The sequence below is a fragment of the Miscanthus floridulus genome, chromosome 9, assembly GCF_019320115.1.
Source record: "Miscanthus floridulus cultivar M001 chromosome 9, ASM1932011v1, whole genome shotgun sequence".
Classification (NCBI taxonomy): domain Eukaryota; kingdom Viridiplantae; phylum Streptophyta; class Magnoliopsida; order Poales; family Poaceae; genus Miscanthus; species Miscanthus floridulus.
This window is the reverse complement of record NC_089588.1, coordinates 49,238,027-49,309,446: the sequence shown is the minus strand read 5'-3', so window position 1 is coordinate 49,309,446 and position 71,420 is coordinate 49,238,027. Positions and strand designations below refer to the sequence as shown.

At 49.0% G+C, this 71,420-nt stretch overlaps 3 protein-coding genes across 14 annotated transcripts; all 3 read left to right on the top strand.

The window, feature by feature from the left end:
* The first annotated feature begins 15,208 nt into the window (after positions 1-15,208).
* On the top strand, positions 15,209-16,077 carry LOC136479846 (ethylene-responsive transcription factor ERF094-like). The gene has a single exon (XM_066477578.1). The coding sequence runs from the start codon at positions 15,262-15,264 to the stop codon at positions 16,075-16,077; it is 816 nt and encodes a 271-aa protein (XP_066333675.1). The 5' UTR covers positions 15,209-15,261.
* Positions 16,078-16,278: 201 nt separating this feature from the next.
* On the top strand, positions 16,279-20,417 carry LOC136481890 (14-3-3-like protein). 12 transcript variants are annotated; one of them, XR_010764897.1, is made up of 9 exons: positions 16,320-17,123; positions 17,401-17,481; positions 17,814-17,949; positions 18,053-18,207; positions 18,293-18,496; positions 18,619-18,674; positions 19,145-19,194; positions 19,279-19,401; positions 19,857-20,417. XR_010764897.1 is itself a non-coding variant. In XM_066479170.1 (9 exons), exons 6-9 carry the CDS (start codon positions 19,171-19,173, stop codon positions 20,145-20,147), a joined length of 315 nt encoding a protein of 104 aa, XP_066335267.1. In that variant the 5' UTR covers positions 16,320-17,481; positions 17,814-18,207; positions 18,293-18,496; positions 18,619-18,674; positions 19,025-19,057; positions 19,145-19,170; the 3' UTR covers positions 20,148-20,417. The 12 variants fall into 12 exon arrangements, 4 of the variants coding, with proteins under 4 accessions (XP_066335268.1, XP_066335267.1, XP_066335270.1 ...); XR_010764894.1 differs by having other exon boundaries at positions 19,025-19,194; XR_010764893.1 differs by having other exon boundaries at positions 18,619-19,194; positions 19,857-19,951; positions 20,075-20,417.
* A 15,435-nt stretch (positions 20,418-35,852) lies between these two features.
* LOC136479845 (uncharacterized) lies at positions 35,853-58,865 on the top strand. Its single transcript, XM_066477577.1, has 3 exons — positions 35,853-36,057; positions 37,639-37,721; positions 57,753-58,865. Exons 1-3 carry the CDS (start codon positions 35,853-35,855, stop codon positions 58,863-58,865), a joined length of 1,401 nt encoding a protein of 466 aa, XP_066333674.1.
* The last annotated feature ends 12,555 nt before the right edge of the window (positions 58,866-71,420 follow it).

The following is a 71,420-nucleotide window of genomic DNA, read 5'->3' as shown; positions in this document are numbered from 1 at the left end:
TCGACCCCAAGGGCCAAGCCACACCTCGTCTAACTCCAAGGATGAGGTTTCCGCCTTGTCTGACCCCGAGGGGCCGGGCCACACCTCGCCCGACTCCAAAGATGAGGTTTTTGCCTTGTCCGATCCCCAGGGGTCGGGCCACACCTCGTTCGACTCTGAGGATGAGGTTTTCGCCTCGTCTGACCCCAAGGCATGGGCTTTGACTCCGAGGACGAGGTTCCCACCTTGTCCAACTCTGAGGATGAGGTTTCTGCCTTGTCTGACCCTAAGGTGTGGGCTCTGACTCTGAGGATGAGGTTTCTGCCTTGTCTAACTCCAAGGATGAGGTTTCTGCCTCACCCAATGTCTGAGGGCGGGCTCCGCTTTGCCCGACCTCTGAGGGTGGGCTTCGACTCACCCGACGTCTGAGGGCTGGCTTCGCCTCACCTGACTTCTAAGAGTGGGCTCCGCCTTGCCCGATGCCTAAGGGAGGGCTCCGCCCCTTGGTTTTGGGATCTACCTCATCCAACACCTGGCCATAGGCTCCGTCTTGCCTAACCCCTCGGGTGTGACTCCCGATGGAAGCCCATGCTGCCGCCAACCACTATGGACCAGAAAGTATGACCCAAGGTCAAATTTTCTAGTACCGTGCAGGGAGCAGTCACGTCTCAACATGACCCATCCCCATGACATGTCATTATAGGGAACTCACATCATCCACAGTGACAGACGTATGGTCACTATGATACCTACTCCCTATACGACCGCTAATCAACATGCTAGTTCATCGCGCCGCCCACCAAGGCAGAGTGGGATGTCACGAGCCACTGACAACGCCAGGGCATGGCATCATTGGCGAATAGGCGCCCGACGTGGAGCCATCCCTATCACCACCTGCAGTGTCGGCGAGACCCACATGAAGGAAAAGAAAGGCCTGGCAACCATGAAGGACTTTATCTCCCTTGGGATCTCCTCTCTTCATCCGCTATAACTTGTGCTTTCCCTTGGCCTATGAAAGGGAAAGCAGAGCACCCCACTAAGGGGATCGAATCCATGAGCATTGCAACACATCACACTCAAACCTCGAACACATAGCTGAGCAGCAACCGAGCTCTTGGCACCCATTCGCTCCTCTCACTAGAGACTTGGGACCTATCCCTCTCTTGACCGTTTGTAACCCCTACTATGAACTTTCAGTGCTAGAAACACAAGCAGCAGCATCGAACTAGACGTAGGGACATTCTACCCAAACTAGTATAATACTCATGTCCTCTTAGCACACCATCTGAGCTAGATGCGTAATATTAGAAATTTACTTGTTGGTGTTTACTTGAAACGTCGATAGTTGGCATGCTAGGTAGGGGCCTTTTACGTGTCTCGATATCAACACCAGGCCTTGGATGGCTAGTCACGACATCAGCTGGGTCTAGGGCGCACACGTGCGCTTTGGAGACGTAGACTTCATCATCATGGTAGAGGGAGAGCTAGCATAGGCACCCATCATCATTCAATCCCTCCACTCCACCAGCCTCGATGTGATCACCAAGGTGCTCGAGGAGCTACGGCTGCATGCGTCGAAGGCCCTAGCCCCCAAGAGCGGCTAGCTCCTTGACTTCGACTACGGGAGGTTGGAGCATCCGCTCGGCGTCTTCCTAGGACCCCAATCATCCTGGGAGGGCCTACTCCACCTCACCTTCTCATTCACCAATGTCATGGCGCAGCTTACTAGGGGAGAGCCACTCTCCCTAGAATACCTCATCCGGAGTGCCTTGATGGTGCTCCAGTTCAGTCTCTGCAACACCGCAGAGACCGTTAGCCACCTTGTGGCGTAATGTATGATTCCATCCCCCGTGAATGATGAGTTTGTGGGGGTGATCGAATATGTTGTGGAGTCTTACCATGACCTCCTCATAGAGGAGCCGGAGTCACCCTCTGGCTTTGACTCTAGCAGGGAGAGCCATCACCCCTCTCATGAATGCTTCATGACAGGTACCCCCGAGGGACACGTCGAAAGCATCCACCAGGAGGAGGCTACCCTAATGAATGACCTTGACGACAAGGTCGAGGGGGATGCAGGAGCCCCACCCCACCAATGGGTGGAGTAGCTGAAGGCCCGACATCTAGAGCTTGAGGAAGCGTGACTCCAGCTCGAGCAAGAACGTACAGAGCTCGATCGCGAGATCGAGTGCCACAGAGATGGGGGCGTGCATGTGCCATGGCCCATGACATGAACTATAGGATTGTCAGGGACGATCAAGTGCTCCCGCCCTTCCCCCAGGCAAGCCAGAACATTGCTGCTACGACAGCCTTCCTCAAGGGGCTCGAGCGTGCGGCTGCGCAGCAGGTCGAGAGCTCGCTGTCTTAGCAATGAGAGCCCGATGCTAGCCAGTGCACACCCTCTGTGCAACCCAACAAGGGCACATTAGTCCACTAGGCACTGCATGGTGGTAGGCCAAGCATCATGGTTCTGGTGCATGAGCGTCTCGGCCGCAACCGTGACGCATGTGACACCCTTAATGCCCGCTGACGTACCAACAGCGATGCGGGGGAGGGGGGTAGCCATGGTTACCACCCTCGATGGGGCAGATGCTATGACTGAGAGGAGGATTAGAGTCATAGCCCTGAACCAATGGGGCCCTAGGCTTTCGGTTGGCATATCCTTAAGGCAACGCTCCCGCCCTGATACCGCCCGTCGACTAACGTCCTGAAATACTCTGGGGAAACAAACCTCAGCTTGTGGCTCGAGGATTACCAGCTCATCTACTAGGCCGGCAGTGCAATCAGTGATGACTTCATCATCCGTAATCTCCCCCCATTCCTGGCCGACTCGGTGTGAACATGGCTAGATCACCTTTCGCCCAACTATGTTTAGAGTTGGGTGGACCTAAAACAAATCTTCGTGAGGAACTTCTAGGGCACTTACATGCGCCGTGGGAACCCCTGGGACTTGAAGAACTACCGATAGAAGTCGAGAGAGACTCTCTTCAAGTACATCCGATGCTTCTCCCGGTAGTGCAACGAGCTCCCCAATGTCGTCGATGCCGACATCATCGGAGCCTTCCTATCAGGGACCACCTATGAGTCCCTAGGCCATAAGTTGGGACGTAAGGGCCCATGGACAACCAAGGAACTCCTCGACATCGCAACCAGCCATGCTTTCAATGAGGAGGCAGTTGGAGCAATTTTTTATCACTCCAAAGGCAAGGCGAAGAGGGATAAGGACGCCGTCGAAGGCCCCTCCGACCGTTCGAATAAGAAGAAGAACAAGAAATGGCATGGGGGCTTGCTCGTGGCCATCGCCGAGCGAAAAGCTGGTTGAGCGCTGGCCGAGGGCACCCTCGATCACTTTGACAAGCTGCTCAAGGGGCCATGCCCAAACCATGCCTTCCCCGTCAAACACATGTACAAGGATTGCTCCCTCATGAAGCGTTTCTTCACCGGCGGCTCCAAGAAATGGGAGTAGAAGAAGAAGCCCAAGGCAGAAGCTGATGTCGCCGGAGAGAAGGATGGCAGCTTTATGTTTCTGAATGGTTCCCTCATAATCTTTGGAGGGCCGAAGGCATACGGCTCCAAGCGCCGACAGAAGCTCGCGCGCCGAGAGGTCTACAAAGCCAAGCCTGCCATGCATGCTTTCCTCAAATGGTCAGGGTCTCCCATAACCTTTGACTAATCCAACCACCCAGATAGCGTCACACACCCTAGCAGGTACCCGCTTGTGGTCGACCCTATCATCAACACGAAGCGGCTCACCAAGGTACTAATTTACGGGGGCAGCGGCCTCAACATCATGTATGCAGAAACACTTGATGCCATGGGCATCGACCGATCGCGCATCCGGCCGACCAGGTCACCTTTCCATGGCATCGTGCTAGGAAAGCAGGCCATACTGATCAGGCAGATCGACCTGCCCATCACCTTTGGGAATCAGTCCAACTATAGGACGGAGACCCTCACCTTCTAGGTAGTCGGGTTCCCCCCGGTCTACCATGCCATTTTGGGGTGATCATGTTACATGAAGTTTTTGGACATCCCCAACTACACCTACCTCAAGCTCATGATGTTGGACCTACAAGGGGTCATCACCGTCGGCACTTCTTTCTAGAGGGCCTATGAGTGCGAGGTCGAGAGCTATGAGCTCGCTTCAGCAACCCTCATTTCCAAGGAGCTCGCAGCCATCGGGAAGGACATCACTGAAGGAGTGCCCGACATGAAGCGGGCGGCTAGATCCTTTGAACCTATGGAGAACGTCAAGGAGGTCCTCATCGACCCCGACAACTCTGCCAACAAAATGGTGCACATCGGCATCACCCTCTCCCCCAAGTAGGAAGGCATGCTCGTCGACTTCCTCCGCACCAATCGAGACATCTTTGCGTGGAAACCCTCAAATATGCCAGGAATTCTGAGGGAACTTGGCGAGAATGCCTTGAAGATCAAGCCGGGTTCTAGGCTAGTCAAACAATGCCTGCACCGCTTCAACGAGGAGAAGCGCAGGCTCATCGGCGAGGAAATCGCTAAGCTCTTGGCAGCCGGTTTCATCAAGGAAGTATACCACCCAGAGTGTTGTCTAATCCCATTCTGGTAGAAAAGAAAAGTGGGAAATGGAGAATGTGCGTTGACTACACGAGCCTCAATAAGGCGTGCCTGAAGGATTTGTTTCCTTTGCCATGCATAGATCAGGTAGGTGACTTGACCTAGGGGTGTGAACCCCTATGCTTCCTTGATGCATACTCTGGGTACCATCAGATCACGATGAAAGAGTCCGACCAGCTCGCGACCTCTTTCATCACCCCGTTTGGATCATTCTGCTACATTACGATGCCGTTTGGACTCAAGAACACCGGGGCTACATACCAGCGTTGCATGACCAAATGCTTTGGAGACCTCATTGGGCGGACCATTGAGGCTTACATGGATGACATCATAGTCAAGTCCAAACAGACCGACCAACTCATGGTTGACCTAGAGTAGACCTTCAGGAAGCTTCGAGAGAATGACATCATGCTCAACCCCAAGAAATACGTCTTTGGGGTCCCAAGGGGCATGCTGCTCGAATTCATCATCTCCGAGCTTAGCATCAAAGCCAACCCGGTAAAAATCTTGGCCATCATGAAGATGGGCCCAATTTCGAACCTAAAGGGAGTTCAGAAGGTTACCAGGTGCCTTGTAGCGCTTAGTCACTTCATTTCACACCTCGATGAATAGGGGCTCCCCCTTTACCAGCTCCTAAAGAAAACCGACCGATTCATGTGGATGCTTAAGGCTCAGGAGGCGCTTGACAAGCTCAAAGTGCTCCTGACAAAGGCCCCAATTTTGGTCCAACTGGCTGAGGGAGAGCCGCTCCTACTCTACGTCGCAGCTACAACTCAGGTGGTCAGCGCCGCTTTGGTTGTAGAATGGGAGAAGAGGGACATGCCCTCAAGGTACAGCGCCCCATGTACTTCGTTAGCAAAGTCTTGTCCAACTCCAAGACATGCTACCCCTAGATCTAGAAGCTCCTATACGCCATCCTGATCACCAAGAGGAAGCTGCGCCACTACGATTCACACTAGGTGATCGTCGTGTCATCTTTCCCCCTCGGTGAGGTTATCTAGAACCGGGAGGCCATGGGAAGAATCATGAAATGGGCGCTCAAGATGATGGATTAGGGCATCATGTATGCCCCATGAATGGCCATCAAGTCTCACGTACTAGCTAACTTTGTGGCTAAATGGACCGAGATCTAGATGCCACTGGCAGCCATCGATCAGGAGTACTAGACGATGTACTTCAATGGATCACTGATGAAGAAGGGCGTCGGGGTTGGGCTAGTTTTTGTTTCCCCCCTCAGGGTGCGCATGAGGTACGCAATTCGCATCCACTTCCCGGTTTTAAATAATGTGGCTGAGTATGAGGCACTCGTCAATGGCTTGCGCATCGCCATTGAGTTGGGCATCCGATAACTTGACGTCTGAGGCGACTCACAACTAGTCATCGACTAGGTCATGAAGGAGTCAAGCTACCACAATGCCAAGATGGCTACATATTGTCATGAGGGCCGATAGTTGGAGGACAAGTTCGACGGTCTCGAGCTCAACCATATCTTGAGGTGGCTCAATGAAGCAGCCGACACATTAGCAAAGATGGCATCGAGCCGAGAGCCAGTCCCCACCGGCATCTTCACTAGCGACCTGCACAAGCCCTCGGTCTGATATGAGGAACCAAAACAAACCGGCAACGAGCCGCTAGTTCTGGGCTTGGGGACTGACTGACCCTCAGTTCCATCTGACCCTAAGGTCATGGAACTCATCAAAGACCCAGTGGCAGAGCCTAACCCTCCAACCAACTAGAGAACACCTTATCTCGATTGCCTCCTCCATGAGGTGCTCCCTATCGATAAGACGGAGGTCCGATGGCTCGCGCGTCACGCCAAGTCCTTCGTCATCATCAAAGGGGAGCTCTACAAACATAGCCACACTAGAATCCTACAGCGTTGCATCCCCATCGAGTAGGGGAAGGACCTACTAGAAGACATCCATGGAGGGTCTGCGGACATCATGCCGTACCTAGAACCTTGGTCAGAAACGCATTCCGACAAGGTTTCTACTGGCCAACCGCAGTGGCTGACGCCGAGCAAGTCATACGCACCTACAAAGGATGCCAGTACTATGCTCGGCAAACTTACCTACCGCCCCAAGCGCTCCTGATGATCCCCATCATGTGGTTCTTTGTGGTTTGGGGGCTCGACCTAGTAGGGCCCCTCAAGAGGGTGCCCGGGGGCTTTACGCACTTACTTGTCGCCGTGGACAAGTTCACGAAGTGGATAGAGGCTCGATCGATCACCGTGATAAAATCTGAGTAGGCGATGTTGTTCTTCATGGACATCATCCACCGATTCAAGGTCCCAAACTCCATCATAACCGACAACGGCACACAGTTCATGCAGAAGAAATTCCTCTGGTTCTACGATGACCACCACATCTGCATTGATTGGGCTGCCCTAGCGCACCCCCGCATGAATGGGTAGGTCAAGCACACAAATGGCATGGTCCTCCAAGGCCTCAAGCCAAGGATCTTCAACCGGCTCAACAAAGCCGATGGACGGTGGGTCACGTAGCTCCCCTCGGTACTCTGGAGCCTAAGGACGTCCAGCAGCCGGGCAACTGGTTACACGCCATTTTTCATGGTCTATGGCTCCAAAGCCATCCTCCCGACCGACCTTGACTATGGAGCACCAAGGGTCAAGGCCTAAAATGAGCAGGAAAATGAAGCATCTTTGGAAGATGCCATGGACCTGCTTGACGAAGCACACGATGTCGTCCTGCTTCGTTCAGCCAAATACCAGTAGGCGCTATGATGGTACCATAGCCGATGCGTGCGGGGTCGCGCCTTCGGCGTAGGTGATTTAGTCCTTTGCCGCATCTAGAGCAACAAAAATTGCCACAAGCTTTTGGCGCCATGGGAAGGACCGTACATCATCGTAGAAGTACTCCAACCCGGCACCTACAAGCTCAAGATTACTGACGGCAAAGCCATCATGAATGCCTAGAATATCAAACAACTACGTCGCTTTTACCCTTAGTCTTCCCTTTCCAAAGCTTCCAATATGCTTATCAAACTAAGTAATGTTTCTGCAAAAACCAAAAAATGTTACCTCCTATCGGGTTCACTCCTGATCTGATCGGTCTTCAGTAACACCCGACCCCGACAACTACCTGGGGTCGGGTCTTACTCGGGGGCTGATAGGAGTACATATACTTAGAAACATTTTCCCATCTGACCCTTCTTTTTTATGACAAGACCTAGAAATAAGAGTTGTTGAAAACTAACGATGAGTAAAACTGGTCGGAATGCAAAAAGCCTATACCCCGATAGCTATGGCATCGCTTGGTCACCAGCGTGATCATTACTTAGTCGCTCGCGACATAAGTTTGTAATGCCTTAACATAAAACAAGGGTCGGATCACAACGAACTTTATACATATGTATATATATATATAGAAAGGCCAAACAATGTTTTTGGCCACAACAAAAGTCTTTACAAAAAGACCGATGCTGGACTCAGCTATCTAACTAAACACTCTTGGGCAGGATTTCTTCTCAGACCTTCCCCGCCAGGTCCTACGCCGGGAGAGCTGCTTCCTTCTCAATTTTGTCTAGCTTAGCATCAGTGTAGCTAGGCGCAAAGCCCTCACTGATCACTGGTAGGTCGATGTAAATGTAGTGGGAGTGGGTGTTGGCAAACGCGTGATGGACGCTAGTGTACAGGGCCTCCCTTACAAGCGTGCGCGCCCGATCCGGGATCTGGGTAACCTGGACTACGAGCGAGCTCATCTCCACGGCCGGGGCGACCCTGAGGTCATTGAAGACCAACCCAATGGTAGCGCCCAAGGTGTCATGGTCGTCACTGTCCGACTAGAGTTGACCTCGCACCTCAGAGAGTAGGCCCTGTAGGACTGCTCAAGCCGAACATCAAAGAGCCTCAGAAAACCAACTACAAACATCAAGCAAAAAGGTAATCAGAGCCTCACCTTTCACTTGCTCCTCGAGGACCGTCTTCTCCCTCTGGAGCATGCCAACATCCCTAGCCAAGGTGGCGGCTAGGCCCTTGGCTTCTTCCTTCAACTTCTACTCATTTTTTAGCACGTGCCGAGTGTCGGTGCTCTCTTGATAGGCAAGGTCGAGTGCCGGGCGGAGTCATCCAAGCTTTGTGGCATCTTCCCCCGCCTTGGTGACCATAGCCTTAAGCTTGTCCTCAGCCTCATCAGCGTGTTAACAGGCTTCCCATTCCTTGGTCTAAAGGCTCACCACCTCCTCCTATAGCCATGGCACTTCGGTAGCAAGCCCCTAGACCTCCCTCTCACAACAGAGGAACAGGGACTTCTCCTGGCTACGCATCATAAGGGATTGCAAAAAAAACTTAGGTTAGAATTATATAAACAGGCCTCGAAAGTAGAAAATTTGAAGACACGACAAACCTGGCTGGCCGGGGCGATGTCATCCTTCAACAACCCCAACATGTCGGTGAGAGAGCGAACTACAGACTCAAGTCCTAAGCACACACTCGTCCAATCCTTCACCTCTGTCGGGTCATCAAGGGTGAACACTGAGTCGCTCAGGTCCAGCCGCCTAGCCCAATGGAGCCGGTTTCTTCCCCACGCGAGCGAATCATCGCCTGGCAAGACAAGGGACCAGGAGGGCCTAGCACCAACCAAGGGGTCGGCCATCGCAACCGTCGGCATCGACCCGATGGGAGCTGACGGTACCTCCTCCATCACTGGCGCTCCCTCAGGAGCGAATGCTTCGATGGCAGAGGAGGCTGGCCGCTCGGGCTCCGAAGTCCAAGCCGTCATAGCATCTATAGGGGATGCCTCGGTCATGCCTCCTCCTGTCTGCCCCACCTTAGGCGCGTCGACCGACACAGGCACCGATTCCATGAGCGCCTCCTCTGGCGCAATCGGCACCTCCGCCTCCCCCACTTCCTCAGGCGGTGTTGTGTCTGCCTCGGCGCCATCACGGTGCACCCCGGCACCATGCTAGTCGGCTCTTGGGGGGTTGTCCAACATGCTAGAATCTTCTATGGTGCCAACATCAAGAAGTTGTTGGGGCCAATCCTGCGGAAAGCACCAACGTCACACGACGACATCCGAGAACGCAATGAAAGGGCGAAGAAGTCGTTAACTTACCTCAATGCCATTATCCGAGAATGTTTTGGGGGCTAGTCACTCGACTCCGACTCTGTCACATCAGTAATTGGCCGCTTCGATCCCCCGATAGGGTCAGTTGGAGCAGGGCAGACTTGCTCCACCGACCTTGGGGGCGCGCCCTCCCCCGCCGATCTTGGAGGCGCATTCTCTTTGGTATGCGCTGGGGCTTGCTACGGAATCAGGGTCACCCCAGTAGGGTCGGTCAGAGCAGGGCGGACTTGCTCCACTGACCTTGGGGGCACGTCCTCCCCCGCTAATCTTAGAGGCGCATCCTCCTCGGTTTGCGCCAGGGCATGCTGTGGAATCGGGGTCAGGTTGGCCTACCCCAATTCGGCCTGCTCATCCTCGCACGCTAGGGCACCCCATGGGATGTTGAGGTCGGACTTGTCCTCCTCCTCATCACTATCGCTCTCCTTCAAGCCTTGCCAGCACTTTCCATGTTGTAGCTTCGTTCGCTCCTTCGCCTTCTTTTGCTCCTTCCTCGCCTTTGCCACCTCAGCCATGACACGGTTCGCCGCCCTCTTGGCCTCGTCCTCTGGCAGTAGCGGGTTGGACTCATGGATGAAGAGGCTGGGCTACCAATCCCAGCGCTTAGAATTTGAGAACAGAGGGGGTCGGCCAAGGAAAGAAACTCGAATAAGGCTTACCAGTTCGATAAAACCCATGTTCGACTGCATTGCGGGATGCGTCGGGACTAGGTACACCGGGGCGAGATCCACTGATGGATCCGCCAGGCACACCATTGCCTCCTTGATGCATTGTCCCATTTCATCGACGCTGAGGGCCTCACCGTCGACCATCACCATCTAGGGATGAAAACGGTCGGAAACGGTCGAAAACGGTATTACAATATAGAAAACGAAAGCGGTCGGTTTGGGATATTTCTACATTTTAGCAATTAAAGAGTACAAAAAATGGTTGAAAATGGTTGCGAAACCAATTGAAAATGACAAATTTTTATGCTTGGCAAAATTCGAAAATGATACCATAATATAGAAAACGGTATCATAATATAGAAAACGAAAGCGGTCGGTTTGGAATATTTCCGTACCGTTTTCATCCCTACCACCATCCCTTTGGATGTGGAATCCGGTGTCATCTTGTACATTGGAAGAGCGTGCGCCATCTACGGCGCCAGCCTCCTAACGTGGTATGCTCCGACGATGTCGGTCCCACGAGGACTGTGGCCCCTCAGAGTCACGATGGCTTTGAGAAGGTCGCCGAGCCTCTTCTGCTCCTTCGCAATGGGCCCGTACCTCCACGCGTCCGGTGCCTCCTCGATTAGGCGATCGGTGAAGATCAGTAGGGGGCGGCATCATCGTTCCTCAGGTAGAACCAGAGCTTATGCCACCCCTTGTTGGACTTCAACATCGGGATGGACATGTACTCCAACAACCGGTGGCCTCAAAGATGGATGCTTGCACATCCCATCGGCACCGCTAGGTCCGACTTCTTCCTCTCCTTCTTCTTCTATAGCTCGACGACGAAGAAGTACTTCCATAGCTCAAAGTGGGGCTCAATCCCTAGTTACCCCTCGCACAGCGTGACGAAGGCCGAGATGTGCTGAATCTCATTGTGCATCAAGTGCTATAGCTCAAGCCTGTAGTAGTGCAGCAGCCCTCAGAGGAATCGGTGGGGATGAGTTGCTAACCCCTGCTCGTGGAAGGGGACGAAGCAGATGATGTACCTGTTGGGTGGCGATGGCGCATCCTCGCCACTAGGTACGATCCACTCCATCGCCGTGGTCCTTGCACGGAGAAGGCCCTTCTTAACTAGACCCTCGATGCGCGCGTGGAGAACGTTAGAGCGAAGCCACGGCTCCATCAAGGAATAGGGATGGCGATGCAGAAGATCTAGCAAAGGCGTAGGGCTGGAGAGTGAGAACTTCGCCGGTGGCAGAGCGAAAACAGGGGAGCAATGGCCGAAACTCGAGAGCGAAAGACAGAAAGACTAGAGGAGCAAGGATGCGGCTACGCTTATGGAGGCTAGGGAGAAACGGCTCCGTTTATAAGGTAAGGGCAGAACAGGCGAGAAGCGAACCATCCGCCTAAATTAACGTGCCCCACGCCTTGCCAGATTCGTTTCCTTCGGGGGTCGTGCCCTCACTGTTCCATGCCGCATCAGCTGCATCGCTACGCCTATCCAAATCTTCCCCGTGAAGGATCCGTCGGGCGATGGTTCGCCTTCAAAGGCTACGGGCCACCGCAGGTAAGTGGGATACAGAGCTGAAAATGCTCCCACGGCCTATTAATGCCCAGGAGTTCAAAGGCTGGCCCACCAGTGGGTTCACGGCTGCTCCAGGGAACCCTAGAGTGAGGGGAGGTTAAGGACGGGCCCGCTAGCGGCCAATACCTAAGGCGTGCGAAGCACCACGGGCGTCCTGACCCTCGTTTCGAGTCTTGGATGATGCAAGGTCCATGGTTTTCCCCCGAAGAAAGGCATCGAGCCCTCGGACCGGTCGAATGGATCCGAAAACTATATGGACCAACCACCGAGAATCTAGAGTCAGTCACCAGCTGATCTCGAACCAGGCCCCCATGAAGGGGATGCTAGGGCTCCACTCGAACAAGCCCGTTAACAACTAACCGAGCACCGTGCTCCATCTAGCGAGGAAAGCATGACACGGCTCAGCCCTTCGTTCTAGTGAATGGACGCGTGAGGGACGACGATCACAAGATGAACCGACCCCCCGACCAGACCCTTGGTACGTGCGGGGGCTCGGCATCACAAAGAGACCGAACACGCGGTCGCAGACAAACGACGAGTCACCTCTGGTTGCAGAAACCGCGGATGGACTGCAAAGCGATAGTAATGAACAGTACTCCCGTGCGCCCTCAAACGACGGATCGTGAAAATCCTTTGCAGGAGTGTCTCTCTCCTCTAAAGGCTGGGGGGCTACTGTCAGATATCTATACTTGGGTATCCAAGCCAAAGGGTTAATGAGCGTCACGTCGGCTCATCCGATGGTTAAGGACGCAACTGCGGCCTTGTCCGACCCCCAAGGGCCGGGCTACGCCTCGTCCAACTCCGAGGACGAGGTTTTCACCTCGTTCGACCCGCAGGTGCCGGGCCACGCCTCGTCCGACTCCGAGGACAAGGTTTTCGCCTCGTCCGACCCCAAGGCGTGGGCTCCGATTCTAAGGACGAGGTTCCCGCCTCGTCCGACTCTGAGGATGAGGTTTCCGCCTCGTCCGACCCTAAGGCATGGGCTCTGACTCCGAGGACGAGGTTTTCGCCTCGTCCGACTCCAAGGACGAGGCTTCCATCTCGCCCGACGTCTGAGGGTTGGCTCCGCTTCGCCCAACCTCTGAGGGTGGGCTCCACCTTGCCGACGCCTATGGGAGGGCTCTGCCCCTTGGTTTTGGGCTCCGCCTCACCCGACACCAAGGCCGTGGGCTCCGTCTCGCCTGACCCCTCAGGCGCGACTCTTGACGGAAGGCCATGCAACCGCCAACCACTATGGGTCCGAAAGTACGACCCAAGGTCAAACTTTTCAGCACCGTGCAGGGAGCGGTCACGTCTCAACACGACCCGTCCCCGCGACTTATCATTCCAGGGAACTCACATCGTCCACAGTGACACACGTATGGTCACTATGCTGCCTACTCCCTGTACAGCCGCTGATTAGCACGCTGGTTCGTCGCGCCGCTCGCGGGGGCGTAGTGGGACGTCACGAGCCACTGACAACGCCAGGGCATGGCATCATCGTCGGGCAGGCGCCCGGCGTGGAGCCGTCCCTATCACCACCTGCAGTGTCGGCGGGACCCACACGAAGGAAAAGAAAGGCCCGACAATCATAAAGGACTTTATCTCCCTTGAGATCTCCTCTCTTCATCTGCTATAACCCGTGCTTTCCCTTGGCCTATAAAAGGGAAAGCAGGGCACCCCACTAAGGGGATCGAATCCACGAGTATCGCAACACATCACACTCGAACCTCGAACACATAGCTGAGCAGCAACCGAGCTCTCAGCACCCGTTCGCTCCTCTCACATTGACTTGGGACCTGTCCCTCTCTCGACCGTTTATAACCCCTACTATGAACTTTAAGTGCTAGTAACACGAGCAGCAGCACCGGACTAGATGTAGGGACATTCTGCCCGAACCAGTATAAACCTCATATCCTCTTAGCACACCATCCGAGTCAGACGCGCAATATTACAAATTTATTTATTGGTGTTTACTCGAAACACCGACACTTATCCCACAATATTCCGCTGCAAATATGTCCAACAAATTTGCCAAAATTCTAACCCTTCGGTAGATACAACCATCAGTTAATTAATAAGTAATATCAACGACAAAGCTGGTCATTGTCCAGCAAAACTATAGTTTGTACACTGGATTGATTATTGTCTTTGTCTCCACTAAAAAATAATGCAGGATCTATTGAATTAGTGTCATAGGGCTTGTATTAGTGCTAGATGCAAACAGGGACAAATAATACATCACCCGTAGGTTCCCCGAAGCTGCACACCATTCATTCTTAATCTATTCTTTTTTAGTGTATTTTTATCACACATTTTTTTTATGCCTAACTCACTAATGGGAGTGGTTGAGATTATATTCAACTTGAATTTTAATTTTCTACCAATTTGTTTTTAGTAAAGAAACGCCTATTTTCTCCTGGATTATGTCACTTCTATGAATTTATTTGTTTCATCCTCTTGTATCTTCTTCCACTGTATAAAATAAACGTCCATTTTTTTCATTTGCTGTGGTACTTATCTTTTCTGTGGCGAAAGGTAGGATGTTTTTGAAGGGTAACATGCAAAGCAAGGTTCTTTAGGAATCAGTCCATTATTACTACGAAAAGTCTAACCAATTTCGCACATTGAGTTTCACATTAAAATCCAATGCGAAAAATAATAGGTCATCCATAGAGTCTCCATTGATTTTGAGCTTTTGACTAATAATAATAGTGGGTACGATTGTACTATATATATAGGTTCCTTTACAGTATCTGTAAAAAAGTTTTCGGCTGGCAACTGTTGAAGACAGAGGAGATATGTGTTGTCTTTTTAATTTTTTTTTCAAGCTTGAATTTGTTAGCTGGACACGGAACAATGATGAGGTTCTAAGTTCAGGCAATGGTGGAAACCAGGTTCTTGATTTTCTTACCATGTGGTTCAAGAGAAAGATGAAGATAATAAGGTTCCTAAATTTATGTGAGGAGATTAGTGGAATGTGGCTGGTTATAGAATTTGATGAAAATGTGGTGAGCTACTTGCTGGTGGCTACTGCGACCGACGACGAATTGAAGGAAGAAGCAAGGAAGCTGCCCGACTTACGGTACTTTGGGTTTGTCCATTGTCCTGCTACTCTTATCATTATCAGGCCGCCCGACGACGTCCCGTGTGAGCGCCACCATTCTGCTAGCTGACCAGTGAAATCAAGGAATGGCGGCTTCGACGTTGGTCATACACATAACTGCCTCCGATCCACATCCACACTCCAGGTCCAGGACATCAAGCATCGGGGGACCAGGGACAGGGAGGCTATAAATCCCCCGTGCCTTGTCTCTCTCACCGCCGGCTAGCATCTTCTTCGGTCTCTCCTGGTCTCCTAGTTAGTAGCTCGTCGAACACACATCAGCTCGATATGGAACAGCAGCATTACCCCTCCTACTGTTACCCTGCCACTGCCATCGACACGAACGACGACAGCGACATGCTACTGCAGCTTGAAGCCTTCCTCCTCGGCACCGATGCCGAGCCCGCGCCCGCCGCCGAGGTGGTGTCCTTCGACTGGTCGTCTTCCTCGTCGTCGCCTTCCGCCCCAACTTCCCCAGATGTGGGAGCGGTCACGAAAACAACCGCGAACACTGGCAACAATCAGCTTCGGGTCCCGGGTACGGATGCCTCCCGCCGCTGCAAGAAGCGGCAGGCCTTGATCGGGGTACGCAAGCGGCCGTGGGGCAAGTTCGCGGCCGAGATCCGCGACTCCACGCGCAAGGGCGCCCGCGTGTGGCTCGGCACCTTTGACACCCCCGAGGCCGCCGCGCTGGCCTACGACCAGGCCGCCTTCTCCGCGCGCGGCGCCGCCGCCGTCCTCAACTTCCCCGTCGAGCGCGTGATGGAGTCGCTCGGGGCGCTCCAGCTCCAGCCCCCCGGCACAGGAGGTGGTTCACCTGTCCTCGCGCTCAAGCGGCGGCACTCCAAGCGGACGCGAAGGCGCAAGGTCGTCGTCTCACCTGTCATCGACGTCAGCAATAGTACTACTACCAAGGCACGGTTGCAGCAGCCGGTGCTGCAGCAATGCTCCGACGCGTTCAGCTCCAGTATGGCTGTGGCTAGTGTGCAGCTGCAGCAGACGGTGGTGCCCAGCCAGTGCCACTGCGGCGTTGTCGAGCTGGAGGACGTTGGGGACGATTACATGCAGGAGCTCCTCCGGATATCATCCGAGTTGGATCTCTAAAATGCACCGATTAAACTTGTCTACAACCACACAAAAAATTATTCACTACGGTCATAAACTCTGCTAAATGCACCCAATAAAACTTTTGAAATGAAAAGACGAGATTCAATGTGTACATCCCTTTCTCTTGCTCGCTCATGTTCAACGGACCAAATCGGATCAGTCCTCATCACTCGTCCCACCTCACGCTCACCCAGCGCGCGACTCAGAAGTCAGAACCCCCTCGGCGGCCAGGGTTCGATTCCTCCTTCGCTCTTTTTTTCCGTCTCTTCAGCGCTCTTTTTTTCATCTTCTGTCCGGCGCGCCTCCCAGGTCCTCCTCTCCCCTACGCGCCGGGGCGGCGGCCAGGAGGGCGGGCGACGCCTCCTCTGCCCCCCAATCGACGCGCCTGCGGCGCCCTTCACCCCCGCCGCGCGTGGATCTCTCTCTCTTCCTCTAGCCTGAACCCTAGATCGAGGACGGGTACAACGTAGGAGGCGCGCCTAGACCGGAGACAAGGCAGGAGGCGCAGCCGGCTGCGCGGATTCCAGCCAGGGGCGCGGTCGGCGGAGCAGCATCCATCTAGGGGCCCGGCCAGCGCCGCCGCCTCCAGTCATGGGTCGAGCAGCCTCGCCGACTCCTCTCCCCACGCGCGACTCATCCTCTCCCCCATGCGGCGGGGCGAGACCAGATGGCGGCGGCTGGACAGCTGGGCGGCCTTGCGGCAGCTGGGACCGGGAAGCATGACGCCAACGACGGCTTCCAAGGCGACGCGAGCAGGGGCGAGGTAGGCGGCCACGAGGAGGAGGCAGGGCCGGCCGGCTCCGGGCGGAATGGCGTCGGTCGCGCGGTGCCCGCGAGCCTGGAGGGCCGTGCGCGTGCCGGTTGTTAGTCGTCCTGGCCGAGCTACGGACGGGCCACCAGTCGCGAGCGCCGCTGAGCCACCGTGCGCAGGCGCTGCCGGATCCGCAGTCGCAAGCACCGCTGTCCAGTCACGGGCGCCGCCAAGCAGGCACAGGCACCGCGGGCCCCCACATGCGGTAGAGCAAGGAGCTGTCGCTCCAAAGGTCACCCTTCTGCTTCTGTTTCAGTGAACTTTAGCTCGTGTAAATTTCGTCTATTCTGTGATTATGCTCCCAGCGTCTTCTGGTTTAGTCGTCTCAGCTATGAAGGATTGCGTATTTCTGAAATTGGCAATACAAGCAGGATGGAATTATTCCCTAATCTACGTTTTTCTGATTTCTGAAATTGGCAATACAAGCAGGATGGAATTGTTCCCTAAAAGTTAAAGCGATATCACCTTCTCTTTATATCATTCCATTCTATTTATCTTGATATCTTCAGTGGGTTGATGCATTAGTTGAAGTGAGGCCAAGCTTACTTTCAGGTGAAGCAGAGAAATTCTTTTTTGAGGACATATATCAGGTGCGATGGCAGTGAATGCTCGATTCCCTTTCCGACATAGCTGTTTTTTTTATTGTCAATATAAAATGTGGTATGCCTGCATTCTGCATTGGAACAAGATTCATTAACCATGTGATGTGCCACGAACTGTATCTATTCAGTGGATAATTTAGCATTAAACAACAACCTCTGTTGAATGGTTTTTTTTTTCTGTATGTACAATTTTACACAAAAAGGGATCGGATAATTTGGTTCTTTAGCTGTCTGCGGGAAAGCAATTCGTGCAGCCGTGTGATGATTCTCCCCGAGGGGAACAATGTGGACCACTTCTCAAGTTTTTTCTTAATTGCCAGATTGCTGGATCACATTGGGGTGGTGAAACATGGCATTCCTTCTTTCATGGTCCACAATCCAGTATGTGTCCAGAATATATTGCAACTGCAATAAGGGAAGTGATAGCCTACTCTTGCCTACTTCCTTTCTTTGGTAGTATGTAAGCAAAGGAGACTATTAAAAACGTTAGATTTTATATCGTTTCATTCTTCTAATTCTTTATTTTGACTAACTGATTGAGTCTATTTCTACATATTAGGTAATCGTTGATAGTGAAGAAGGCCCTTCAGCTGTATGATTTTGATTTCAAGGTTGTAACTTGTCACTACTTTAGCCTGTTTTGATTTTGGTTGTGGAAGAAGGCCGATGATATGTGCACACCAACCCTGCTGCCTCTTCCTGTACAGATGTGAGGTGAGAAATTTCTTTCAGCACCATGCAGATCCACTTGGTTCGCCTTTTTCTTTCCAAAATTTCACATGCTAATTTGTTCCTGCAGTAAACGAATCTCATAGAAAGATGAAGGCGTATACAAGAGGACAAGTATTATTGCTTTTCTTTTGTTCATGACACCAGGCTTAGTAGATTTCAGCCATGGCGGTGCACCGGCGCTTGTGGGCTCCACGGCCGAGTGGTTTGATGCAGGAGGCTGGTTCCACGGCAGAGTTCCCCAACGTCGCTGGCCTCCACGCTTTCTCTGGCTGTGAGATCCACTCTCTACCTCCCTCTCTACGTTGGGTCTAGCATTTCACCCAATTTGAGCAGGTAGCAATTGCAGGCAGTCATGTTTAAATTAATCGTGTTTTGCTTTTGCGTGCAATGTAGGTGTTCGATGATATTCCACTGAGAAGAGGAGTTCCAGTCCTATCTACATCTTGGAGGTATGTGATTTAGAATTGGGTCAGATGCTTGCCTGCAGTTGATTTTTGTGTAGGTAAGTAGAAATTCAGACCCAAATGTTTCTGCCTTGCTATATGTGGTATCTTTTTTTGGTATATGTTTTTCATCTGTTGATTAAACCTGGAGCAGTTCGATTGTGATATCCACTAAAGCAAACTCTTCATGATTCAAATTAAGAATTACCTGTCGATAATTTTTAAGGAATACTGTTCATGACTCTGTATGCAGTTTTATTCAAAGATGGAAAATTCAAAGTTATATTTTTTAAGACTTACCTTGAATTTGGAAAATTCAAAGTTAGATGTAATTTTTTTCTATCATGTTTAAGCAGGCACTGTCTACTACAATTGCTGTTGTCGAAGGGGTAACATGCTGTCTAATCTGTTTAGTGGTATTTTTTCTCTGATAAAAACGAATTGGATGCAAATGGGACTCATGTTACTTACTGCAGGGAGATAGGATGCTGTGGAGAGCACCATGAATGCTTACAAAGCTGCTAAGGTTTGATCTTTGTGTACATGTTGATAGGTTCACCGCGCTTATCTTGTTAATTGTGATTCATTATTGTTGATTTTTTGTTTGTAGGATATTGCTCTTGCTGATCTGGCTCCAACCCACCTGATCAGGCTTGGGCCGGCCCTCAACTTCTCAGTGTTCTACTATGAGATCCTGAACTCCCCTGATCGTGCTTGCAACCTTGCAAAACAGGTTTGCTGCTTCTTCCTCGATCTCCCTTTGTGATTTATTTTCTGTTTGAGACATGATGTGTCCTAGATTGTATAGCTCGACAACTGGCTGAGTGCATAGGCTGCTTCTGGCTGCATCTACTTATGTAGGGTTTGATTTGTTAAATAAAAGAATAGTGCAGAGGAAATATTTCACTTGTAGCTGATGATATATGATGCCATGGAGTCATAAATTTGAGAGAAGCTCTAAATGGTGACACTATGGATCTGAGAGAAGCTCTAAATTTGAGAGAAGCTCAAAAAAATGTATGGTTCTCAATTTGAACTTTGGGTGCTACATAAGGAAGAGCAAATTTTTTTTATGCTAGATGTTGGACCTGTTTTAGAAGGATTGTATCGTGCTGTTACACTAAGTATCTTTAATATGCCTTTCTTACTATTACGACATGTCTCTCTTGTTGTTTCGTGATGGACCAGGTCTGTGTTCAGGTTGGAGTAGGGTTAATGGTCCTTCAACAATTTGGGGGAGTGAATGCCATTTGCTTTTATGCCAGTGAAATATGTTTCAGCTGGTAATGTAGAATGACTTATTTCCTTAGCTCGCATAAACTTGTTTTGGCCCTGACAAGAGGTATTTTACAATGGATCACCCTCGAATACTATACTAATTACTAAGTTCTCATGCTACAAATCAGGTTTCTCATCAGTAAATATAGGAATGCTCGCTATGGTCAGCACCACACATGCATTGTTTTGTTCTTTTACTGAAAGTGGAGGCTGTTCTCTGCCGAGCAACTTGAGGTAGTCTTCACTGCAAGGTTGTCATTATCAAGTTTCATCAACAGTGGCAAGGCGCCTCAGTGACATCTTAACTGTCAGATTCGGAATCAGAGAAAGCGTAGAGCTGTTCATATGATTATAATGTGTATATATAAATTTTGGATTAGTGTGTATATATAAATTTCAAGTTTCATCAACAGTGCCAAGCCTGACTTTTTTTATTAATGTGTATATATAAAATTCAAGTTTTCATGTGTATCCTCGAAATGACGCCGTGGCGTTAGCATAGGCACTATACTAGTTATTATTAGTTGCCACTTGTCAGGTTAGGAAAAAACAAAAAGAGAAGCATGGCCATCGTCGCCATCATCGTCACAACGTACACCAGCAGTGTCAACTGCCAATCCAATGCCATAGCATCGCGATCAGCCAGCTGAACAATGTCGTAACCTTGGTAAAAAACTTGATTGAAACTAAGGCTTATTGGATGTAAGCAAATAATATGGAAATTTATGGTATAAAGGGTTTATTTGATCTCTTGTGATAATGATTAAACATACCCATAAGATCAGCCTTTATGACTTTCCAAAACACTTGTTAAAGTTTAGTATGGACCCATTTAGTCCTGATGCTTTATTGTGTTCTATACATATTGAAAGTGGCACCCTTAACCTCCGCTTCTATGTGGGTATAATTGTCCACACCGGAAACTTATTGAATGTCATCCACTCTATTCTCCTGCAAAGAAAATTTTGTTTATCTCACAATGGCCAATGAAATTTTGGTATTAAGAAGAAATGTGCTCTAGCCTTTAATAACTTAGCCTAGTCATGTAAAATCTTGCTATTCCCTTCTTATTGGAAAATATGTGTTTTCATATATGCTTACCACAAACCACGGGCAATAAGTTGGAATAGACATAATCTTTCGTATTAACGCCAATAGAATATTAGGTGATGGCGTAGGAGGTCGCCTGCTGGGTTCTAAGGTATCGAGCAAATGGTCAGCTTTGTTCACCGTGCTGTTGAACCACTAGCGGACAAAAATGATTAATGGAGGCGGGCGACGCAACCGCATTCAATTAAAGGCCTCGGTAAATCACAAACTACCGAGGCGGCACTGTTCGCCTAAACAGTCGTTTAGGTCGTTTATACATCGTTTAAATGCTACACGGTGGTACACCATCTCTATTTAATTGATTGCTTTGAATGTTTAAACACCCGTTTTGCCTAAATAATGGGCAAACGGCAGGTGACCGATTAGCATTTAGGATACCTTGATATGTGTTGACGGTAGTTAACATTCATCATTGTCGGTGCAGAAAGTGACCAACACGTAAATATATGTAGTTTTGTTGTACGTTGTGATCGAAGGTGGCCTTAGTACTCAATGACACAAGGTTTATACTGGTTCAGGCAACGTGCCCTACGTCCAGTTTGAGTCGGTCGGTGACTTTATTCCTGAGCTCAGGTGCTCAAAGTTTGCTGTGGGGTTACAAACGGAAGGGAGAAAGATGGGGAGTACAAGAGGTCTGGTCGGATTCTGGTCTGAAGGGTTGAGAGTGATGGGAGCTCCGCTATGTGCTAAGTGTTTGAACGTGTGCTCGAGGTTTGAACCTAGTGGTTCTGCTGTTGTGTCCTAGTGAACTTGATCGATCACTGTTGGGAGAGAGGCCATCCTCTTTTATAGATGAAGGGAACGGCCTTACAAGAGAGAGAGAGTACGCCTGCTACTAAGTCTTGTTGCCCACGCCATCGGGTATAAGTATGATGGTAGGCGCCCATAACACTGTTGTTGTTCAGGTGCATGTGGGAGGTTGCGTCGTCTTCTTCTAGTATGGCAGACGTCGGTGCCTGCCATACAGTTGATGCCCAGAGGCATGTAGGGGGTTTTACCATGTTCGCTTGGTATGGTAAATGCTGGCACCCGCAACATTGTTGATGCTCATAGGCATGTGGGGGGGGCCTTACCATGTTTGTCTGGTATGGTAGTTGATGGCGCCCACAACACTGTAGAGAAAATGTCGTCGCCCACAACACTGCTTGGGTTCTGACATGCCAGGAAGGTTGCAGGGTACTGTCCTGCAGGTGTACAAGGTACGATCCTCAGTATTGTGGTTGACTTGAGTGCCCTGCCTTACTTGCTCCATCCGTTTCCTAGTCCTCACCGAGCGGGCGTCCCTGGTGGGTTGGTTCCAGCCGGCTCTGACTGCGCCAGTTGGAGAAGAGCTGTAAGCAGTGGTTCGGTGCATCACCGGTCGGAGACGTGGGTCAAAGTTGGAGGCGGTGTTTGGCCAGGCCTTTCGGTCGGAGAGACGGGCCGGAGTCGGAAGAGAGCACTGTTCCTCTTTGGCCAGGCCTTCCGGTTGGAGAGGCAGTTCGGAGTCGGAAGCGAGCGTTTGTTCCTCGTTAGCCAGGCCTTCCGATCGGAGATTGGATCGCCCTTCTGGCCTTTTGTTTAGGTTTTTGGGCCGGCCCAGGAGTTTGCGCGTCATTCGCAACGTCGTCTGCTGGAGCGAGCCTTTGCTGGGAAGCTGGTCCATGAGGGACCCTGGGCTTATGAACCCGACAGGGGCCCCCGAGCCCCCGGACGATTCGGGTAGAATCGTTTGGGGGATTTTTGTCTTGACAGCGGGTGTAGCCCCCGAGCCCCCGGGTGATTCGGGTGGAATCGTCTGGGGGGTTTTTTGTGTTTGCCAGCGGGGGAAGTTTTGTTTCATCAGTGGGTGCGCACGAGCACACCCGCGGGTGTAGCCCCCGGGTGATTCAGGCAGAATCGCTTGGGGTTTTTTTCTCAGCGGGCGTGTGTGCGTGCATTTTAGTCGAGACAGAGTCATCAACCAATCCTAGCGTCGGGCGTAGCCGAGGGATCAGGAGAGGTGGACTCGAGGACCCATCGTGCGTAGCCGAGGCAGTTTTAGGGATCGGGCGAGACGGACCTCGCGGATCCTGGCGTTGGGCGCAGCCGAGGGATCGGGCGAGGCGGACTCGCGGACCCGTTGTGCACAGCCGAGGCAGTTTTAGGGATCAGGCGAGATGGAGCTCGCGGATCCTAGCATCGGGCGCAGCCGAGGGATCGGGCGAGGTGGACCCACGGCCCATCCCGAGGCAGTTTTAGGGATCGGGCGAGACGGAGCTCGTGGATCCTAGCGTCAGGCGCAGCTGAGGTATCGGGCGAGGTAGACTCATGGACCAGTCGTGCGCAGCCGATGCAATTTTAGGGATCGAGCGAGATGGAGCTCATAGATCCTGGCATCAGGCGCAACCAAGGGATCAGGCGAGGCAGACTTGTGGACCCGTCGTGTGCAGCCGAGGCAGTTTTAGGGATCGGGCGAGACGGAGCTCACGGATCCTAGCGTCGGGCGTAGCCGAGGGATCAGGCGAGGTAGACTCATGGACCCATCATGCGCAGCCAAGGTAGTTTTAGGGATCGAGTGAGACTGAGCTCGCGGATCCTAGCGTCGGGCGCAGTCGAGGGATCGGGCGAGGCGGACTCGCAGACCCGTCGTGCGCAGCCAAGGCAATTTTAGGGATCGAGTGAGACGGAGCTCGTAGATCCTAGTGTCGGGTGTAGCTGAGGGATCGAGCGAGGCAGACTCAAGGACCCATCGTGCGCAGCCAAGACAGTTTTAGGGATCGGGCGAGACAAAGCTTGTGGATCCTAGCATCGGGCGCTGCGGAGGGATCGAGCGAGGCGGACTCGTGGACCCATCGTGCGCAGCCGAGGCAGTTTTAGGGATCAGGCTAGACGAAGCTCGTGGATCCTAGCATCGTGCGCAGCTGAGGGATCGGGCGAGGCGGACTCGCGGACCCGTCGTGCGCAGCCAAAGCAGTTTTAGGGTTCTTGAGCCCCTAAGCCCTATTGGGCTTGGTAGGGGTCGGTTGAGTTTTGTGCATTACCCCATCCATGGTTTCTCACAACCGGAGGGGCTGAGCTAACGTCGCTTGCCTCGATGGCTCGAGTGACGCGCTCTCGCTAACGGGTTTGATCGAGTGAGGTCTGGGTCCGTCGTTCATGACGGGGTCGGCATAGCCCTCATGTGACATTCCACTGCTCCTTAATCTACAACCCGATAGATGCCTGGGTCATTCCAGTGACTGACCTGAGTGGCCCGCTGGCCTCTCCTCGTTGGAGATTATGTGAGTTTAGCCGAGGTTAGGATCGAATGAGAAGGTTGAGATGACCCTATCTGCTTTGGGGCTGACTGGGCGAGGGCCACATGGGGCTCATCTGTGTTTTCTCCCCTAGCTCTATTTGACACGAGGCGGCCTCGAGCCCTTTGTGGGCCAGCCTTTGAACCTTGGTCGGTCGTTGCTCATGTTTGAATAAGGCAACTGCCGCTTCATGACGCAACACGAAGCGTTGTGATGCATTTAACTACATATGCGATGCCTCGGATGTATGGAATGAATGAATGATTATATAAAGAAATAGTGGGGTTTGGTAATGTTACCTTGATGACTCGAGTGATGGGGTTTGAAGAGCTCCTATCGAAAATGTCTGATCAGGATCCGTGCTCGTCATTCGTGACAGAGTCAGCATGGCCCACATGGGGCGTCCCTCTGCTCCTTATCTGTCTCTTGGCATTTGCCTGAGCCATCCAATTGACTCAGGAAGCCCGATGGTCTCTCCTGGGCGGAGATCCTATAGTTGGGCCTTTTCAAGTCCTGCCTGGGAAGGTGGAGGGCCGCCTGCATGTGGTGGCGCTTTGTTTCTCATGCCCGGCGTGCGGTAGTGGTGGGCCATACCCGGGCCACGTCTCGTCTATCCATGCACCGTGCCATCGGGCAGGGTGCGTCCCATCGGTCAGGGCACGTCCCATCATTTCCCATCCGCATTGAATGGGGGAAGGGAGAGGGTTTTTCACCCCAATCCTTTGTCCTTCTTCAACTACTACATCTCCTCCTTAAATAGGGGAAGGGAGAGGGAAAGGAGAACTCACAGACCCATTCTAGAGCGCAATGTCGAGCAAGGGGTCATCTCGCATAGATGAGGTGGTGCTGGCCGCCTTCACCAAGAAGGGGCTGCTTCCATCGAAGGAGGTGGTGTTGGCCGCCTTCGCCGAGAAGGGGCTGCTTCCGTCGAAGGAGGTGGTGCTGGCCGCCTTCGCTAAGAAGGGGCTACTTCTGTTGAAGGAGGTGGCGCACTAGAGGGTACCGCATGTTGTTGGCTTCATCACCGTCTGCGAGGCTATCATGGAGATGGAGCCAGATGTGGACTTCTTTTGGCAAATCTTCTCCGGGCGAGTCCTATCGGAGAGGAAGATGCTCGGGACTGCACCGGTGGGAGGTTTTGCCCTTGTAGCTGCTTAGGTTGGTTAGTTCATAAAGTTTGATGAGACATCCTCCAGCCATGGCGGCCATACTTTGGTGGGCAGCGTCCCCATCTAGGAGCTACCTCGACTGCATGAGAAGGTCAGGAGCTCCATGCTCTTCTGCTGAGCATCTATGGGTGCGACGCCCTTGAGGTACCCGTTGCGCTCGCCGAAGTCGAGAGAGCGGAACCAGGCGGGGCCCTTGTAGTGGTGGTTATGTCCAGCGACATGTGCCGTGGCCTCACTTTTGGCATCAGTCGATGCCGCCGAGCGGCCACAGTAGCATTTTGAGTAGAAGTAGTCAGTAAATGTAATCGTTAAGTTCATGGGGGAGCCCCCGTGTGAACAGTTTTTTGTATCAATGAATACATCTATTTTGCTTTGTGATAGAATCACTATCTGTTCCTTGTTTTTTATCCTAGCATAGCTTTGTTTTTATACTTTCTTTTTCGCACCTGCCCGTTCGTTCCTAGGCTGCAACTTTAAGAACCTAGGCGTGGCCCATGAGGCTTGGCTGCTCATAACCGTAGGTCGTGGCGGGGTGCGCTCGGTCGGGAGTAAAAACAGAGTCACGTAGGGTAATCAAAGGAATGGAATGCTTTTTCGTTCGGGCAAAAAGTTTTTACCATGTGATAGTAAAAAGAGAGGTAGTATTTAGTATTGTACCCTCATGGAGCCCCTGAGCGACCCGGGCTAAAAGTGTTCAGGCTGGGGTGCTTTACAGGAGCAAGTGCTGAATAAAAGCGGTAAGACAGAATTTAGGAGAAAAAACGATGTAGCTGTTCAATGTTCCAAGTGTTGGTGAGAACGTTGCCGTTGTCGTCCTTCAGTCGATAGGCACCTGGTCGGATCACTTTGGTCACCATATAGGGACCTTCCCATAGTGGAGAGAGTTTGTGTTTCTCCTTTGTTGATTGGGTCCTTCGGAGTACGAGATCACCGACTTCGAGGATCCTCCCCTAATCTTCCTTTCGTGGTACCTACGGAGAGTTTGCTGGTAGCGAGCGGAGTAGATGACGGTCATCTCGCGGGCCTCCTCGAGCAGGTTGACTGCATCTTACTAAGCCTCCGTGGCTCGGTTGTGGTCAAAAGCCTTCACTCTTGGGGCACCATGGTCGAGGTCGGAGGGCAATACTCTTTAGCTCCGTAGGCCAGGAAGAAGGGTGTGAGCCCTGTGGATCGGTTCGAGGTCATTCTCAGGCTCCAAAGGATCATGGGGACCTCTGCAACCCATCACCCGGCGTACTTATTGAGTCGGTCGAAGATGCGTGGGTTAAGTCCTTGGAGGACCATGCCATTGGCGCGCTCGACCTGACCGTTAGTACGTGGATGTATGACCGAGGCCTAGTCGATCCTGATGCCGTATCTGTCACTAAAGTCCAGGAACTTCTTCCTAGTGAAGTTAGTCCCGTGGTCAGTGATGATACAGTTAGGAATGCCGAACCGGTAGATGATGTCGAGGAAGAATTTGACCGCCTCTTCCAAGCAGATGGTGATGGGCTTGGCCTCTATTCACTTGGTGAACTTGTCGACCACTACGAGCAGGTGAGTGAAGTCGCCCGGGCCCTTTTTGAGGGGTCCTACCATGTCGAGGCCCCAGACCATGAACGGCCAGGTGATGGGGATGGTTTGAAGCTCTTATGCTAGCAAATGAGTTTGCTGAGCATAGAATTGGCATCCCTCACACCTGTGGATGACCTCTTCTGCATCTCATAGTGCGGTGGGCCAGTAAAAACCTTGGCAAAAGGCTTTTCTGACCAGCGACCTCAGGGCCACGTGATGTCTGTAGATCCTGGCATGGACCTCGAGGAGGAGCTGCTTTCCCTGGTTGGTAGGGATGCACTTCATGAGCACCCCCGATGGATTCCGTTTGTAGAGTTCATCACCGAACGCGACGAAGGTCTTGGCACGTCGAGCGATCCATCGGGCTTCTATCCTTTCGGGTGGGAGAACCTCCTCAAGGAGGTAGGTGAGTAGCGGCGCTCACCAATCGGTTTGATCGAGTGCCAACATGGTGACGTCAGCGGGTGATGTCATCATGGAGGCACTAGGGTCAGAGCCATCGAGCGCCGACTTGGCGTCGGGGTCGGAGCCCCCGAGCGTCGGCTTGGCATCGGGGTCGGAGCCCCTAGGTGCCAGCTTAGCATCGGGGTGTGTCTGGATCGGACCTCCCAGGACATGGGTGGATGGCTCGTGGAGATCATTGATGAAGATCCCGCTCGAAGACGGATCCTGCCTGGCGGCCAATTTTTTGAGAAAATCGGCAGTATCGTTGTCCTTTCAGGGGACGTGATGCAGCTCGATCCCCTAGAATTTGTCCTCGGGCTTGCGCACCCCCTGGCAGTATGCTACCACAAAGGGGGTTTTGCAGGAGGACTCCTTTATGACTTGGTCAACGACCAACTTTGAGTCACCGTGGACGTAGAGTCGTGTTGTGTCGAGCTCAATGGCGATGCGCAGCCCGTTGATGAGGGCCTCATATTCTACGGCATTGTTTGAGGCTGAGAAATGGAGGTAGATGGCATAGCAGAGCCTGCTCCTATCTAAGGAGATTAGAACCACTCCAGCCCCTGAGCCGGGTGCCATTACGGACCCGTCGAAATACATTGTCTAGTACTCGTGGGTGATGTCCGGGCTCGATAGCTGGACCTCCGTGCATTCGGTGACAAATGTTGGCCCCTGAGTCGTGTTCGCTTGGTATGGTAAATGCCAGTGCCCGCAACACTGTTGATGCTCAGAGGCATGTGGGGGGAGCCTTACCGTGTTTGTTTGGTATGGGAGTTGATGGCACCCACAACACTGTAGAGAAAATGTCAGCGCCCACAACACTGCTTGGGGTCTGACATGCCAGGAAGGTTGTAGGGTACTGTCCTGCAGGTGTACAGGGTATGGTCCTCGGTATTGTGGTTAACTTGAGTGCCCTGACTTTCTTGCTCCATCTGTTTCCTAGTCCTCACCGAGCGGGCGTCCTCGGTCGGTTGGTTCTAGTTGGCTCTGACTGCGCCAGTCGGAGAAGAGCTGTAAGCAGTGGTTTGGTGCATCCCCGATTGAAGACGTGGGTCGAAGTTGGAGGCAGTGTTTGGCCAGGCCTTTCGGTCGGAGAGACAGGCCAGAGTCGGAAGCGAGCGCTGTTTCTCTTTGACCAGGCCTTCTGGTTGGAGAGGTAGGTCGAAGTACGAAGCGAGCGTTTGTTCCTCCTTAACGAGGCCTTCCGGTCAGAGGTTGGATTGCCCTTTTGGCCTTTTGTTTAGGTTTTTGGGCTAGCCTAGGAGTTTGTGCGTCATCCGCAACATCGTCTGCTAGGCCGAGCCTTTGCTGGGAAGCCAATCCATGAGGGACCCTGGGTTTATGAACTCGACAATCATAAATCATCAATATAACTTATATAAGTGCATAAAAAGTATCACCAACAAAGGTCTAGGGGTTAATCTAATAAATTCAACAAGTTTTGGTGAATCTGTATTTGCAGAAGGATTTAATCAACAAACCATCAAGGTGGACCCAAATGTCAGATTTAATCGCAATTATCCACGGCGAAAATAACTCCAGAAGACTTTAGAAGACTCTAGAAGGCAAACCATCGAAGCAGTGGGTAGGTGGCTGCTAGGTGGGGCTAGCCGGCCCCACCTATAGGTCGGCCAGCCTATGGGCCCCACTTGTCAGCCCCTTCTTCAAATGTTGGTTCTCCACCGCCTCCTAGATTGCATCTTCGCCGTTCTTTCAATTCGGTTTGATCCGAGGGTCCAAAATTGATGCTACCCCCTATATATAGCAGCCCCTACCTCCCTCCCTGGAGCCATCCTGAAACCCTAATTCATATCTCTCATTCAGATCAACATACACTAGGAGGATTAGGTCTAGAGCTCTCCAATGTAGTAGATTAGTAGCTCGGGAGTGAGGGTCGAGTTGGGCTCTTGCTCGGTTCCAGATCTAGTCTTGGAGGCTCGGTAAAGCCATTGTATCTTCAATTATTTATCTTATGAGACTTTGTTATCATTATATCATTCTTATCTACATGGCTATACTTACTTTAAATATGAATCTTGCTTAGTTAAGCTTTACTTTTGTGTGCGGGTACATAGAGCGCTTAGCCTGCTATGTTTATTGATTGGGCTAAGTAGCCCAGCCTCGTGTAAGCATGGTGCTTACACAATGCTCTGCCTGTGAGTACACCCTGTTCTCTGGTTGTGTGGTAGCAGCGAGTGCTGACAGTCCCGTTTATCCTTTGTAGTCCACACCAAATTGAACAGGTTCTTAAATTGTAGGACCATAGTCACGTTAGTAGAGTTATCTATTGTGGAGGCTCTACCGTCTAAGCGGCATCCCAAAGTGCACAAAAGTAGAGTTAGTTTTAGCTATAGTTGGATGTATATATATTTTGACCATGTAATAAGAATGTCACATAAATCTACCTCACCTGTTGTTCTCCCGAGTTGACTAGTTTACATTATCTTATAGATTTATCACCTGAGTTTCATTAAGTATTACTCCTTTCATTACATTTATCCTCTGCTCTAGCTATGTTGTTATGTTAACAGATACTCCTTTGTTATCCAATAAATCTTTACTCCATTGTTTTCCTATGGTAAAATATAAATAACGATACCTAGAATACTCCCAGTAAAATGCTACAATGGTATTCTGTGCGCTTGCAGAATCCTTCATATTCTATTTGCGTTAATAAATAGCAACAAGCATTTTTGGCGCCGTTGTCGTGGAAACAATTGGCGTAAAGATTTAGATTATTAACATACCACTAGCTTTAGTAGGATTACCCCTGTTCTATTGAATTGTGGAATAAGACAGGACAGTAGACACCATTTCGATCTTTCGGCAAGCTTCCACAAGAAAAGAACAAAGACATTAAAGAACCCAGGGTGCCTGAACATTCAAGATCCATCAACACTGGAACCCTGCAATGTCATAGGTTTGTATATATATATATATATATATATTCTCTAACCATGTGTAGATTGGAGAAGAAGGTCAACGTCACAAGAATTCAAATCACATCTCAAGTGACGGAAACAGATGCTGCACTACTCACAAATTCCATCTTATGAGTCATGGTGAGTTTGATCAAGAAAGGTGAGATAGTCTTGCTCAAGGACATTAAATTTGATGAGCAGTTACCCTTTAACATTTTGCATTCCATTGCATGTTTACTTTCAATAATCCATGCATCCACTCCATTTAGTTTGAATTTTTCTATGTCAATCCACATCATATTTGGGTTACTTACATATATCCAAATCACTTGCATTTAAAAAGAAAAAAAATGTGAGCACATGAAGGCTCATGCTTAGTAAAAAAAAATCTCTCACGCTGAAGCTAGGCGGATCTATAGCTCCATCGAGTCGACACAGAATTTTCGTCCCGTGCCGAGGACACACGCAGCAAGCCGGAAGGGTCTGCTCGATGGAGCTGTAGATCCGCCTAGCTTCAGTGCAGGGATGGTCAATCCTGCACACTCCTCCCGAGACGTGCCAGTCAATTTGACCCTGTAATTGACAAGGAGAGAAAATTCATTAGTAATTAAGGGCGAAACTTGCCGGTGTTGCCGGACAGTCCTGAATGTGTGGCTTTGAGAGCCGATATGAAAGGAGATCGACTAAACAGCCGATTCTAGCATATTCATGAGAATAAATCGGTTAAAGCTCATTGGGTTGTATAAGAAGAATCGGTTATCATTCAGGGTAAATGTCGTTATTTGAACAAATATTAATCAATGGCAGTAAGATGTCAACAATGATTGGTTTATGCTAAGCCAATGATTATAAGTAATCGAACCCCTTTTATATAAAGAAAAATTCAACATCACTCAACCATTTAATAAAGATAAATCTAATGAACATATTAGATCTCATCTATCGCTATGACCAGTGGGGCATGAGGTAGAATCATGTAGGCCGTAGAAATAACAATAGACTCGACGACCCTAACTCATTACGAATATCAGCGGGGCATGAGGCAGAAACATGCAGGCCATAATACAATAATAAGATCATGGGGCTAACATATCTTCAATGGTCTCGTGATGCGAACTGTTCGTGAAAGTACATGATATCGGCTAAAACAGCCGATTCAGCCATAGCGCACAATTAAAGTCATGCCTTATCAGGAATAGATCTATCAAATAACGATCTCCACTCTACGGTGCTAACAGTGGAGTGTGAGGCAGAATCACACAGGCCGTGATAAAGGGCCATGGAACGGTTCTCGCTAGCCAATAAATCTACTCAAGATGCAACATGCTTTAACCGCATGCTATAGATTGACGTAAAACAACTGATAAAACGTAACTCATCGTTTAATGTGTAGATTAGATCAGTTTTAGATTAACAAATGATGGGCTAAACAAGATATAAGGTCGATCTAGATCAATCCCAATCGAGTAGAGTGATATTGCTATAATTTAGATAAATAATGAAAGCAATAAGCAATATCGGTAACTTAATGAATCTACCAAAGACTGTCATTCTAAGGTAGAGCCGATAACTTGACCTTGATCTAGTTCATGCAGTGGGGGTCGACCGGATCGATGCCGCCATACTTGAACTAGGCAAGAATCGATAACTAACTTATACCAGAGTCGCAGTGGAGGTCGACCGGATCGATGCAGCCATATGAACAGAGGTATAAGCCATGATGGTACTTACAACAAGCAGTGGAGGTCGATCGGATTGATACAACTGTACTTGCTAAAGAACTCGCCAAGATCTACTCTACTCCTACTCCTACTCCTAAAGGGATGCCGGAGCCGAAAAAGTAAATAACTTGTATATTGGATTGATTGTTGTTCTTTACAATAGCCGGGGCTTGATATTTATACCCGGGACCTACGCATGACTCCTGTCTAAGCACGACCCATCACAATTTTGACCCTAGAGAAAACATTCCTATTTTAAGATAACTTGGACTTTGATCTTTCCGTTTTTGTAGAGTCCAACATGTTTCGTCCTGGCACTGAACGTAGCGTTTGTCGTTATCCGCTGGCGCTATCTAAAGAACACCGATTCCAGTTTTAGTATCCGAATCAGCTGGTTCCGATCTTCACGCAATTGATTCCTTGATGACATGATCTTGGGAGCTTTTGAATCCCTGCGACTCTTCTTCCAAATTTTGGTGTAAACACATGCCCCCCAATTTTGGGACAAAAGTAATTTTATTCCAAAATTATCATGTTTGTATCCCTGATTGGTCCACAGTCATAGGTAGAGAACCTTGATCTGGGGTCCACTGTTTATCGCCGCGTGCGTCCACTCATGAGCCTATGCCTCAAAACGTTTTACAAGAGCGTCACTACTTCATGGGCACTTGGATTCATCTTCCTGGGCCGGCTATAAAATGCCTTTCTGACCTTGGCGAGAGCAACTCAACAATTTAGCCATGTTTCTCCTCTACCTACCTCCTCGAGCGCTCTCAACTCCACTGGACCCTCCATGGTCTATCCTTTTGCTATGAAGATCTCGAGCGACTAGAAGAATTCTTGTGCATAGGGCGATTGTGTCTCCCATCTTAGCACCTTGTCAAGCAAGAGAATCAGCTACCACGATGTGGCAGAACCTCCTAAATTATAGGACCCACATGCACCCGTCACTGTCCAATGACCTCTGACGACTATGCATATGTTCCCACAAATTTAGGAAGACTATCGGGTGTCCTCAGAGAACCCCGAATCATCCACGATTTCTGAGAAGGATCCCATTACAGAGTCATTGCAGTATTACAACATTTATTCAAATATCTACATCAGAGTAAAATAGCGGAAGTCTTACAATAACTTAGTTTACAAACCAGTTGTTTCAAACCTTACAGACTAAGTTTGATAAATATTACAAACCATAGTAGTGGAGTGGCATTAGTAACATAATACAAACACACAATATAAGTACCCTGCCCAAGGGTCACACATTCACTTATCATCATCGATCTGAACAACAGTCATGCAGCACGGTCCAAGACAGACCTGCTCATGAGGCTCACCTGCAACAAGGGTTAACGAACCCTGAGTACAAAAGTACTCAACAAGACTTAACCGGAATAAAAACTGATAAGACTCAGGAATGCAGGCTCAGAGATTCAAGGTACTGCTTTAGCAATAAACAATGTTCTTTTGCATAAAAGCTCTTTAAAAAGATTCTTTCAACATTTAATTCTTCATAAATACCATATATGAATCTTCCATGATCCGTAATGAGATCATGAAATTCATATCAAACTCTTTCTCAAATCCAGCTCAAGTTTCATTTGTTAACTACGATGATGAACAGTGAGTTGAGTCTCCATAACCGAGGAGCAACGACGATTCAAACCGATTATAACCCAGCTGGGGATTCCCAACCACATGACATATGCAGGTCCCCAACCTACATATACCAACCTACCCTCAGATCCTCTAAAACAAGAATGGGTCTGTGCCACCCGAGAATACAGTACTCCACCAATCCAGGCCATTGCCACGTGGGTACACGCTACTCTCGCCATCTCTCCACTCCTAGTGCGTGAGTAGCCATTCTTGTAATAGAATAGCCAAGTTAAGGCTTACCGGAGTATGTGATCAGTACTATAAAGTCTCACCTGATGCAATTCAACAATAGACGTGTCTTAATCGACACAGGCGGAAAGAACCCGCTCACAAGACCTCCATGTCTTGTGGCTCCCATATACCGAGTCCGCCTGGTCTAGATTTATTACTCCACATGCTCTTATCTCATGATCACATAAATCACCAATCGTAACCAAAAACCCATTTATATCTCGCAGGTGATAGGTAATCACCTGACTTTTATCGTTCTAAGCATGGCTAAGCATAATTAAGCATTCTCGGATTGAAACGGGTAACAAGGTTGATATGGAAAAGCAAGGTTGGTAATGCACCAATTAGGTTTCCACTCAACTCCTAATCACTTAATGCAGTATATAAAAGCAAAAGTGATATAATTTGTAAAACACAAGGTAGGTTTAAATGCATCCGGGGCTTGCCTTGGTTGTCAGAAAAGTCAGGTTCCGAAGACGTTCCACGGATATCAAACCCGACCTCAACAGGTGGATTAAGTTCCTCAATAACTTGGTTAACTACCACGTTCTCACTTTCGTTCACTACACGTAGTAACAATGCCATGTTTAATATGATGCGCGATATAAAACATGATGCTTGACGATGGATGCAAAAGTTAATAACTGGAATACAACTTTCCTTCGCGGTACAGTTGCAAACCAACAACTAACTAAACATTTCCAAAAACTCAAACACTTACATTAAGTATCAAGAATTATTTTATACTAATGACCCAAGGTCATCACTCAATCCAAAATTCAAACAAAACATAAATTATTAAGGTTTACTATTTGCTTTTATGAATTAATTATTTAATTAAAAGATATGAAATAAATCAACTTTCTCCAAATGAGCTCAAAAGTTTATGAAGGCTTATCACATGATAACTAAGTGGCAAAACAATTTTCATAATTTTTGGATAAATAATAAAGCCTAGAAAAATCATGGAAGCTCATTTATTAATTAATTAGAGCAATTTTTATCACATTCAAAATGTACCGAAAATCAACATTTAATATTTTTCCTAAATAGTTTACATCACAGAGAGGTCACACAAAAAATTTCATAATTTTTGGAGCTCTAATTAATTCTATACAAAAATAACAAATCACAACACTATTCATTCAATTCTGCAAAATAGAAAAATCCATTTTCAAATAACGGTCACTGACAGGGTGACCCCACCTGTCAGCATCGTCTCCCTCGCACAGCAGCGACGACCGCGCTTTGACCGGCGATTTCTCGTCGACGGTGAGTTCTTCGGTGACGTCCAGGGTATCAACGTGATCACCACATCAAGGCGCACCGATTGGTGGCACTAGCTGCGCCCATTATAGCTCAAACCAAACTCGACGCCGGCCATGGCGGACACGGCGGAGCGCTGCACTATGCCGACGCAACGAAGTCGGTAGCAGTTAAATAAAAGGCCCAGGAAGCACTAGGAGCTCACCCCAAACATGCTCGAGCAGAAGGATGGACTGGAGGAGCAACGGAGAAGCTCGTCGTCGGTCATAGCAAACACGGCGGCGAAGCAGACGTCAACGGCGGTGTTCCAGTGACTGCGGTGGACGAAATGATTAAGCAACAAGGCACAAGGATCATGGCAACATGGAGAAGATGGAGCAACACTTCGCAGGGACAGAGGCTAACCGTAGAGCTACGGCCACGGTGAAGCGGGATCACCAGTGACGCTGCCGGCCGCGAGGAAGAAAAGCGACGCACGGCGTACCACGTCGAAATCAAGAGCCCAGGACTATACGGCTGGTTTCGCAAGGAGTAGGCAGAGCCGAGACAGGCTTTGCCGAGGCTGGTATGCGCTATGGCGACGGTGCGAGCTCGCCGGAGCAGCACGGTGGCGACGGGAAAAGCAGAGGAGAACGGCGACATTGGAGGCTTTAAAATGCGGCCAGGAAGGACGAAGAAGCCACGTAGCAGCTTTCTCCACGCCAGCGCAAAGCCGAAGATGGCCACGAGCGCGCCTGGAAACCAGAAGAAGGTCGCCGGCGGTGAAGTGTCGCCCGCGGGTACTGTTCACAGAAATTACAGAATTGCCACTCGCCTAATTTCCCAAATTACTCCCAAATTTATAAAGTAACTCAAAAATCTCCAAAAATAAAAGTTGTTCCAAATTCAAAGTTCTACAACTTTGCTTTAATAACTATACCCAAATTATGTCTACATTTTGAAATGCAAGTTTAAAATCAAAAGGGGACACTTTAAGAACATATCGCCTTTTCAAATTACTTTAAATTTTATATAACAAATTTGAAAACTCCAAAAACCAACTTTGTACACCTTGACAAGCTCTACATTTTTGCTTTTAAGCTCAACCCCAAAATGTGCTTAGATTTTGAATTAGGTTTTTAGGGTAGAATTTAATTACTAAAAATTAGGGTTTTCGGAAATTCAATTCAATACAAAGATTTTGACTTGATTCAAACCATTCAAGTCAACACATATAACATAAAGGTAAACTTGTTTTAGTGTATGTATATCAAAATTTTTGCTAACACCAAAATGAGGTGCAATGCGTATGATGACATGGAATGTTTTAGGGTTTAAAACACTAGAGGTGTCACACGCGGTTAGAAGAATCCTTGTGATATCGCCTAGGTCTTCTCTCCATGCTCGCAGAGCTATTCTAGTGTTTGTATAGGCTAAAATGCGTGGACACTTTCCCCTTGTTTCCTTAATCAAATGCCCACCGGGAAAGCCACAAGCTTCTTTCCAGCGGCTTCGAGAAATCAGTCGGGCATTTGTTAGACAAGCGGCCTTTTCCTTCCCTATCGCAATTTTATTAACGGGCCGATGTGACTTGGTTTATGATGACTTTCGGCCCTGTGGGGATTCGAACTGCCTTCAATCCAAAGAGGCCTTGGTGGGTTGATTGCTGGTCAATGTAAATCTTTTGCATCTATCCCATGGCATTCTGTAACTTGGGAGAGCAATAAGTCCAAATCTGTTATCTCTTCGTTACCTGTTCCCTGAATTCTTGGAGCGTCGATCCTTTTTCGTATCTGATTTCAATTTCACACCGCTGGCGAGATCTGTCTCTCTACCTTCCCAGGCTATATATATAGGCCACGACTTGGGATCGAAAAACAACTCGCTTCACCTCAAACCTTCCGCATCCTTAGTATAGTTCCTACTTCTTCGTAGGCTTGAGATCATGGAGAATAGCAAGAAGTTCACTGTGGAGGACCTCAACGGACCTGCATCATCGCGTCAGCGCCTTCATCGTTAGGAGGGTACAACTCATGGTGCCCCCACTACCTCAGGGAATAGGACCGACTCCATTCAACCTTTAGGGTCCTCTTCTTTAACAGCTTGTCGCCAGCTCCCTTGTTATCAAAGGAGGCGGATTGATAACGATGATCTGCTTGCCTCCATTGATCGGCATGGCCAGAGTCTCGCTGAATGTCTCTCCCTCGCAGAATCGGCTGTGGCCATGGTTCGATGTCGATCATCTCCCAAGGCTGATTCAGTGGAGGATAGGTTGGCTAAGGCTGAGGCCAAAATCACAGGTGAGACATCTGTCATGACCTTTGCTCCCTTTTCATTTTCATGCTCAAGATTCTGATCACCTTCCCTTTGAATCTTCTTAGATTTGTCTGCCCAACTGGAGAGCCTTCGATCGGCCGTGGAGCACGCGGCGGGATTCGTCAATGCTAGAGGCGCTGTCCCGTTGGTTCGCCTACACGATATCCCGAATCACGTCAGGGAGGTCGCTTTGCATGGCGTTCGCCATGGTGCCGCCATGGCGCTGGCTTTCGCGCAAGCTCATTCTAGCCATGAACTTCGGTTTCTCTCCCATGGTTTTCTAGCAGCGGCACACCCTAGGGATCACGAATGCCTGATTAGGGATTTGTTCAGTGCTGCTAACTCTATAGCCTTTATCTCCCAGGCCAATGATATAATAGCCAAAGTGTTCTCCGGCCTGTAGTTTGTAATAGGTGATATTAGCAAACAATTCCTCTGTCTTGAGTGATTTTTTCTTTTGTTTCGTACTTCATACTATATGCATCACTCTGTCCATGTTTGCTTTGCTCCTACGAGCGATACACATTGTACTGGCTTTATTGTCTTTGACAATTTTTACTTTTTTGAACTAGAGGCGATACCCTCCTGGTACCGGCTATTAGAGTCGAGAATGAATCGGCTATCAAGTGTTGATCAAATGTTAGGATAACACCCACATAATTTTTTCATATCAAAGGTCAAATGATCAATCAACCCAGGTCAAGCCTCCTATTAAGCAAAACAGAACTTCTTTAAGAAATCCATTAACTCTGAATCACACTTACACTTTGACTCAGCATCCACATACATCGGCCTAAACCCATCTCTAGGACTCAACGCTTATTTTTCCTTTAATCCAATGGCCAATGTGAAGCCATGATTTTTCTACTAAAACAAACTCTCAGAGCCGATCGCTTGCATCGGCTATTGGCTTTCATTGCTGATCTTAATGAAGCCTCCTTCCCATGACTTGCCAAAAAAACATTCAAAATCTCCTAGTTCCCAAAAGACTGGATCGGCTGTTGCGATGCTCACGGACTCATCAGTGCGAACCAGTTTGACATCATCTCCATGCCATTGAATCAAACACTGATGCATGGTCGATGGTATACAGTAGTTCGCATGAATCCAATCACGACCGAGGAGCAAACTGTATGACCCTTTTCCATCGATGATGAAGAATGTGGTGAGCAGAGTCTTACTCTCGGTTGTTAGTTCAACGTTTATTACCCCCCGGGTCTTAGATGTATTACCTCCAAAATCCTTAAGCATCATGTTAGTCTCCATCAGATCTTCTGGTCCTTTGCCAAGTTTATGAAAAGTAGTGTAAGACATAAGATTGATAGAAGCACCTCCGTCCACCAATATCTTGTTCATTGGCTTCCCATCGACAAGACCTTTCATATATAATGCTTTTGAGTGCCGATGTTTGACTGGTTTGTCAAATATTGCTTGTTGTACAACCATGAACTTGGCAACTATCTCCTCATACTCTGATTCATCAAAATCCAAATAAACTTCTTGATTTGCCAAAGCTCTGAATTTTGATGGCAATAGAAAAGCCATTTGGATATTAGCCGATGGTTGCTTCCTATCGGCTATTTGCTTGGTACGCGACACTTGAGTTTTACTAGATGCCTGAGCCTGTTCCATCTCTTTATTCCTTAGGCGTTGCACCCTTCTCTTCTGGCTTCTTGTTAAACGTCCTGGGCACCACTGGCCTTCCTGCCACACATATTTTCTTTTGTTGCCTTCCTCTTCATGATCAGCCCAGTCCTGATCAATGACTCTTTTTCCAAGCTGATCATGAACACTTTTATTTTTTAAGCACCGATCCATGTTATTACGATGATATGCATCTTGAGCATGAATAGATCGGTGGTTGGTTTGAGACTGCCTATATTCCCAATATTGATTATTGCATTCTGGACAATCATGTCTGGTAGGGAACTTCAAACCTTCATTCCAGCAATGTCTAAAGAAAGGACAATTCCAATGTAATTCGGCTTGTTTCCTTTCATACCTCTCTTCTTTTAGTTGATGCTGGTATGCTTGATCTTTCAACCAATGCTAATAATCCTTTTCTTTCTACTGATGCCATTTATTCAACAGAATCCGAGATGTGACCCACGGCTTTGTCATCTCTACTTTTGATGTCTTCCCCTGCTCGTATCGGCTCTTTTGCTCGGCACGATGTCTTCTAATCTCTCTGTACTCGTCAGCCGATATTTGCATCTTGGGATCGACTGTTCCAACTTTTTTTGATTTGGTTGATGTCAGGACCTTAGTTTTTCCTTTGAATAGCCCAGCATCAACCAGGTTTTGATCTCTTGGGAAAGGATTATCATCAACTTTCATTTTCCGAGGCGTATCAAATTTGAGCCTCCCCTGTTGAATAGCTCTCTGTATATGTTGCCTGAAGATTTTGCATTCATTAGTGGAATGAGAAGTGACATTATGGAACTTACAGAACTTATTCTTCAACTAATCAGGGGGCAACATGACATGACCATCGAGCAACTTGATCTGACCTTTCTCAAGCAAGAAATCGAAGAGCTTATCTGATTTGGTGACATCAAAGTCATAGCTCTCCTCGACTCCTCTTCTCTAAGGATTTGGCACCATCACTGTCTTCTTGCCCCAATTCCATTTAGCCACAACAACCTCTTCTTCTTCATCTTCATAGTCGTCATCGACTGAGTATGGATCATAAGCTTCGGCTACTGTGGTACTCTTCTGGAACTGGGTATCTCTGTGCATACTCTGGAATTGGCTATTGAGCGTTGCTACTCGTTGAGCCAATTGACCCAAGTTGTCAAATTCTTGTCCCATCAGCTTTTCTTTCCACATCAGCAACATTCCTTGAACAGCTAAAGCAGCTAGTTGATCATCGGCCAAGTTTAAGGAGAAACACAAGTTCCTGATTTCTCAGAACCTCTGAAGAAATTTAGTGCCCAATTCATTAGTCTTCTATCTTATAGTTGTCAAATCGGTAATCTTCTTTTCTCCTGTCCCAGTGTAAAAATATGTATGAAACTTCTTCTTTAGGTCAGCCCAATTGGCAATGGAATTGACTAGCAATGATGAAAACCAAGTGAAGGCTGGCCCTAATAAGGACAGAGAGAAGAAACGAACTCAATGGGCATCCTCAACTGACGCTTCGCCCAATTGTGTAAGATACCGACTGATATGTTCTATCATGCTTGTACTACCTTGGCCAGTGAACTTAGCGAATTCTGGGAGCCTATAATTTGTGGGAAGAGTGACCAAATCATACCATTCTGGATATGGGTGTTTGTACAAAAAGGTCAGCCCTTTTGGCTTCAGACCGAACTGATTCTTCATCATCTCGGTCACCCTCAGCAATAATTCATCAGCTTGCGGATTTAAATTGTTCTACACCTGCTGACCCATCTGTGGATTGAAATCCCATGTGCCTTGATATCCTGGATTTGGCATCATGTGGAGGGTATTATAATCTATGCCATAGTGATACCCTTGTGGAATCTCAATCTACTGGGCCCTTTATTGGCTTGCTGCTTGAAGTCTCTGATTATAGACATAAGGATCCATATCTCTATGGATCCTTTGGATTGATGGTGCTATTTTTTGAGCCAACGACGGTATGTGGCCTAATGTGCCAAAATTGATCACCTGGTTCTAGCTTTGGCCCACCGGCTGTTGCACATGCTGTACTGATGGTCCAGGATTGTACTGTATCTGATTCATGGTAGTTCCTTGAGCCTGTTCAGATGAACCCTAAACTGTCTGGACATCACCACTACTAGTTGGTGCTGCTTCTTGATGGCTGGTACCGGCTTGATTGGTCCCTTGGGTCGACAGGTCTGGAATGTTGTAATAAGCTGGTTCGCCTTGACCAACTAGAAATCCATGAATTGCCTCTCTCATGACATTGTGGAATATGTCCACGAAAGCTTCATTATGGCTTGATATAGCATCACAAACAGATTTGTCTACAACTTCCTTAAAGAAACGTCTGTCTTCATCTTCAGTAGTATTTGTCTGCCCGTGTAGTAGAACTCTTGGTAGTGGAAATTTCTGAATAATTGTGTTGTCATGTGTTTTGGTGTAGGACAACAAACATTTGTTCTGAAACTCTTCTATAGCTTTGCTGATGATACCTTTATCCCCATCAGGTAGATCTTCATAATGCAGCATAAGGATGTCATTGTTGTTGTGAACCACCATGACGATTGTGGGGTCCCACTAGGCATGCCAGAAACGTGTGTCGACATAGAATTTTCATCCCGTGCCGAGGACACACGTAGCAAGCTAGAAGGGTCTGCTCGATGGAGCTATATATCCACCTAGCTTCAGGGCAGGGATGGTCGATCCTACGCACTCCTCCTGAGATGTGCCAGTCAATTTGACCCTATAATTGACAAAGAGAGAAAGTTCATCAGTAATTAAGGGCAGAACTTGCCGTTGTTGCCAGACAGTCCTGAATGTGCGGCTCTAAGAGCCGATATGAAAGGAGATCGACTAAACAGCTGATTCCAGTATATTCATCAGAATAAATCGGTTAAAGCTCATTGGGTTGTATAAGAAGAATTGATTATCATTCAGGGTAAATGTCGTTATTTGAACAAATATTAATCAATGGCAGTAAGATATCAACAATGATTGGTTTATGCTAAGCCAATGATTACAAGTAACCGAACCACTTTTTATATAAAGAAACAATTCAACATCACTCAACCGTTTAATAAAGATAAATCTAATGAACATGTTAGATCTCATCTATCGCTATGACCAGTGGGGCATGAGGCAGAATCATGTAGGCCGTAGAAATAACAATAGACTCGACGACCCTAACTCATTACTAATATCAGTGGGGCATGAGGCAGAATCATGCAAGCCGTAATACAATAATAAGATCATGGGGCTAACATATCTTTCAACCTATCTTTACTTCAATGGTCTCATGATGTGAACTGTTCGTGAAAGTACTCGATATCGGCTAAAACAGCCGATTTAGGCATAGCGCATAGTTAAAGTCATGCCTTATCAAGAATAGATCTATCAAATAATGATCCCCACTCCATGGTGCTAACAGTTGGGTGTGAGGCAGAATCACACAGGCCATGATAATGGGCCATGGAACGGTTCTCGCTAGCCAATAAATCTACTCAAGACACAACATGCTTTAACCGCATGCTATGCACGATCAAGATTGACATAAAACAGCTGATAAAACATAACTCATCGTTTAATGTGTAGATTAGATTAGTTTCAGATTAACAAACAATGGGCTAAACAAGATATAAGGCCGATCTAGATCAATCCCAATCAGACAGAGTGATATTGCTATAATTTAGATAAATAATGAAAGCAATAAGCAATATCGGTAACTTAATGAATCTACCAAAGACTGCCATTCTATGGTAGAGCCGATAACTTGACCTTGATCTAGTTCATGCAGTGGGGGTCGACCGGATCGATGCAGCCATACTTGAACTAGGCAAGAATCGATAACTAACTTATACCAGAGTCGCAGTGGAGGTCGATGCAGCCATACGAACAGAGGTATAAGCCATGACGGTACTTACAACAAGCAGTGGAGGTCGACCGGATTGATGTAGCAATACTTGCTGAAGAACTCGCCAAGATCTACTCTACTCCTACTCCTGAGGGGTGGCCGGAGGCGAAAAAGTAAATAACTTGTATATTGGATTGATTGTTGTTCTTTACAATAGCTGGGGCTTGATATTTATACCCGGGACCTGCGCATGACTCCTGTCTAAGCACGACCCATCACAATTTTGACCCTAGAGAAAACATTCCTAATTTAAGATAACTTGGACTCTGATCTTTTCCCTTTTGTAGAGTCCAACATGTTTCGTTCTGGCACCGAACGTAGCCTTTGTCGTTATCCGCTGGCGCTATCTGAAGAAAGCCGATTCTAGATTTAGTATCCAAATCAGCTGGTTCTGATCTGCATGTAATTGATTCCTTGATGACATGATCTTGGGAGCTTTTGAGTCCCTATGACTCTTCTTCCAAATTTTGGTGTAAACACATTGCATGTTAACTTTCAATAATCCATGCATCCACTCCATTTAGTTTGAATTTTTCTATGTCAATCCACATCATATTTGGGCTACTTACATATATCCATATCATTTGCATTTAAAAAGGAAAAAAATGTGAGCACATGAAGGCTCATGCTTAGTAAAAAAAAAATCTCTCACCATGATTATGTTCTTTCATCTCTAAATTGAATAAATCTCTATAGTGCTTTCATGCTACCTTTGCCTACCATAGTAAGTTTTGGTTTGGAAGTACTGCACATACTTCCATAGGCATCTAGATTAAGCGTGGTGCTTAGGTTAAATAGCCTTCCTTAATCAAATTAGACATGGAGTCTCATTTGGTTATTGAACTAAAAATTGCTTGTGTAGACACTGGATATTTTGTTGGACTAACCCCTGCAGAAAACTCTCAAATTCAATCTAGGTAAGTCAAGAGATAAATTCACACCAAAGATGAATCAAGGCATGCGATGAACTCCAACAACTCTATGCAAAAAGAAGACACAACTCATTCTTCATGGAAGGAAGAACTGTGAGTATCAAGGTTTATTCACTTATCTTTTGTTGCAAGTTATCTTTGCCTTAAACCATGCTAGAATGCAGCAAACACATAAAAATTGCTATAAGACATGATAAACAAAACCTATACTAAAGTAATCCTAAAACCATCTTTTCATTAGCATAGATGAAAATCGCACAAATTATGGATAACACTGGTATTTCAAATTTGTTGTATTCCCTAGGGTATGTGTCCATTAACATTTTACAGGAAAGAATGAATATAAGCTGTGCCTAACCATGGTTTGGTATGAACCTATGAACCCAAACCAAACCACCACTTCAGCTATGGAACAAAGAGAAATGAGACGAGTGCCACAAAAGGATGTACAATAGAAGCACTTACTCATAGGAAGTGGATGAAAAATCAACATGCCACAATTAACATCGAAGGCAACCTAGCAACCCACCTTTCCAGGACTCAAGCTAGGAGGCTGATGAGAAATAGGGTGCAACTCACCTCATATTAGCCAAACTGATGCCTGCTTTCATCATCTTCGAAAACACCAAATCGCATGTCGGCAACAAGGACCAAGACAATCAGATGCCATGACATGCATTCTTGTATCAACCGACATCATCAACTAATGGTGGACTGCTGATGGTGTCTCATAAGGACCGAAAACAGCCATGGTCACACATGATACCCCCTAAGTCATTGGAGATGAAGCTTTCATGCAAATTCCAAAGAAGTTTCTTCCTTAACCATTAAGACGGCCGGCGTATCACTAATAAACGAAGAACAACTCTCCGCCATGCCGCTAGAAGATAAAGACAATCAAAGAGGAACTTAAGTTTGCATCTCTAATGAACCCCAACTCATCAATCAAGGATCAACAAAAATCAAGAAAGGTTGATGGAAGAAGAGCATGCAATTATCCATATCCTCATCTCTAGGATTGGATGGTGCAAAGAAAAGCTAAAGGAAAGAAGAGGTCCTACTTAGTGGACCTAAAGCCATGAAGCCCTCACTAATAGGTACATCGAACAAGTTTCCTTCAAGTATGTTTGTCACTAATCATTTCAAAAAAAAGAAGGAAGACATAAGGTATATCCAACCAAGCATTATGCAACATAGAATCACATTCATATGAGAGTTCTATTATCCAAACTTGATTTTTCACTTTGAAAAAAATTCAAGTGTGGGGATTGGACTTCTTTAAAATATCTCATAACATGTTGCTAATTTGTATTGGTTATCTCTACCTTTATGCCATGCTCAGCTTGCTAATTCATAAAAAAAATAATCATGCTCCTTTGGTTCACCATACATATTCTTATTTCTACTCTAATGATTCTTATTTCTACTCGAATGAATCTCTTTTGTCTTTCAAACTTCCTTATTCTATTGTATGTATTCTTGGGAATATTATTCGAACATAATTATTAAATCAAAACATACTTGTATAGAATTTGGTTGTATATGTGGACTAACCCTTGCAGGAAAATATTCAAATTTTGTTGGGAATGTTAGGAGATCATTCGATGAAACAAATCAAGGTTTGAGGTATTCTTCAAAACAATTTTGCACATTTTGGCCTGAACCTTGTTTAAAATTTAAAGTAGTGGTGAATAATAAAGGCATATTATTTAAAACATGGGATACATATAACCTTTAGCTCTATGATAACACTATCCTTGTTTTGAATCATTTGTATACTCCTTCGGGTATGTGTTGTCCACTAATACTTTGTAGAGAAGAAACAATGAGTAGAGTAGAAGGTCCAAACAGAATGACAAGATCCACAAAAGAAAGAATAAAAAGATGGCATGACAAAAGAATGAGAAAGAAGGAGTGCGACATAGGAGACAAGATGCTCATGAACAGCTCAAGCAAGGAAAGCTTCAAGCAGGAAGAGAAGACCACCACAAGTCATCTATCCTTCATCATATGGCGTCATCACGCTCCAATAACGAAGGTAGCATCTTAAGGTAAGTGGTCATCATTTTCCTCTTGATCTTGGTATGCACATAAATGAAGACACAAACACGTTTGAGTTACAACTTTGCTTGATTCAACCTGATTAACTCAACATATTTTGTTCCTTAGGTTTGTTCATAGCGCCACTTTATTGATCTCATAGTCTTAACCAAATGAGCTAAAATGTTGCATATCTTATCTTTGGAAGACAATAGTCATAATCATCTAAAGTTTGATACATTATAAAGATGGACAATCCTTTCATAGATTAAGCAACTCCACTCTTTTTGTCATCCTTCTAATCTTATCACCCATGTTATCAGAATAAATAATGCACATAACATTAACTCTATCATGATTCAATGTGCCTAAGGCTAGAGAACAGTAAATAAAGTTGTGGTTCTGTTGGTGTTTTTCCACCAACAGAGCCCATGCACTTGATCTCTATCTTGTCTTTATGAGCAGAACACACTTCTAGTAAAGTGTGGGGGAGTCCATCCACCAAATCCTACAAGTGGAAGTTCTGAATTTGACAATAGGCTCATAACCATTGATGAGAGGACAACTGCCATCCAAGGTATGTTACACACAATGGCAGGCTACTATGGGACACAAGGTGGCCAGCCGCCAGCAACAATAGCAATAGCAAAACCAGAACTAGGAAGCTCTGTTCTAGCATCTCCACATCCGGCCATCGCATTGAGAACCATGACAACAACCAGCTTTGGGGAGAGGCACTCCATTGTATCGAGCTAAGTATTTCTTTTCCTTTTTATTTTATTATTTTTAGGTTTCCTTTATAAAAAATGATGAATAACTAAAAACAAAATGAACAGTTATCCTTATAATAAGTATATATAGTCATAATAATAATTTTGGATTTAAAAAATGAAAACAAATAAAGAGAGTGTGTCCAGTTTGCTTTAATTTGTTTTTAAGAGCTGAATAAAATAAAAAGGACTATGAAGATGATCTTTTGAAATAGAAATGATGAATAGTTGCTCTGTTATAATTCCTTTCATGTACCTAGTTTTCAGCATTGAATTCTCTCGAGTTTTGGATAAGATTGTTTGATATAAGGATTTACTCTAAACTTGAAACTCGTGGGTAGCATATGCTTGATCTAAGTCTAGGTAATTGATAGATATGATATGAGAAGGTCTGAGCTGCTGTTTATCTTGTTCCAAGTGACACTAAAGTTCTGGAGATTTATCTTTTAAAAAACACAAAAATGCTATGATGAGTTCCTGTGTGACAAAGCTTGAATTTCCACCAGAGCCATACATGTTATTTAGGCTAGGAAAACTTCCACATATACGCTGCTTGTTTTGCATTGAGTTTTGTCAAGCTTTGTTGACCCTTATGAGAGGTTTGTCATGCTCTTAAAATTATGATCACGTACACTCCACCCACATATGCACTACTCCTACGCTAGGGGTAGGCGCAAAAACATGCCTTCCATCTAGATCCTCCCAAAAATGTTCTACTCCTATACTGGGGGTGAACACAAAAACATGCTTGTTAGGTTTCCACTCAAAATAAATGCTCCAAGTTCTTGTTGATACCTCTCTCAAAAAATTTATTACAGAAAAGTGACATGGGGCTATGCAAAAGTTATTCATAAAAAAGGACACAAAAGTGTTCGAGATATTAAAAACAATGGGTACTTAGATGCCTGCCTAAAAAAAGAGATGAATAAGATAGCCCCTATTCTATAGCAAATGTTTCTAAGTTCCAAGAGAGGGATATATTTTCAAGGAGCAAAGTAGAATTAGGTTAGCCACCATATATATCCACCATACTTCCACACACATGTACATCTTGATTTGATTGTATGACTCAACTCTCTTTGGATCCGAGGTTTGACTTTATAATATATGTATTGCAAGTATGCTCTAGCTTTCTCTCTACCAATGAACTCCACATAATCCTTAGTGGTAGGAAGAAAAAGGCATAACATCTTTATTGCCTTGGTGAGGATCCACAAATAACATATATATTGAGAGACTTGAGAGTGTCACACAATGGAATCTTTGAATTTTATTTTGAAAACTTATAAAAACTCTGGAACAATGGTGGAACAAAGAACTTGAGACATAGTGCTAGACTCGATCATTCTGTCTTTCAATTGCTCAAGACCTAAGTGAAGGCTAAGAAGCCCCATGGTTGAAGGTAATATGGGTAATTTTGAAAGTCAAATCAATTTATTCTAATCCGAAGGAGAATTTTTGATTGAACACCTGTGTACTTTTGAGGTGTGAAAGCATTGTAGCAACTTTTGATCAATTGCTGAGTTTAGCTTTGCTCAGGGACTAGCAAAGGTTAAGTGTGGGGGAGTTTGTTGACGGTAGTTAACGTTCATCATAAACCGTCAATATAACTTATATAAATGCATAAAAAGGATCACCAATATAGGTCTAGAGGTTTAAACTAATAAATTCCATAAGTTTTAGTGAATCTGTGTTTGCAAGAGGATTTATTTAGAAAACCGTCAAGGTGGACTCAAACGTCAGATTTAATCGCAATTATCCACGGCGAAAACAACTCTAGAAGACTCTAGAAGGCAAACCACCGAAGTAGAGGGCAGGTGGCTGCTAGGTGGGGCCGGCCGGCCTATGGGCCCCACCTGTGAGCCTCTCCTTCAAATGCCAGTTCTCCACCGCCTCCTAGATTGCATCTACGCCGTTCTTTCAAGTCGGTTTGATCCGAGAATCTTGAATTGATGCTACCCCTATATATAGCAGCCCCTACCCCCCTCCCTAGAGCCATACTAAAACCCTAATTCATATCTCTCATTCAGATCAACATACGCTAGGAGGATTAGGTTTAGAGCTCTCTAATATAGTAGATTAGTAGCTTGGTAGTGAGGGTCAGTTGGGCTCTTGCTCAGGTTCCGGATCTAATCTCGGAGGCTTGGTAAAGCCATTGTATCTTCACTTATTTATCTTATGAGACTTTGTTATCATTATATCATTCTTATCTACATGGCTATATTTACTTTGAATATGAATCTTGCTTAGTTAAGCTTATCTTTACTTTTGTATGCGGGTTCATAGAGCGCTTAGCCTACTATAGTTTATTGATTGGGCTAAGTAGCCGAGCCTCGTGTAAGCATGGTGCTTATACGATGCTTTGCATATGAGTACACCATGTTCTCTAGTTGTGTGGTAGCAGCGTGTGGTGATAGTCCCATATTTATCCTTTGTAGTCCACGCCGAATTGAATAGGTTCTTAAATTGTAGGACCGTAATCGCGTCAGTAGAGTTATCTATTGTGGATGCTCTACCATCTAAGCAGCGTCCCAAAGCGCACAAAAGTAGAGTTAGTTTTAGCTATAGTTGGATGTATATGTACTTTGACCATGTAATAAGAATGTCACAGGAATCTACCTCACCCGTTGTTCCCCCGAATTGACTAGTTTACATTATCTAATAGATTTATTCCCTGAGTGTCATTAAGCATTACTCCTATCATTACATTTATCCCCTACTCTAGGTATGTTGGTATGTTAACAGATACTCCTTTGTTACCCAATAAATCTTTACTCTATTGTTTCCTGTGGTAAAATATAAATAACGATACCTAGAATACTCTCGGTAAAATGCTACAATGGTATTCTATGCGCTTGTGGAATCCTTCATATTCTATTTGCGTTAATAACTACCAAAAATATGCCCACATCGGTTAATCAATTAAAATACAAAAAAATCTAGCAAGCTCGTCGATGAGGCCAGTTGAGCCCATCGACGAGCCCGCCGAGCCCATCCGTGCGTGCGCCACCGTCACCCGCTAGTTTGGCGCATGTGCCACCGCCACACAAGTGCCTAAGCCGGATCTGCCTCACCAATGCCTGATCTGCCGCCACCGAGCCAGATCCGTCATGCCCGTGCTCTATCTGGTGCTCTCGTGCCCGAACCGGTGCCGAAGGGAGGTGAGAGAGGGTGCCGCTAGCGTCGAAGAGTGTAACACCCCAAAATTTGCCACTTTTGAAAATAGAGTTAAAATGATTTATTTTTGAATTTTTGATCACATGAAAACATAGGAAAATAAAAATTTCATTAATTTAAAATTTATCATAAGGTAGAAACGTGTTTGTTGCATTCATGCCGGTCGCACCTCGTGTTTCTATGTGCAAAATGTGTGTTTTTTATACGTTTAGGAGACGAATATCTATCTCTAGGAATTTTCCAGCTTCTTTTTGGAATCTAATTCCAACCTCCTTCACCTTAATCTTTATGTTCCAAGTTTCCAACAATCTTTTTATGAGCTCCAAATACTTTATTTGGGTTCATCATGTTCCAAAGTGTCTCTGAGAATTTTCTCCAAATTTTAGGTCTCGGTGTATTTTTCGTGGCTTAAATATTAATTCTGGACTTTTCTAGAATTGTTTTATCCATGAAATTAATTAATTCCAAAAATAATAAATCTCTCATTTATCCCAACACTCAAAGCCCATGTGCAATAATCCTAATAAATCCTAAAGGCCCATGCATTTATTTACTAATGGGCTTTAATGATTATTTAGGCCCATTAGTAAATATGGAGGGGTAACATCAATTAGTACTATATCGCTAGTTGACGTGGATGTGGGGAGTTTTTCTTCCTATATATATCAACCAACCCCTTAGGCAAAGCACACCAAAACTACCGTAAGGGGAGCCCCTAGTTTGGAAAATCCCTCGTGTAGTAAATTATATTTTTCTCCTCTTTCTCTCGCCATCACCGTTGCTGTCGCCGTTGCCATCGCCGTCGCCGTCGCCGTCACCGTCGCCGTCATCGCTGGTTTGTTTTAAAAGAGCCCCTCCAGTTTTGTATTTTCAAACCCGCAGCCATAGCACTTTTTTTAGAATCTGTTTTCCTCTTTGGAAAGCGTAGTTTCGTCGGTTTAGATCCAAAATACGTTTTCACTTATTTACAGATTTACCACTGATTTTGTTTTGGCCATAACTTTTCCGTTTTAACTCCGATTTGATCCGTTCAAATTGCGTTAGGTTCGTAATTTCATAATCTACATGTTCATACTACTGTTAAGTATGTTTTTAACTTTTAAAATTCATGATTAGATTTAATCTATTATTCGATTAAAAGAAATCTTGTTTAAATCATATCTTCTGCGTCCTAGATCCGTTTTAGTCCATTCAAGTTGCGTTAGATTCATAGCATCAAGATCTATGCGTTAGTAACAGTGTTTATCATGTCACTAATACTAGAATTTCATGGTTTGAATCATATCTTAAATAACAATTATGCAACTGGATTTTATAAATAGAATATGATTTATTTCACTTTAGTTTTATAAATCAAATCTAAATCTGACTTAAATTATAATCTCTATAAAATATCTTATATATGTTTTTATATAAATAAAACACATAAAGCTAATAGTTTTATGAGCAGATCTTTCGGTAGATGTATCTTTTTCACCGTAGCTTCGATTAGAGTGCTTTTCGTGTCTGTGTGTTCGTAGTGAGACGTAGATTCGGTTCACAAACTTTTCATCTTGATTTTACGTTTGGTGTACTATTCTAATTTAGATCTATTGTTTGCTTCGTGTATGATTGTATGGATGCTTGTGTGGTGATATATGGTTCAGTCAATCGGTGAGGTTTACGTGGTGATTAAAAAGCTGTTCTCTGAAGACTAGAAGCTGAGAATTGGAAGCAGAAGATTGAAAGTTGAATACTAAAGGCTTTTGAGCATATTGCTTTGGGGGAAAAGCAAGTTAAGGCAAGTATAGCATGGGATCTTCCTTGTTACCTATTCACCTTTAATCATTTAATTCATACTGCATGCGTCTACCTTGGCAACCATAATAATTTTCCTAGTACTTTGTTATCCTATACCTTGATACCTTTGGGTTATTGCATTGAGTAGTATGATGCTAGTGCTCAATTAAAGACCATGATCTTGTAACTTGACTAATGGTATATGCAATAAACACTAAAAGATGCTTTTTAGCAACATAGAACAAGGGGGCTAGAGCATTGAGCTATTTATGGTGCTCTAGATTCCTCTCCCTAAGGACTTATCTATAAGTGATCATCCGGGACTTATAGTACAGCTGTGAGGGCTATATGGCTCTGGCTTTAGCTCAGTATGAGGACCTTTTCTAGCTTGTTAGTGGTTACCTTTATGGCGCAAGAGGGGTGTGTTCCGGGTTGGATATAGTGCGGCCTCTGTCCGTCAGTGTATAGGATGCGCGTCATTGTGCCTGTCGGAAGGGGAGCCCTACATTCGCAGGCCACAGAAACCTAGCGGCCCTAACTTGTTAGATGAACCTTTGAAAGGCTTCATAGTGAACCCTACCGACCTTCCTTGGTAGTGGGTCAAGAGGTTGGCCGCCTCAGGCGAAAGGGTAAATCACGACTCACAGTGAAAGTGTACAACCTCTACAGAGTGTAAAACTGGTATATCAGCCGTGCTCACGGTCACGAGTGGCCTTGGAACCCTTACGGAATAGATGATGAACACAGATGATATTGATGATGAATATGCTTATTAATGATTACTGTTTATGCTATTCATTACTCATGTTTACCTGATCATGTGTTTATGGGCTTGTGATAAACTTGTTGCCACCCAATTGCTAAAAGATGACTCATTAAAAGCTAATCGCGGTTAACCAGTGTCAGCCTTTTGAGCCTCATGAACCCCATGTTATATTTGTTGAGTACGACATGTACTTACGCTTGTTTTATTTTTTCAATTATTTGGATAAAAATTCCGGATGGGTACCAGATTGCTAGTCTGGAGGAGTTAGGCTTGTGATCAACCAGTCGGTTGTCCCTGTGGATTTGGAGTCTTCACCTGAAGATCGGAGTCGTCTTTCCGCCGTCTATTCTCTGAGGTTATAATCTTTATAATAATACGCTATGTATTTAAGCATTGTCTTTTGATATTACCTTTATTTGTAGCTATATGTGAGATTTGACTTCCTGGGCTCACATATGGTGCGTATCTGGTTTTGTTCTTAAAACCGGGTGCTACAAAGAGAGGAGAGAGAGAGCACCGCTGCCGCCGAAGCCTCGCCTCGATCCGCATCCGCCGCACCTCCCACGGGCCGAATCAGTCGCGCCGCCCATGAGCCACATCCGCCACGCCGCCGAATCTGGGCGTCGGAGAGGAATGGAAGCCGTATTTAGGCCGTGCCCGCGAGGCCGAGCCACCATGCCTTGCCTGCGAGGCCGCGTAGCCGCGCCGTGCCCGTGAGGCTACTGAACTTGCGCCACCACCGAGATCCACGCCGCCACCGCCGCCGTGGGGAGAGAGAGGGGCGCGGTCGTAGGAGGCAGTGCTGGGGGAGAGGGAGGGGCGCGGGGGAGGGAGAGGGGCACGCACGCGCGCTATCGCTGGGAGAGGGAGGGGCATGGGGAGAGAGAGCTAAGACTGAGGGGGCTGTGACCTAAGTCTTGGTATTTATATAAGCCCGGTAGAAGTTGGATTTGGACTTTTTGGCTGGGCCTCGGGAATATTTACGGAGGCAAGACTCATATGGGGTCTGCCTCCGTAAATCGATTTTAGGAGGCGGTTATTTTTTGACCTCCTCCGTAAATCGATTTTACGAGGCGGGCAAACGTGACCGCCTCGTTAAATGAAAATGACCGCCTCCGTTAATAGGCCGGCATTTTAGGAGACGGTTGGATTTTGTGTCCGCCTCTGTTCGGGCACCGCCTCGTAAAATCATTTGTGTTGTAGTAAACCTCATGGCTGCTACTACAAAACTCATTTTCACACTTCCCTTTCTTCAGTCGGCAATTCATGTTGACTGTACTATAAGCCAATGGACCCAGGGCTGAAGCCACCGTACCGTTATTTGCTTTTGCTTCTATATTTAATTTTTTTTTGCAGAAACATTATGCAATTTAAATATTTTCACATAGTTGATTGAAAATTTACATAGTTCTAATTAGCAAATCTCTGATTCACTAGCTTTCATAATGTAGAATTTAGTAATGAATCATTTGTGCCGAGTCACTAGCTAGAGAATGCATAAATGGGGTTCGATCATTTTCCACATTTTTTTTTGGAAAATGCAATCTAACATAAACTAACCACATATATCAGACAACTTTGTTTTGTTCAGTCTCAGACACTCCACAACTTTTTTTTTTTTTTTGCGAATACAGAGAGGGAAAATAAGATGGGTCACATAAGGAGATGTAGGAACAAGGTTCTTCCTTGCACATGCAACAATCAGGCATAGGGAAAATACAATCACAACCATTCAAGATAGCGCAGGTTCCATCTTAAAGATTCATGAAGATGAAGCAGCTCTTTTGTGGGTCTCTTTCAAAGGAAGGCTTGGTGTTTCAGATTTGAATCAAATGCTCTTCAACCTCAGGGACCTCATTCAACCAGCTGATACACTAAGCTCACTAGAGGAACCTTTCACTAAAGCGAATATTGATAGCATAGTGGCCAAACTTCCAAATAACAAATCTCCAGGGCCTGATGGATTCAACAATGAATTCTTAAAAGGATGTTGGCCCTTAATAGCACTTGATGTCTAAAAGCTTTGTGATGCTTTCTTTGCTGAAGAAGTTTGCTTGAGGAGCATAAACAGCTCTCACATGCATCACCTTGATTCCAAAGAAATAAGGGCCTCAAAGTCTATGACTATAGGCCCATCTCTCTGCTTAACACTTCAAAAAAAGATAATTTTTTTGGATTTGAAGAAAAAATAAAAGGAATTCTATCAATTTTTATTTTCCATTTATTTAGTTTGTTTTTCTTAATGAAATTGAAATTATTAACTAACAATATCAAAAGCATGAAACAGATTTTTTCTGCAATCGTTACACAAGGGGGAACCAGCCAAAGGACGAACCTAATATAAAATAATTTTATTTTTAGATTTTCTTTTGGGGAAGAATGAGAGGAGTAGGTTTGAATGACCCCCTTCCTCCTCGCACTAAAAGATGCCACTTTTTCAGGTCTTAAGAGCCTTATTGCTGTGATTCTTTTCCGTTCAAGAATCACTGTTTTCGTGAACGACGAAATAGATATACGAACAGTATAGGATCATTCGCAAAAGTTTTTAGAAATCCTTATCTTTCGGCTTTTTAAAGAAGATAGGCCATTACAAAAACAAGGTCTAACAGTACTCTTTCCTATCAGGATTTTACAAACCAAACTGTTAGCCAGCAGATTATAGGAAATCATCAAAAGCCTTATCCACAAAACAATTATGGTTTATCAAGGCCAGAATTATTCAAGACTGTTTGGCTTGCACACTAGAGTACATTTATATTTTTCATAAATGTAAAAAGGATTTGATCATTCTCAAGCTGGATTTTGAGAAAGTTTTTGATAAGATAGAGCATGAAGCAATTCTAGAAATTCTAAGAGCCAAAGATTTTGGTCAGATGTGTTGGCTCTTTTCGGTACACCTACGGATGGCTTGAGCTCTGACTCCTCCTTACACTGTAGCGAGAAGTCGTTTCTCTCTTCTTTTAAAATGAAATAGAAGACGGTGAAGCCACTATTTTTACTTTACCGGCTCTGACTCTAGTTAGAAGCTGAAGCTGTTAGGAGCCATGCCAAAGATGAGGCTGCAATGCATTTTTAGGTTCGATCCTCACCTTGATTTAGTTCTTGAGATAACATTGCTCTAGTAGATTACAAATATACGATGATTCCACAAAAGGGGTGACACAATGATTGTAGGTAATATTAAACTGATATACCCAAAAAAGCAAAACAAAAAGACGGTGGGAGCGACGCGCCAGTAAGAAACAGTGCATCCGGTCCTATACCACACACAAAAGACAAAACATTGAGTAGGTTTTGGTTCAGGAGCCGGCAGTGATGAAAGACGATCTGTTCAGGTGCGTTGCATACGTGTGGCAGTATATTATGAAATGTGCTCGGTACCTCAATTTGCAGCAATATTCATCGTACCATATGACTGACAATATGACCTGACGACAGCTCAATGGATCTCTAGATTGGTACAGTTTTACTAACAACTACGGTGTTCACCGTGTATTTATACCAAATTATGTATGTCCCCTTAGCAGTGCACCACCATAAATTTAGACCTGGCTTCGCCCCTGCTAGGGTTATATTTTTCTTGTACAAACAATGCACATGAGGCTGCGGCTGTTGTACTGTTCCCCTTCAGTGCTAGGTGTTTACACCAAAATTTAGAAGAAGAATTGCAAGGACTCGAAAGCTCCCAAGATCATGTCATCAAAGAATCGATTGCATGAAGGTCGGTATCAGCCGATTCGAATGCAGCACTGGAATCGGCTTTCTTCAGATAGCGCCAGCAGATAACGACAAAAGCTACGATCGGTGCCGGGAAAATCACGTTGGACTCTACAAAAAGGGAAATATTAGAGTCCAAGTTATCTTAAATTAGGAATGTTTCACTACTACAGAAATCATTTTTGCTGGCACGTTGTTTTTTTTCACAGGCGGTTCACAATTTCATGACGCCAGTACAAAAAATAGGGTGAGCCCAGCAAGAGAACCGCCTGTGTAAAACAATTTACACAGGCGGCTCTCCTATCTCTACCGCATGTGTAAATACGTGTATTTACACAGGCGGTTTACAATGACAACCGCCTGTGTAAATACCATTTACACAGGCGGCTGACATTATAAACCGCCTGTGTAAATACAGGTATTTACACAGGCGGTAGAGATAGGAGAGCCGCCTGTGTAAATTATTTTACACAGGCGGTCCTCCTTACCAACCGCCTGTGTTAATGCTGCTATAAATTCCCTTCGTCCACCTCCAGACAAGAACAGTTACTCGCGTGCTGTGTGTACAGTGACGGACAGAGAAGTGGCGATTCCAAGGGGGGGAGGTTTTGAACTTCATTTCTTTGGTGAGAAACTTCCAAAAGGTTAGTTAGTGTCGTTGCCGCCATTTTTTTTAGTGATTCTTTGGTTCAATTCTTGTATTGGAGGTGCTCTAAATCTAGGGTTAGGGTTAGGGTTCATAGCTAGGGCAAGAGAGAGAGTTTTAGCTATTTTTTTTTGTAAATTCATAGTAAATTGTATCTTGCTCGGATTATAGAAAATAAATACTTTTTAGAATTCTTGTGAGTAGATCTATGTAATAGAATAATGATTAACACTTTATAAAGTCTTGTCAATTGTTATACTTATTTCCTGTAATTATAAACAGCGAATTAATTTAGTTTTTTAATCTACGTACTTAGGGTTTATGAATTAATTTAGTAGTTAATGTTTTGTTAATTAGGGTTAGTTATTATTGTCTATACTTAGGGTTTGTTAAATAGGGTTAGTTATTATTTCATGTACCTTAGGTTTTTCAATAATTTTTGTTAGTAATTGATGGTTTATTATTTAGGGTTAGATATTTCATGTACTTAGGGTTAGTTAATTAATTTAGTTAGTAATTAATGGTTTATTAATTAGGGTTAGTTAGTATTTCATGTACTTAGGGTTTGTTAATTAGGGTTTGTTATTTTTGCTTATACTTAGGGTTTGTTAATCAAGATGCCATCTCCGTTTAATTAATTCTTATAATTATAAAAATGAGTTTAAATAATTATTTAAATTTTTTATTTTGTAAATTCTGTAAGAGGTAGGTTTTCATATCTATTTAATTGATGGAGGATAGAATCTTAGTTATGAGGGGTTATTTTCGTTTTGTTTTTAGAGTGACATACAATATTTTCCTAACTAATTACAGATAAATATGGAGAGGTCATTATGGATGTACAACTTATCAAGATTAGACCCATCTTATGTAGTGGAGGTCCAAAAATTTATTGATGCCGTGAAGATACATGCTCAGAGAACAAAGGCGAAGCACATATGTTGTCCATGTGCAGACTGTAAAAATATTGTGGTATTTGACAATGTGAAAGCAATCACTTCTCATGTGGTTTGCAGAGGATTTGTGGAGGACTACTTGATTTGGACAAAACATGGTGAGGGTAGTTCTACACCTTATATGCGGACAACTGACAACACTGCAAGTAACATCAATGTGGAGGGTCCAATGCCATATCTCAATGAATGTGATGCTATGCCAGATATCAATGAAACCCATCATGCTATGCCAGATGTCAATCAAACTCATAATTCTACGTCCGATGTTAATGAAACTCAGCATGTTAACACTGATGCCATTGAAGATGCAGATTTCTTAGAGGCAATAATGAACCGTTGTGCGGATCCATCAATATTCTTCATGAAGCGAATGGAAGCCTTGAAGAAGGCAGCAGAAGAGCCTTTGTACGACGAGTCGAAAGGTTGTACCAAAGAGTGGTCGACACTACGGGCTGTTCTTCAGTTTTTGACGATTAAGGCTAGATATGGTTGGTCCGATGCTAGTTTCAATGATTTATTGCGTGTACTTGGAGACCTTCTTCCTAAGGAGAACAAAGTGCCTGCTAACACGTACTATGCAAAGAAGCTAGTCAGTCCACTTACGATGGGTGTTGAGAAGATCCACGCATGTAGAAATCATTGTATTCTATATCGGGGTGATCAGTATAAAGACTTAGACAGTTGTCCAAACTGTGGTGCTAGTAGGTACAAGACGAATAAAGATTATCGAGAGGAAGAGAATGCAGCCTCTGTTTCTTCAGGGAGGAAGCGAAAGAAGACGCAAACAAAGACTCAACAAGACAAATGTTCAAAGCCCACTAGCAATATCGAAGTGGACTATTATGCGTTGAGAAGAATTCCTGCATTGGTGATATGGTATCTCCCTGTGGTTGATCGTTTGAGGTGTTTGTTTGCAAACCCTGATGATGCGGAACTTATGACCTGGCATGCTTCTTGTCGGATACCGTAAGAAGGGGTACCCTAAGCAAGACCCAAAAAACGACTGCTTAGACTTCGTAAAGATCGAAACCAGCTAAACACCACTGGCCTCGGCCGATTCTCCGACCCGCCCGAGGCCCCCTCACCACTGACCTCGGGCGATTCCCCGCCAAAGGCCTCGGCCGGGCCACCGACCCTCCGTCTCGCGCGAGGCGGGCTCGGCAGCGCTCCGCTGCCTCTTCCTTCTCCCGTCCCTCTGACAAAACGTCGTGTCACATTAACTCAGCCGACTGCTGCTCCTGACATTGGCCGCATGCTCGGCATAGTACAGCGGAATGACCGACGGGACAGGAGGCAGGACCGGGCAGGGGTTACCCGTCACTGTGCTAACCACCATGCGCATGGTTGACGCCCATGCCGCACTGTGCTGCCAACTCCTGCTCCGAGGACAACGCAGCGTGGGAAGCCACGTCTGGGCTACTGTGGCCTCGGAATCAGTACCCTGGACCAATAATCCCCTCCGAGGCCTCGGCAGTTGGCTTCAGGAGCTCGGCAGCCCAAGGATCCATGTCCGCCAAAGCCCCCCGCGATGGCTTGGCCTCGGCACCCGCAAAGCCACAGCCCCCTACGACGTCATCACGCGATGACCTGCACGTCCCTCGGACCAGGGCAGGGGTTACCCGTCACTGTGCTAACCACCATGCGCATGGTGGACGCCCATGCCGCACTGTGCTGCCAACTCCTGCTCCGAGGACAACGCGGCATGGGGAGCCACGCCTGGGCTACTGTGGCCTCGGAATCAGTACCCAGGGCCAATAACTCCCCCAAGGCCTCAGTAGTTTACTTCACGGGCTCGGCAGCCTGAGGGCCCATGACCGCCGAGCCCCCCACAATGGCTCGGCCTCGGCATCTGTAGAGCCGCTGCTCCCTACGATGTCATCGCACGGTGACCAGCACGTCGCCCGCCATGTCCTGCATCAAGCTGTACTGGAGCCCCACGACGCACAAGATCGAGTATGACCGGCGTGTCACTTCTGCACGACAAGGACGGGGCCACTCCGTCGACCATGCCACAACAGTGGCCGGCTACAGGGCTCGGACACGCCACCCCTGTTTTTAGAACGCTATGTAGCAACACATGTAGGTTCCTAGTTCTCCCTTGGAGTATAAAAGGGAGGGACCGGGGCCATTTCTAGGGGGGGGAGGAACGAACACACGGATAGAACTAGACACTTCCACTATGCTGCTTGAGGACAACGCCTCAAACAGCCCGCACCACCCTCGCCGAGACCTGGGGCTAGCCCCCTCTCTCACCTAGCTTGTAACCCCCTGCTATGAGCACTCCGGTGCAAGGAATACAAGATCAATCTCTCAGACTGGACGTAGGGCCTCGATTGCCTGAACCAGTATAAACCTTGTCTCTTTGCATCACCATCCGGGATTAGGGGCACGCAGCACAAATTCACTTGTTGGTTGAGGGACCCCCGGTTCCAAAGCACCGATAGTTGGCGCGCCAGGTAGGGGCCTCTGCGTGTCAGCTTCGTCATCCTAGCAAGTTCCGGATGGTAGACCCCGTACGACCATTGCGTCTCGGCACCGTAGTTTGGTTCGGGAGCCTAGAGTTCATGTCTCTCGGGCATGAGTACGACATGGTGCTCCTCACTCCTCGAGCCCCACCGTCCGACGATGAAGTCACGCCCCGGCAGCCCAGGCGCAGGCGGCGCCCGGGCGGCCGCCCTCGCCACGCCCGCCAGGCGCGGCGCGAGCAAGGCCACCCCGACGCTACGCGAGCCTGGGGCAGCACGCCACTCCCCGCCGATGCCCTTCGACCAGCTGTTGGTACGGGGTCCCTGGCTGGGGACCTGTCTGGCATGAGCATGGACGAAAGAAAATCGCCGGTGGCTCACGGCGACGCCCGGTCATCTAGCTCCGCTCCACCACTCCCTGAAGAGCCGACCCCGGTGGGGCAGAATATGGGAACGGCGCCGTCCCCATACCCCTTTGGGTTGAGAAATGCCGCCGCCTCTTACGCCTACGCTTACGCTGCCACTCACGAGCACCCCTCGGAACGCCGCCAGTGCTTCGCTCTCGACCTGAGCACCTGCTCCGACTCCTCGGACGAGGACGAGGCATGGCCCAGGGTGGATTTCTCCGAACTCCACAACCCTAGGGCTTTGCGCCAATTCTTGGCCGCAAGCGACTACTGTCTCGGCTACTCCGACTCCGACGATGAAGGGACTTACGATCCATCTCGTGAGTGCTTCCACGTCGGGCTCGGGATGCCAAGGGCGGGCGAAGAGGGCGAGAGGACAGGCAACCATTCCCCGCCCCGAGCAGGGGCGGGCGACGCCACACCTCCGCGTCTCGAGGCCCCGGCAGCACGGAACGAGAATCCCGTTCACGGGGGGCATCGACGCCCAGACCTGGAGCAGCTCCGCGAGCTTCGAGCCAAGGTCGAGCAAGACCGACTCCTTCTGCAACAGCTTCGGGACACTCTCGAGCAGGAGCATCAAGGGCGCGGTGAGGGCGGGGGAGCCCGAGGGAGGGCCCGCGACGTCCATCGCCGCATCAACGACGACGAGGGGGGAGAGCCACCCCCAATCTTTAATCGCGCCAGCCAGAATGTCGCTGCAGCTGCGATACTGGTCCGAGCAATGCCCGAGCCCTCCACCACCGAGGGGCGACGGGTCCGCAGAGAGCTCCGCGACCTCCTCGAGACCGCAGCAGTGCAGCAGGCCGAAAGTTCCGCCTCCCGCCGGCGTGGAAGCACCTCGGAGCAACCTACAGCGCAACCTCACCGGGGCCAGGATGCCTCGGCCCATCCCGAGGCCGCTCGCGCGCCGACGGTCAACAGGGCCCCCTTGGTGCGCGACCGACTTAGGGACCAACGCGAGGCACAGGGTGACCACGAAGTAGCCGGCAGGCGACGGCGCCACGACGACGGAGCCGCCCGGGGCTACCACCCACACCGAGGCGGTCGCTACGATAGCAGTGAGGACCGCAGTCCTTCCCCTGAGCCGCCAGGACCTCGGGTCTTCAGCCGGACCATCCGCGTTGCTCCTTTCCCCGCCCGATTCCGACAGCCGGCCAACCTCGCGAAGTACAGCGGTGAAACCAACCCGGAACTCTGGCTCGCCGATTACCGCCTGGCCTGCCAGCTAGGTGGCGCGGACGATGACCTGCTCATCATCCACAATCTCCCCCTACTCTTGTCGGACTCGGCACGAGCCTGGCTCGAGCATCTCCCTCCCTCGCAAATCCACGACTGGCGCGACTTGGTTAGGATCTTCGTCGGGAACTTCCAGGGCACATACGTGCGCCCTGGGAATTCCTGGGATCTTAAAAGCTGCCGCCAGAAGCCAGACGAGTCTCTTCGAGACTTCATCCGGCGCTTCTCCAAACAGTGCACCGAGCTACCCAGCGTCGGCGACTCGGAGATCGTCCAGGCTTTCCTCTCCGGCACCACTTGTCGGGACTTGGTCCGAGAGTTAGGACGCAACATCCCGCGCTCTGCTGCCGCACTCCTCGACATCGCCACCAGCTTCGCCTCAGGGGAAGAGGCTGTCGGAGCCATCTTCCCCAACGCCGATTCCAAGGGAAAGCGGAGGGAAGAGGCCCCCGAGGCCTCAGCCCCCCACCTCCCTAAGAAAAAGAAGAAGGGTCGCCCAGGGAAGCAGGAAGTCCTCGAGGCCGTCCATGTCGCCATGACGGATCGTAGGAATCCCCGCGGCCCCCGCGGCCCCGGGCTATTTGACGACATGCTGAAGAAGCCCTGCCCTTACCATCAAGGTCCGGTGAAGCATGCCCTCGAGGAGTGCACCATGCTCCGGCGCTACTACGCCAGGCTCGGGCTCCCCGACGACGACGCCAAGCAGAAGGGCCCCGGCGGTCGGAACGAGGACAAGGACGACGGGTTCCCCGAGGTACGCAACGCTTTCATGATCTTTGGCGGACCCTCGGCATGCCTCACGGCGCGCCAGCGAAAGAGGGAACGTCGGGAGGTTTTCTCGGTCAAGGTCGCCACCCCCCGGTACCTCGACTGGTCTCGGGAGGCAATCACCTTTGATCGGGATGACCACCCCGATTATATTCCAAACCCCGGACAGTACCCGCTTGTCGTCGACCCGATCGTCGGCAACACCCGACTTACCAAAGTGCTCATGGACGGAGGCAGCGGCCTCAACATCCTCTACGTCAACACTCTGGAGCTCCTGGAGCTCGACCGATCACTGCTCTGAGGCGGTTCCGCGCCCTTCCACGGCGTCGTGCCAGGAAAGCGCACGCGACCCCTCGGGCGCATCGACTTACCCGTCTGCTTCGGCACTCCCTCCAACTACCGCAAGGAGGTCCTCACCTTCGAGGTGGTGGAATTCAAGGGTGCTTACCACGCCATCTTGGGGCGCCCGTGCTACGCCAAGTTCATGGCAATCCCCAATTACACCTACCTCAAGCTCAAGATGCCAGGCCCCAACGGCATCATCACCGTCGAGTCCACGTACGAACATGCATACGACTGCGACGTCGAGTGCATCGAGTACGCCGAGGCCATCGTGGAGGCCGAGACCCTCATCGCCGATCTCGACCAACTTGGTAGCGAGGTTCCCGACGCCAAGCGGCGCGCCGGGACCTTCGAGCCCGCGGAGGCCGCCAAGCTCGTCCCCGTCGATCCCGCCGTCCCCGACGGCCGAAGACTGAAGATCGGCGCCACCCTCGACAGCAAATAGGAGGCCGTGCTCGTCGGCTTTCTCCGTGCGAACGTCGATATGTTCGCGTGGAGTCCCTCGGACATGCCGGGCATACCAAGGGAGGTCGCCGAGCACGCCTTAGATATCCGGGCAGGCTCCAGGCCGGCAAAGCAGCGCCTGCGCCGATTTGACGAGGAGAAGCGCAGGGCCATCGGCGAAGAAGTGCAGAAGCTCATGGCAGCCGGGTTCATCAAGGAGGTATTCCATCCAGAGTGGTTGGCTAACCCCGTATTAGTCAGGAAGAAAAGTGGCAAATGGAGGATGTGCGTGGACTACACTGGTCTAAATAAAGCGTGCCCGAAAGTCCCATTCCCGCTACCACGAATTGACCAAATCGTCGACTCCACTGCGGGATGCGAAACCCTCTCCTTCCTCGATGCGTATTCCGGTTACCACCAAATCAAGATGAAAGAGTCCGACCAGCTCGCGACTTCTTTCATCACTCCATTCGGCATGTACTGCTACATAACCATGCCGTTCGGCCTCAGAAACGCAGGGGCTACTTACCAACGGTGCATGGTCCAAGTCTTTGGCGAACACATCGGACGAACCGTTGAGGCCTACGTGGATGACATCGTAGTCAAGTCCAGGAAGGCCGGTGATCTCGTCGGCGACTTGAAGGTTGCCTTCGTGTGTCTCAGAGAGAAGGGCATCAAGCTCAACCCCGAGAAGTGTGTCTTCGGGGTTCCCCGAGGCATGCTCTTGGGATTCATAGTCTCAGAACGTGGGATCGAGGCCAACCCGGAGAAGGTCTCGGCCGTGACCAACATGGGCCCGATCTGGGACCTCAAAGGGGTGCAGAGGGTCATGGGGTGCCTTGCGGCCTTAAGCCGCTTCATCTCGCGCCTTGGCGAAAAAGGCCTACCCCTGTACCACCTCTTAAGAAAGTCCGAGCGCTTTTCTTGGACCGTCGAGGCCGAGGAAGCCCTCGCCAGGCTCAAAGCACTGCTCACCACCCCCCCCCGTCCTGGTTCCGCCCACCGAGGGCGAGCACCTCTTGCTCTACGCCACTGCGACAACCCAAGTGGTCAGCGCGGCCATAGTGGTCGAGAGGCAGGAGAAGGGACACGCTCTACCCGTCCAACGACCTGTTTACTTCATCAGTGAAGTACTCTCCGAGACTAAGACACGTTACCCCCCACATCCAGAAGCTAGTTTACGCCGTAGTCTTGGCTCGACGCAAGCTGTGTCATTACTTTGAGTCCCACCCGGTGACTGTGGTGTCGTCTTTTCCTCTGGGAGAGATAATCCAAAACCGGGAGGCCTCGGGTAGAATAGCCAAATGGGCTGTCGAACTCATGGGGGAAACCTTGTCTTTCGTGCCTCGGAAAGCGATCAAATCACAAGTCCTGTCCGACTTTGTAGCCGAATGGACCGACACACAGCTGCCACCCGTTCAGATCCAATCAGAATGCTGGACCATGTACTTCGACGGGTCTCTGATGAAAACTGGGGCTGGCGCGGGCCTGCTCCTGGTCTCGCCCCTCGGAGTACACATGCGCTACATGATCTGTCTTCACTTCGCCGCCTCCAACAATGTCGCCGAATACGAGGCCCTCGTCAACGGCCTGCAAATCGCCATCGAACTTGGAGTGCGACGCCTCGACGTACGGGGTGATTCGCAGCTCGTCGTCGATCAGGTGATGAAAGAGTCGAGCTGCCATGACCCCAAAATGAAGGCGTACTGCGCGATAGTACGACGCCTGGAGAACAAGTTCGACGGTCTCAAACTCAACCACGTTGCACGAAAGTTCAACGAGGCCGCGGACGAACTAGCGAAGATGGCGTCGGCACGGACCCCGGTTCCCCCGAACGTCTTCGCCAGAGACCTCCACAAGCCATCCATCGACTACGCCTCGGCGACGGAAGAGGGCCCATCGGCCGAGCCCACCGTAGGGCCCGAGGCCCCCTCTGCCACCGAGACTTCGCCCGCCGAGCCCGAGGCCATGGCGATTGACGCAGAGCCTCCCGAGGCAGATCAAGGGACGGACTGGCGAGTCCCTTTCCTTGATCGCCTTGTTCGAGGAGAGCTTCCTGCCGACGGAACTGAAGCACGGCGGCTCGCGCGACGCGCCAAGACTTACGTCCTCTGCGACGGCGAGTTGTATAGGCGTAGCCCATCTGGTATTCTCCAACGATGCATCACCACCGAGGCTGGCCAATCCTTACTTTGGGACTTGCACGCGGGAGTCTGCGGACACCACGCGGCGCCTCGGGCGCTCGTGGGTAACGCCTTCCGCCAAGGTTTCTATTGGCCGACGGCGGTGGCCGACGCCACGAGGCTAGTACGCTCCTGTGAGGGATGCCAGTACTACGCTCGACAGATGCACCTCCCGGCCCAAGCCCTCCAAACCATCCCCATCACATGGCCATTCGCTGTATGGGGGCTGGACATGGTTGGGCCTCTGCAGAAGGCACCCGGGGGCTATACCCATCTGCTGGTAGCTATCGACAAGTTCTCCAAATGGATCGAGGCTCGTCCGATCGCTCAGATCAAATCCGAGCAAGCAGTGCTGTTCTTTACAGATATCACCCACAAGTTCAGGGTTCCTAACACCATCATCACTGACAATGGGACACAATTCACCGGTCGCAAGTTCCTAACGTTCTGCGACAACCACCACATCCGGGTGGCCTGGTCGGCCGTAGGGCACCCAAGGACGAATGGCCAAGTAGAGCGTGCCAACGGCATGATCCTACAAGGCCTTAAGCCAAGAATATTCAATCGGTTGAAGAAGTTTGGCAAGAAATGGCTTGCCGAACTCCCGTCAGTCATCTGGAGCCTAAGGAATACCCCGAGCCGAGCCACGGGATTCACACCGTTCTTCCTGGTCTATGGAGCCGAGGCCATCCTCCCCACTGACTTAGAATACGGTTCCCCGAGGCTACAGGCGTACAACGAGCAAAGCAACCGCACTGCCCGCGAAGATGCCCTCGACCAACTGGAGGAAGCCCGAGACGTCGCGCTGCTACACTCAGCCAGGTACCAGCAAGCCCTACGACGCTACTAAGCCCGGCGCGTCCAAAGACGAGACCTAAAGGTGGGCGACCTGGTGCTGAGACGGAGGCAGAGCAACAAGGGCCGCCACAAGCTGACCCCACCCTGGGAAGGGCCGTACATCGTCGCTCAAGTGCTGAAGCCCGGGACCTACAAGTTGGCCAACGAGAAGGGCGAAATCTTCACAAACGCTTGGAACATAGAACAGCTACGTCGTTTCTACCCTTAAATTTCCAAACGTTGCTTACATTGCTTCTCGAAATACAATAAAGATGCGTTCTTAGTTGTTATAATCTTTCGAGGAACCCCCCCTGAGGGGCTCGATGTCACAATAGCGCTATAAGGGAGACTCGGCTCTGCCTCTGCAAAGCCGAGCCTCCCTCAGGGGCTAAAAAGGGGGAACCCCCTAAGTCCCAAAACCCCCTAAGTCTCGAACACCATTTGTTAATGGTCTTTCGAGAAATTTCTACGCCAAACTCTCTCGCGCTCCGACAGGACCTTCACAAGAAACCCAAGGACCAAAAGTTTGTCTGGAGGCCAAAGGGCCGGACGAGTCGTGAGAACGGCCTACGCCTCTGGGCTACGGCAGCTCCCTCACCACCCTTCGCCAAAGGACGGCTTAGGTCCCGAGGGATTTCTTTGCGGGTCCCCAAGATCGAGACAGAGGGCACAGGCTCGGAAGTAGAACAGAAAACGGTTAAAGGACGCGCGTACGCGAATACTTTAAAGGCCTCGACGGCCACCAAAACGTCACGGTATGACAACTAACCTAATCCGGTTACATGACCCCTTTGGGCCCAGATCAAAGCTCAAGGACCGGCGGCCGGCGCGAGAGGGACCACCTCTTCTTCAAATAGACGGGCCAGCGCTGTGCCAGGTGCCTCGGCCGCCTCCAACAGCTTCACGACCTCGGCATCCGCCTCCTCGTCATCTTCTGGCAACACGTAGCCGTCGCTAACAGCCTCGAGGTTGATGGCGTAGTGCGAGGAGACGACGGCCAGGGCGCGCTTGACACCCGTGTGCAACGCCCCCCGGAGCCTCTCGTGGACGCGGCCGCTCAACGCAATCAGGCGGCTCCCAAGGGAGCTGGCCGATTGGACCTCCTCGACGTCCAGGGCCTCGCAGGCGGTACGGACAGCACTGCACAGCGCCTCGTGCTCCCGAACCTCAACATCCAGCACCGCTTGCGCTGCGACGGAGGCCTCGGCCGCCTGGGAAGCCTCTTTCTCCAGATCTACGCCGCAATGAGGGGTCAGAAGTCGGACGCGAACCGAAACAAATGGAGCAAGGAACACGGTTCAGCGGAACTTACCCTCGGCCTTGTTCTTCCAGGCTGAGACCTCGACCCGAGAGGCCTCGGCCGCCTTGGTAGCCTCTGCCAAGGCGACCTTCGTCGCCTGATGCTCGCTCTGCTCCGCACCCAGCTGCCCGGCTGTGGCCTTTGCAGAGGCCGTCGCTTCTTGGGCCCGAGACCTGAAGGAGTCTCGCTCCTCCTCCAGCTCCTTGATCTTCGCCACTAGGGGGGCAGCCTGCCCCTTAGCCGTGACCAGCTCGGCCTGAAGGTCAGCACAATGAAGGCGGAGGTCCTCCACTTCCGCACTCCGCGCCGACAAAAGCCCCTGGGCGTCGGCAAGCTGGCCCCTCTGCCGCCGGAGCTGGTCCCAGATATCCCTCTCCCTTCGTAGGAACACCGATTTCCCAAGGGACCGGGTCTCGAGCTCCTAAAGAGGTAAAAAACGCACGTCAAACACTGCGAGGACAACTCGGCACGAGACACGAAAGTACTTACCCGAGTGACACCAGGCAAGTCCCCTTCCATGACAGTCATCGCTGTCTGCAACGACCGCACGGCCAATTGGCGATACTCCTCGAGGGTATCCCAATGCCCCCCCTCGGCGATGTCCTCAAGGGCGAACACAGGCTCCCCCTCGGGATCAGCCTGGTCCCGCCAGAAAACATGCGGGAAGTTCCACCCACGGGGCTCGGGCCATAGCGGGGCAAGGGCCGAACTCCCCTCGGCAGGATCTGGGACTTGCTGCTCCGCGGCACTGGCCGCCTCGGCGTCCGCCGCCTCCTTCCCTCGGGAAGAATCATCAGACGAGATTGTCTGAACCAGGGGCGGCACCAAAGTTTGCCCCGCCTCCACCTCCATCGCCTCGGTCTCGACGGACCCGGGGGCTCTGGCCTCCGCCATCTCTACCTCGATGGCCCCGGAGTCCACCGCCCTGACCTCGGAGGTCTTGGGGGCCCCGGCCTCACCCTCAATGGCCTCGGCAGTGCTAGACGCCCCAGCCTCTGTCGCCCCAAGACCCACAACATCGCGAGGCGTGGGCTCCTCCTCCTCCACTCGCCCCGCGGCCGCCTCGGCCCCCTTTTCCTGGGCGGCCACCTCCTCCGAAACGGCCTCGCCCGACACCGCGCCACGCTGCGCGTTAGCCTGCGCCTCCGCTGCCTGATGGGCGGAGGAGCTAACGTTCACCTTGAGCGCCTTACGGGGCGCCAAGGGAGGATCTTCCACCAGATGCATCTGGCTGGAAACAAAGACACTCCCGAGGTCAGCATGCGATCAAGGGGCAAACAAGAAGTACTACGGACTCCACCAGAGAAGACGCTTACCGCGAACGGGGATGCAGCTGCTTCGACACCACCTGCCTCCTCCGCAGCGGTGGCGGTGGTAGCGGCAGTGCGGCCTCGGTGTCCACCAATGCCAGCTGGCCTCCGTCGGTCCCCGGCACCTCCTCGACCCTTCGCGGAGACAATGGGGTCGCCCCCACCATCACCCGCTCCACCTCCACCGTTGAACCCGTCAGGCCGACGGCGCGCTCCTCCGACACCCGCGCCTCGGGAGTGTCGGCCTCGTCCCCGGGACGGACCGCCGCTGGCCCCGGGACACCTCCTCCTCCTCCTAGGGGCGTCAGGCTCCTTGCCGGCGCCCCAGGTACCATCTCCCTGATGTCGGGGAGGTATTCCAAACAGGCCGTCCCCACCTCGCGCCCGCCGCCGTCGCTCGAAGAATCCGACACCGACGACGAAGGAGACGGCTCCAACGGGAGACCGTCGAGCTTCTGACGCCGGCGGCAGGCGTCCAGCTTTTCGCGCGCAAGGATCTTCTTCGTACGCTTCGCCTCCTTGGCATCTTTCTTCCTCTTCTCCTCCTCGGCACGCGCCCTGTTCGCGGATCGCTGCCGGGCGTCCTCGGGAACGGGCGGCGGGGAGCCTCGCACGTCTCTCATCCCCTTTGAGAACGACGAAGTAAGACAACAGACAAAAAAGGCGAAAAACAAGAAGGCCGCGAAAGCCTCAACAACATCCAGCTTACCAGCGAAACATACCCCCGCGACGGGCGCATCGGGAACGGCATCAAGTCATCGATCTTCGGCTTCCCGTCCACCGCTTCTCTCACCCGACGCAGGGTCTCATCGTCGGAAAGGGCGAAGGCGGACATCTTGACACCGACGATCGAATCGCCCGGGGTCATCTCGAACAGCCGCCGCCGCCGGGCCATCAGCGGCAACACCCTCTGGCGGTGAAAAGCCGCCACGACCACGGCCGCCGAAAGGCCGTGGTCACGCAGCTTCCGCAAGGCCCTCAAAAGCGGTTCCAGCCTAGGCTGATCGGCCTGGATGACGCCGTACCCCCACTTCTCCGGTTGACTCTCTACGACCCGCCCGGTATAAGGGGGAAGTCCTCCGCCGTCGTTGCGGAGGTAGAACCAGCCGTCATACCAACGATGGTTGGACGACGACAGCTGGGCCGGGATGTAGAGGGACTGCCGGTCTTGCCGCACGTGAAGGGTGCAGCCGCCGGCCCTCTGCACCTTCCGAGCCCCCCTCGTCCCCCCCGGCTTGGTGGTGAATGTCGCTCGGAACAAGTGGAGCCACAACTCCTAGTGGGGAGCGATCCCCAAGTACCCCTCACAGACGGCGACGAAGATGGCCGCCTGCGCGATGGAGTTGGGGCTGAAATTGTGCAGCTCCATGCCATAATAGTGCGGGAGCGCCCGCATGAAGTTATCCGCTGGCGACCCAAAGCCTCGCTCGTGGAAGACCACGAAGCTCACCACGTAGCCGTCGCGCGGCCTCGGCTCCAACTCGTTCCCCGGAGCAATCCACTCCGGCTCGTCTGGGTTGGTGATCGGGCGAAGAAGACCGGCCTCCACGAGCGACTGCAGCTTCTCCTCGGTGACGTCAGACCGCTCCCAGGGATCCGCCGCAAGGAGGACGGGACCACCAGCCATTTGCGCGGCAAAGGACGCTGCCACGACGGTTATCTCTCTCCCTCTCTCTTTCAGTCTCTCGCCCTCGCCCTTCTCCTCCCCGGCGCTCTATGCTCTCAGCAGCGGCACGGAGGCAGCAAAAGCGAATGCGAAAGAGGTAAGAAGGGGAAGGGCGAGGTTCTTTGCGTATTTATGCAGGGATGAGACGAAACCGCCGGGCGACAAAATCGGGGAAGTTTCCCCCAAAGGATCCGGAGCGGTTATCCAGATCCGGTTTTACCGCCCATGCGCCCACTCCCTCCTCATTAAATTGTGCATGCAGACACGTCCCGTCGGTTGACGCCACATCGCGTCCAACTGCAGTAGCAGCAGGCGCCGTTCCGCCTCCCCGAAAAAGTCGCCTCAAAAGGCGCGCCTGCCGTTGTTAGCCGTAGGGGGAGAAATAACCCCCCCGATTCCTTTCAGGCAAAGGAACTGGGCACCGAGCCCGCTACGGTCTAGGGGTTCGAAGGCTGGGCCCCCAGGGGTTTCGACAGCCGCCCCAGGGCAACAGAGTCAGGGGCGACTACGGGCGAGCCTATACGAGGCCAAGGCCCAAGCAAGCGAAACGCTTGAGACGCCCTGTGT

Bases quoted from the DNA above. Each gene is read 5' to 3' on its own strand.
- LOC136479846 (XM_066477578.1), top strand. From the start codon at position 15,262: ATGGAACAGCAGCATTACCCCTCCTACTGTTACCCTGCCACTGCCATC.
- LOC136481890 (XM_066479171.1), top strand. From the start codon at position 19,171: ATGAATGCTTACAAAGCTGCTAAG. The intron at 19,402-19,856 runs GTTTGCTGCTTC...GTGATGGACCAG, and splicing joins CTTGCAACCTTGCAAAACAG to GTCTGTGTTCAGGTTGGAGT. The intron at 19,952-20,074 runs GTAATGTAGAAT...GCTACAAATCAG, and splicing joins AGTGAAATATGTTTCAGCTG to GTTTCTCATCAGTAAATATA.
- LOC136479845 (XM_066477577.1), top strand. From the start codon at position 35,853: ATGGCGACGGTGCGAGCTCGCCGGAGCAGCACGGTGGCGACGGGAAAA. The intron at 36,058-37,638 runs GTACTGTTCACA...GAATCTTCTTAG, and splicing joins CGGTGAAGTGTCGCCCGCGG to ATTTGTCTGCCCAACTGGAG. The intron at 37,722-57,752 runs GTTCGCCTACAC...AACTAATTACAG, and splicing joins CTAGAGGCGCTGTCCCGTTG to ATAAATATGGAGAGGTCATT.